This window comes from Streptopelia decaocto (assembly GCF_964273445.1).
Source record: "Streptopelia decaocto genome assembly, contig: HAP1_SCAFFOLD_727, whole genome shotgun sequence".
Taxonomy (NCBI): domain Eukaryota; kingdom Metazoa; phylum Chordata; class Aves; order Columbiformes; family Columbidae; genus Streptopelia; species Streptopelia decaocto.
This window is the reverse complement of record NW_028115781.1, coordinates 1-57,500: the sequence shown is the minus strand read 5'-3', so window position 1 is coordinate 57,500 and position 57,500 is coordinate 1. Positions and strand designations below refer to the sequence as shown.

At 59.4% G+C, this 57,500-nt stretch overlaps 4 protein-coding genes across 26 annotated transcripts; 2 read left to right on the top strand and 2 right to left on the bottom strand.

Moving 5' to 3' along the window:
* Positions 1-25,817: 25,817 nt before the first annotated feature.
* Positions 25,818-29,791, bottom strand: LOC309452617 (transforming growth factor beta-1-induced transcript 1 protein-like). Of its 3 annotated transcripts, XM_082077256.1 has the most exons (11): positions 29,599-29,791; positions 29,387-29,490; positions 28,874-28,905; positions 28,345-28,442; positions 28,139-28,208; positions 27,982-28,066; positions 27,753-27,893; positions 27,370-27,543; positions 26,923-27,004; positions 26,204-26,352; positions 25,818-25,970 (listed from the first exon to the last, which is right to left on the bottom strand). In XM_082077256.1, exons 1-11 carry the CDS (start codon positions 29,609-29,611, stop codon positions 25,827-25,829), a joined length of 1,092 nt encoding a protein of 363 aa, XP_081933382.1. In that variant the 5' UTR covers positions 29,612-29,791; the 3' UTR covers positions 25,818-25,826. The 3 variants fall into 3 exon arrangements, with proteins under 3 accessions (XP_081933382.1, XP_081933383.1, XP_081933384.1); XM_082077257.1 differs by lacking the exon at positions 27,370-27,543; XM_082077258.1 differs by lacking the exons at positions 28,345-28,442; positions 29,599-29,791 and having other exon boundaries at positions 29,387-29,488.
* Positions 29,792-29,939: 148 nt separating this feature from the next.
* On the bottom strand, positions 29,940-40,954 carry LOC309452613 (serine protease 53-like). Of its 19 annotated transcripts, none has more exons than XM_082077245.1 (15): positions 40,815-40,954; positions 39,684-39,874; positions 38,411-38,567; positions 37,456-37,780; positions 36,926-36,984; positions 36,570-36,602; positions 35,649-35,728; positions 34,782-35,086; positions 34,191-34,354; positions 33,245-33,464; positions 32,845-33,001; positions 31,858-32,090; positions 31,186-31,325; positions 30,526-30,817; positions 29,940-30,489 (listed from the first exon to the last, which is right to left on the bottom strand). In XM_082077245.1, exons 3-15 carry the CDS (start codon positions 38,513-38,515, stop codon positions 29,990-29,992), a joined length of 2,613 nt encoding a protein of 870 aa, XP_081933371.1. In that variant the 5' UTR covers positions 38,516-38,567; positions 39,684-39,874; positions 40,815-40,954; the 3' UTR covers positions 29,940-29,989. The 19 variants fall into 19 exon arrangements, with proteins under 19 accessions (XP_081933371.1, XP_081933374.1, XP_081933378.1 ...); XM_082077248.1 differs by having other exon boundaries at positions 29,940-30,817; positions 37,393-37,488; positions 37,612-37,780; XM_082077252.1 differs by having other exon boundaries at positions 29,940-30,817; positions 37,456-37,488; positions 37,612-37,780.
* A 45-nt stretch (positions 40,955-40,999) lies between these two features.
* Positions 41,000-46,566, top strand: BCKDK (branched chain keto acid dehydrogenase kinase). 3 transcript variants are annotated; one of them, XM_082077253.1, is made up of 12 exons: positions 41,000-41,138; positions 41,488-41,655; positions 42,208-42,276; positions 42,435-42,572; positions 43,004-43,051; positions 43,254-43,373; positions 43,704-43,802; positions 43,882-43,955; positions 44,064-44,192; positions 44,426-44,515; positions 45,119-45,268; positions 46,285-46,566. In XM_082077253.1, the coding sequence occupies exons 2-12, from the start codon at positions 41,491-41,493 to the stop codon at positions 46,427-46,429; spliced, it is 1,227 nt and encodes a 408-aa protein (XP_081933379.1). In that variant the 5' UTR covers positions 41,000-41,138; positions 41,488-41,490; the 3' UTR covers positions 46,430-46,566. The 3 variants fall into 3 exon arrangements, with proteins under 3 accessions (XP_081933379.1, XP_081933381.1, XP_081933380.1); XM_082077255.1 differs by having other exon boundaries at positions 41,001-41,138; positions 42,462-42,572; XM_082077254.1 differs by having other exon boundaries at positions 41,020-41,134.
* A 1,410-nt stretch (positions 46,567-47,976) lies between these two features.
* Positions 47,977-57,492, top strand: FUS (FUS RNA binding protein; the record flags this gene model as incomplete). The annotated part of the gene is made up of 10 exons (XM_082077259.1): positions 47,977-48,594; positions 50,246-50,270; positions 51,487-51,638; positions 52,658-52,796; positions 52,884-53,044; positions 54,019-54,178; positions 55,673-55,707; positions 56,510-56,542; positions 57,127-57,233; positions 57,307-57,492. Coding segments are annotated over exons 1-10 (1,011 nt in total), but the record flags the coding sequence as incomplete, so codon positions are not given.
* Positions 57,493-57,500: the final 8 nt, after the last annotated feature.

Genomic DNA, 57,500 nt, shown 5'->3' with positions numbered 1-57,500 from the left:
CTCACCGTCGCCTGACATCCTAACCTGATAGTGTAACCCGGCACTGTTACTCTAGTGTGACAGTCTAAGTGTAATCTGACATCCTAACACGATACTGTAATCTGACACTGTAGTCCTTAGTTGTTATGTGATAGTGTTGGTTGATATTGTCTGTGGAGACTGTCACTAGAGACTGTCATCTGAATATGGCACTGTAAGTGTGATTTGATTGTGTCATTGGAGATTGTACTTTGACTGTGTTAGTATTGTTTGATATTGTAGTGATATAGTCTAGTTGTAAGTGTGTTGATGTTGCTGTTGTTTTTATTTTTTGTGTTTGTGTAGGTGTTGTGATGGTTTGTAATTGTTGTTTGTGTTGTTAAATGAGTGTGTTTGGTGTTTGTGTGTGTTTTGTGCAGTTGATGTTTTGGTTGTTGTTGTATATTTGATCGTTTGTTGTTGATTTTTGTTTGGTGGTGTGTGTTGATATTTTTTAAGTTGTATGATTTTGTGTGTGTAGGTGTTGTTTGTGTAGTTGTGAAGTTTGATTTTTGTGCAACTGTAGTAGTAGTTTAATGTTTGTGTTTATGGAGTTGGTTTTTTTTGTTGTATGTGTCTTTTACTTTGTCTTGTTTTATTTTTGTCTGTTGTTGGAATTTTTGTTGTTGTTATGTTTTTTTTAGTTGTTGCTAATTTGCATATGTGGGGTCTTGTTGTGCATTTGTTGATGTTTTTGTGGTCATTGTGTTGTGTTTAGTTATGTGTGCATTTGTGTTGGCATGGTGTGTGTGGTGAGGGGAAAAAAAATTTTGCCTAATTTGCATATTTAATTAGCTCATTTGCATAATTAGTGTTTTATTTGCATGGCCAGGGGAGTACTCCCTAATTAATGTTGTGGTTTGGTTTGCTGATTAATTAGGGAGTACTCCCCTGGCCATGCAAATGTTATTTGTGGGGCCCATATGGTGTATCTGTGTGTATATATATATAAAAATAAAAAGAATAAAAATAATAAGTCTGGTGCAGCAGTAGGGCTTTGGATGCTCAAGGGGAGGAAAAAAAAAATATTCTTTTATTTTTTTTTTCCTCCCCTTGAGCATCCAAAGCCCTACTGCTGCACCTGAAAAAACCAATAACTTTTAGTTTAGTTTTATTTAAAACTAAACTACCTGCCATCCAAAACAAACTCTACCATAACAGCACACTCAACCACATTCAGGCTGAACTGTCACTCCACTCTAAGTCCTGGACACACACACAACAAAGTCCAGCATGCACACAAGACACAGACAGAGGCAAAGTCCAGAACACACACACACAAGACAGAGACAAAGTCCAGCACACACACAGACACAAGACAGAGACAAAGTCCAGCACACACACAGACACAAGACAGAGACAAAGTCCAGCACACACACAGACACAAGACAAAGACAAAGTCCAGCATGCACACACACAAGACAGGCACAAAGTCCAGCACGCACACACACAAGACAAACACAAAGTCCAGCATTCAAACAGAACACAAAGTCCTCCATGCAGACAAAACAGAGACAGAGACAAAGACAAAGTCCTGGACACACACACACCACCACCAAAGTCCTGGACACACACACACCACCACCAAAGTCCTGGACACACACACACACACACACACACACACACACACACAAGACAGAGACAAAGTCCAGCACACACACAAGACAGAGACAAAGTCCAGCACGTGCACACACAACACCGACAAAGACCAAGTCCGGCACACGCTCACCTGCACGATCCACACACTCTCAAACTTGGGTACGTGCACCAAACATCTGGCTGTCGCTCCGCTCAAACCGAAAAAAAGACGCCAGGCAACAAAAACGTATGTCTGCTTTATTAGCTTTGTGGTGGCCCTTAGATAGGACCGACCTCTTCAAACCAAACATTACAACATCATAACCAACTATTTGTTTAATCTAAGCCAACAGATTACAAACATGCTTACTTTACACTGTTCCATGGTCACAGTTTCCATAACCTGAATAACTCCTCCTTATTACAGCTTTTAAACATAATGTATCACAATGCATAAGGTGACAGAACGCCGTCGCTTCAGGTTCATGGCCGTTACAGCGTTTCTCACCCGAGGGCGAACCTTAAACGGACTCTCAGTTCCCGCATGCATTATCAAACACGCACCTTTATTACATATTGGAGGTATTACAATGATTACACATTTGAGGTAGTACAATTATAACACAACACAGAAAATCCAACTCATCTTTCTCACATCCCATTACAGAAGATAACACCCTCCTATAGCAACCCTGTCCCTGTCCTCAGCCTTTTACTCACCCTGCTCCTGGGCCAATCGCGACCGCCTTCCTGGGACCATTCCCTCCTGACGAGGACCGACCGCGGCCGTGATCCGGAACGGGTGTCGGTGGAAATGCTGTTCCTGGCAGCCTCAACAATAACCCTGCCTCTGAAACCGCTGTCCCAGACTGACCTGAATCTGAACATTGGCAATTAACATGACCACATCAAGTGGTGTGGACCTAGGATAAAACACGCTCCTGAGGGCAGTGGATGGACAGGCAGGGAGGGAATCCCCTGGCTGGGGTTTTTGTAATCTATTTTGATTTTTTTTTTTTTTCTCCTTTTCAGGTAAATTTAAAAAAACCTACAACACCAAAACACAATCGTACCAGATCACACAGCCAAACCGCACCGCTGGCTCGGATACCAAACCCACCACTCACTCATACAGCACCTGTTCCCCCAGCTCATGCCCTCGCCCCGCGTCTGCGTCGCCCCTCGGGAACGCCATTCCCGGGAGCCTCAAAAATGACCCTGCCTGCCAAAACCCCGGCCCGACGGGCGCCCGCATCCGAACCTTGGCGATGAACATCGCCTCACGGAGCGGCCGGGACCGGGGAAAAAAAAACCCAGCTGGGGGAAAAAAAAAAATCCCCCAGCTGGGGTTTTTTTATTCTAGTTTAAATTTTAAATTTAGCTGAAAAGAAAAAAAAATATTAACCTGAAAGAAACAAATACAGGACCAAAACACAACCATTCCAATTCACACAGCTAACCACACCGCTCATACCCCTACCGACACCACCGCACACTCACACCACAGCCATTCTCTGCCGTTCTCCCTGTGTGCCGTGACGCCGTCTCCCCTCGGGAACGCCGTTCCCGGGAGCTTCGAAAATGACCCTGCCTGCCAAAACCCCGGCCCGACGGGCGCCCGCGTCCGAACCTTGGCGATGAACGTCGCCTCGCAGAGCGGCCGGGACCGGGGAAAAAAAAACCCAGCCGGGGGAAAAAAAAAAAATCCCCCGGCTGGGGTTTTTTTATTCTATTTTAAATTAAACATTTACCTGAAAGGGAAAAACCATTAACCTGCCAGAACCAATAACTACAACCCCAAAACACAGTATTACCACATCACACAACTCTAACGCACCACTCATTCGCCTACCGACACCACTGCACCCATTCTCTGCCCTTCTCCTCCTGTGCCTTCGCCCATCTCTGCATCGCCCCTCAGAAACACCATTCCTGGCGCCCTCTAAACTCACCCCGCCTGCCTAAACCCCGGTCCCGGCCGGACCTCCGTCCGTACGTTGGGGATTAACGTCACCTCGCAGAGCCGCCGGGACCGGGGGAAATAAAACCTGGACAGGGGGTAAAACCCCCCAGCTGGGGCTTTTTTAATTCTTTACCTTTGGAATTTACCTGAAAAGGAAAAAAATTTGAACGTCCAAGGAAAAAAAAACCTAAAACCCCGAGCTACGTTCGCTCCAGGTTTCACGCTATCCCTACGTGCTACGCGTCATCTACCGCACCGACCCTTTTAAGTACCTGCCTCGAGCTAATTGTCAGGAGAGGAAAACAGTTTGCACTTAATTCCCTTGCCATCCTTCATATAGTTCTTGACCATGGTGACCTATTCTTCCACGGCTTCCCGATCGTGACGTCGTGGAAAGTGATGGCGAGGGACGCTATTGCTTGCTAAGTGGACAAAATATGCCGATCAAAATCGGCTGGAACTTCATTCAGATTGATTTCTACATGGACGGGAGATGCCAAAGGCTAGAGGGAGGCCTTTCCCTTGAGTCGTGAGGTTCAGAATGGACCCCCTTGCTTTCTAAACTCCTCCAAGAGGGGAGTCTAGGTGCGGCTGGATCCGAACTTAGCCCCGCGCCGGATCTACGGTTTGGCTCCCAGACTCGCAGGGGATAGGGGAAACACCTAAGGTATTATATTTACCTAAGGCCAAAGGATTGTACGTGTACACCTCATTCCTTATATCACTCAGCCTGAATTTCAGAATTGCATCGCTCTACACCTCGACGTCCCTGCCTCCCTCCCGGGGGCGTGGGGATGGGTGGGTTGGGGTCTAAATCCTTGATCTATTGGGGCAAACTCTCAGACAAAAACCCTGTAAATAACTAACCAAACAGAACAGTACAGTGGGAAGGCTGAGTGGAGCTGCTGCTTCTGCTTAAGTCCCAGCCAAGCATAGAGATCCCTGGGTATTGATACCCTTACAAACTATTCACCCACCCCTCTACACTGTGATTCAGGCCAATAGCAATAGCTGAGTCTGTGGTCTTCTTGCTTCTCGGTGGATCCTTTGCGCTGACCTCGGACCGGACTTGGCTCCGCGCAGCTGTAGATTTTGTTTATGGTCCGTAGGAGCTTCTTTCCAGCCTTGACTGTGGCGTTTTCACTGAAAGAAGCCTATTTCTTCAAAAAGGTGTAAAGCTGGCCTTATCTCACGAGTGTTGATCAGAGTCTGTAGCTGCTTTGGTTACCATCAAAAAAGGCTATAACTGAGTGTTACATAGCCTAACAAAATGCCTTTTTATAAGTAAGTGACCCAATTTGACAATGTGATCACCTGCAAAGGAAAGAAAAAAGAAAGATTTCATTAAAACACGCTTCATCACTGAAAAAACAGCACACTACAGAAAACACTAGTGAACAATGTTCTTAGTAACAACTGCAAAACACCACTGAAAGGACTATCGACTCCCCTGCCCACAGCTACTCCATCCCACATGACTGCACAACCTCTGCCTACGCAATTTAACACGTCAGCAGATTAACTGGGGACTCCCAGACCTCCGCCCACCCGCCCCAGACTCCACATGTCCGGGCAGAGCAGCTCCAGCCAAATGCGCACGTGCGCAGACAGACGCTCCACAGCATGTTATGGACCACACGATGGCAACGGCACCGACAACACCCAACAATGAGAACGACTCCAAAACAGACACACATTGATCAAAATAACCTGCAGGGAGGCACTGGTGCGGCAAGGAGCCTCCACTGCGACCCCAGAAAACAAAGGAGCTGAAAGTCAGGGCCCCTTATGAGACGGCGGCGCTGGCGCAAACACACACAGAGACGGCGGCGCTGGCGCAAACACACACACAGAGACGGCGGCGCTGGCGCAAACACACACACAGAGACGGCGGCGCTGGCGCAAACACACACACAGAGACGGCGGAACGGCTTAAAAACTTCAAGATGCTGGGAAGAAGTGCCAGTCCCTGAGACTGGATGAGTAGAGAGCAGAGCTGCCGACGCAGCCCTCAACAACACCAACTGACCAGAAACATCCAAAACACAATGACCTGCCACGCTTTCAGCTGCTGATATGAGAAAACCAGCACCCAATTGGCGCTACGCCAATCGGCACCGGCATTCCAGATCCCGGGATGGCACCCGAGACGCCTTTCGCGTCCCTTGAACGCAACGAGACCCCAGGATCGTCTGACAGGCGCAAGACAGGCTTCCCGAACTACACCACAACGCAGACACAGGCTGGAGCTGCCCTGCCCGGCACACGCTGGCATTGCACTGGAAAGGTCCCCGGGCCCTTCACCTGCCCAAAGGGGACTGTTCCTGGATAGCCCTTGCCCCGAACAGAACTTTACCCCCCTCCCTGCGGTTCCCAGCCCCTTCCCAGCCCCCCAGCCTCCACTTAGCTTTCAGAGGGCCAAGAGACCGAATCCATCTTCAACGGATGAAAACGCCACGTGTGCTGACAGGGATATTCCAGCATTGCCGGGTTCCTCCTGAACATCTACAGCAACATGAGAAAACACAATCTCACCAAGCAGAGCGAGCACACAGTATAAAGGCACACAGCACATCTTCCCGCTGACACCACGCAACAACCCACCTGCTTACGGCGCACGGCTCGCCTCCTGCGTCGCCCCTTCTGTGCCAGGTTGTCCCTCTGCACCTGAAATCAAGGTATTCAACAAGTCACCCAGACGATCATCAACAGCTTGACCATCCCACAGGTCTGCTTTCTGTTTAGGTATCCCACCAGAAGCTCTAATTGAATCTCTAAAACACTGCGGAAGGGACAGTCCGCTCCCCTGCCCACAGCTACTCCATCCCAGATGACTGCACCACCTTGGCCTGCGCAGTTTAACACGTCAACAGATCAACCGTGCACCCCTAGAGCTCCGTCCACCCACCCCGGACTCCACGCCTCCGGGCAGAGCAGCTCCAGCCAAAGGTGCACATGCGCACACAGACGCACCTCAGAACGTTATAGACAACACATCAACAGCACCAAAAACGGTCTATAACAAGAACGACTCCAAACCAGAGACTGCATCGATCAAAAGAACCTGCAGGGAGGCAGCGGTGAGGCGAGGAGCCTCTACTGCAACCCCAGAAAAAAATAAGAGCCGAACATCACGGCCCCTTAGGAGACGGCGGCGCTGGCGCAAACACACAGAGACGGCGGCGCTGGCGCAAACACACAGAGACGGCGGCGCTGGCGCAAACACACAGAGACGGCGGCGCTGGCGCAAACACATGAGGCTGCTGCAAGACTAAAAACTTCTTCCCAGCATCTTGAAGTGCCAGTCCCTTAGACTGGATGGGTAGAGAGCAGAGCTGCTGATGATGCAGCCCAGAACAAGACCATAAATCACAACTGACCGGAAACATCCAAAATGCAAACACCATCCACACTTTTGGCTGATGACACAACAATCCAGGACCCAATTGGCACCAAGCCAATTGGCACTGGCATCCAGATCCCAGGATGGCACCCGAGATGCACGTTGTGCCCCTTGAGCACAACGAGACCCCAGGATCTTCTGACAGGCGCAAGGCAGGCTTCCCGAACTACACAACGCAGACAGGCTGGAGCTGCCCTGCCCGGCACACGCTGGCGTCGCACTGTGAAATTCCCTGGACCCTTTACCTGCCCAAAGGGGACTGTTCCTGGACGGCCCTTTCCCTTACCAGAACTTTACCCCCCTCCCTGCGGTTCCCAGCCCCTTCCCAGCCCCCCAGCCTCCACTTAGCTTTCAGAGAGCCAAGGGACCGAATCCATCTTCAACGGATGAAAACGCCACATGCACTGACAGGGATCTTCCAGCATCGCCGGGTTCCTCTTCAGCGTCTGCAGGAACACCTAGGAAACAGAGAAACGACCAAGCTCAGCGAGAGCCACACGGCACAGCTTCCCTCTGGCGCCACGCACCGACCCACCTGCTTATGGCGTGCGGCTCGCCTCCTCTGCTGCTCTTCCAGGCCAAGTTGTCCCTCTGCACCTGAAATCAAGGTATTCAACAAGTCACCCAGATGATCATCAACAGCTTGACCATCCCACAGGTCTGCTTTCTGTTTAGGAATCCCACCAGAAGCTCTAATTGAGTCTCTAAAACACTGCGGAAGGGACAGTCCGCTCCCCTGCCCAAAGCTACTCCATCCCAGATGACTGCACCACCTTGGCCTGCGCAGTTTAACACGTCAACAGATCAACCGTGCACCCCTAGAGCTCCGTCCACCCACCCCTGACTCCACGCCTCCGGGCAGAGCAGCTCCAGCCAAAGGTGCACCTGCGCAGACAGACGCACCTCAGAACGTTATCGACAACACATCAACAGCACCAAAAACGCTCTATAACAAGAACGACTCCAAACCAGAGACTGCATCGATCAAAAGAACCTGCAGGGAGGCAGCGGTGAGGTGAGGAGCCTCTACTGCAACCCCAGAAAAAAATAAGAGCCGAACGGCACGGCCCCTTAGGAGACGGCGGCGCTGGCGCAAACACACAGAGACGGCGGCGCTGGCGCAAACACACAGAGACGGCGGCGCTGGCGCAAACACACAGAGACGGCGGCGCTGGCGCAAACACACGAGGCTGCTGCAAGACTAAGAACTTCTTCCCAGCATCTTGAAGTGCCAGTCCCTTAGACTGGATGGGTAGAGAGCAGAGCTGCTGATGATGCAGCCCAGAACAACACCATAAATCACAACTGACCGGAAACATCCAAAATGCAAACACCATCCACACTTTTGGCTGATGACACAACAATCCAGGACCCAATTGGCACCAAGCCAATTGGCACTGGCATTCCAGATCCCGGGATGGCACCCGAGATGCACGTTGTGCCCCTTGAGCACAACGAGACCCCAGGATCTTCTGATAGGCGCAGGGCAGGCTTCCCGAACTACACAACGCAGACAGGCTGGAGCTGCCCTGCCCGGCACACGCTGGCGTCGCACTGTGAAATTCCCTGGACCCTTTACCTGCCCAAAGGGGACTGTTCCTGGACGGCCCTTTCCCTTACCAGAACTTTACCCCCCTCCCTGCGGTTCCCAGCCCCTTCCCAGCCCCCCAGCCTCCACTTAGCTTTCAGAGAGCCAAGGGACCGAATCCATCTTCAACAGATGAAAACGCCACGTGCACTGACAGGGATCTTCCAGCATCGCCGGGTTCCTCTTCAGCGTCTGCAGGAACACCTAGGAAACAGAGAAACAAGCAAGCTCAGCGAGAGCCACACGGCACAGCTTCCCTCTGGCGCCACGCACCGACCCACCTGCTTATGGCGTGCGGCTCGCCTCCTCTGCTGCTCTTCCAGGCCAAGTTGTCCCTCTGCACCTGAAATCAAGGTATTCAACAAGTCACCCAGATGATCATCAACAGCTTGACCATCCCACAGGTCTGCTTTCTGTTTAGGAATCCCACCAGAAGCTCTAATTGAGTCTCTAAAACACTGCGGAAGGGACAGTCCGCTCCCCTGCCCACAGCTACTCCATCCCAGATGACTGCACCACCTTGGCCTGCGCAGTTTAACACGTCAACAGATCAACCGTGCACCCCTAGAGCTCCGTCCACCCACCCCTGACTCCACGCCTCCGGGCAGAGCAGCTCCAGCCAAAGGTGCACCTGCGCAGACAGACGCACCTCAGAACGTTATCGACAACACATCAACAGCACCAAAAACGCTCTATAACAAGAACGACTCCAAACCAGAGACTGCATCGATCAAAAGAACCTGCAGGGAGGCAGCGGTGAGGTGAGGAGCCTCTACTGCAACCCCAGAAAAAAATAAGAGCCGAACGGCACGGCCCCTTAGGAGACGGCGGCGCTGGCGCAAACACACAGAGACGGCGGCGCTGGCGCAAACACACAGAGACGGCGGCGCTGGCGCAAACACACAGAGACGGCGGCGCTGGCGCAAACACACAGAGACGGCGGCGCTGGCGCAAACACACAGAGACGGCGGCGCTGGCGCAAACACACACAGAGACGGCGGCGCTGGCGCAAACACACGAGGCTGCTGCAAGACTAAGAACTTCTTCCCAGCATCTTGAAGTGCCAGTCCCTTAGACTGGATGGGTAGAGAGCAGAGCTGCTGATGATGCAGCCCAGAACAAGACCATAAATCACAACTGACCGGAAACATCCAAAATGCAAACACCATCCACACTTTTGGCTGATGACACAACAATCCAGGACCCAATTGGCACCAAGCCAATTGGCACTGGCATTCCAGATCCCGGGATGGCACCCGAGATGCACGTTGTGCCCCTTGAGCACAACGAGACCCCAGGATCTTCTGATAGGCGCAGGGCAGGCTTCCCGAACTACACAACGCAGACAGGCTGGAGCTGCCCTGCCCGGCACACGCTGGCGTCGCACTGTGAAATTCCCTGGACCCTTTACCTGCCCAAAGGGGACTGTTCCTGGACGGCCCTTTCCCTTACCAGAACTTTACCCCCCTCCCTGCGGTTCCCAGCCCCTTCCCAGCCCCCCAGCCTCCACTTAGCTTTCAGAGAGCCAAGGGACCGAATCCATCTTCAACGGATGAAAACGCCACGTGCACTGACAGGGATCTTCCAGCATCGCCGGGTTCCTCTTCAGCGTCTGCAGGAACACCTAGGAAACAGAGAAACAAGCAAGCTCAGCGAGAGCCACACGGCACAGCTTCCCTCTGGCGCCACGCACCGACCCACCTGCTTATGGCGTGCGGCTCGCCTCCTCTGCTGCTCTTCCAGGCCAAGTTGTCCCTCTGCACCTGAAATCAAGGTATTCAACAAGTCACCCAGACGATCATCAACAGCTTGACCATCCCACAGGTCTGCTTTCTGTTTAGGAATCCCACCAGAAGCTCTAATTGAGTCTCTAAAACACTGCGGAAGGGACAGTCCGCTCCCCTGCCCACGGCTACTCCATCCCAGATGACTGCACCACCTTGGCCTGTGCAGTTTAACACGTCAACAGATCAACCGCGCACCCCTAGAGCTCCGTCCACCCACCCCTGACTCCACGCCTCCGGGCAGAGCAGCTCCAGCCAAATGTGCACCTGCGCAGACAGACGCACCTCAGAACATGATCGACAACACATCAACAGCACCAAAAACGCTCTATAAAAGCAACGACTCCAAACCAGAGACTGCATCGATCAAAAGAACCTGCAGGGAGGCAGCGGTGAGGCGAGGAGTCTCTACTGCAACTCCAGAAAAAAATAAGAGCCGAACGGCACGGCCCCTTAGGAGACGGCGGCGCTGGCGCAAACACACAGAGACGGCGGCGCTGGCGCAAACACACAGAGACGGCGGCGCTGGCGCAAACACACAGAGACGGCGGCGCTGGCGCAAACACACAGAGAGGGTGCAAATAGAAGAAGCTGCTGCAAGACTTAAAACCTTCAAGATGCTGGGAAGAAGTGCCAGTCCCTTAGACTGGATGGGTAGAGAGCAGAGCTGCTGTTACAGCCCAGAACTACACCGTAAAACACAACTGACCAAAAATGTTCAAGATGCAAGAACCGTGCACCCTTTCGGCTGCTGATACAAGAAAACCGGCAGCCAATTGGTGCTACGCCGATCGGCACCGGTTTTCCAGACCCCGGGATGGCGCTTGAAATGACTTTCGTGCCCCTGGAGCGCAATGATACCCCAGGATCGTCTGACATGCGGGAGGCGGCTTCCCGAACTGCGCGACAACAGACGCGGGCTGGAGCTGCCCTGCCCGGCACACGCTGGCATGGCACCGTTAAGGTCCCTGACCCCATTTATCTGCCCAAAGGGGACTGCTCCTGGACTGCCCTTTTCTGTCTGAGAACTTTAAACCCTCCCTGCAATTCCCAGCCCCTTCCCAGCCCTCGTGCCTCCACTTAACTTTCAGACGGCCAAGGGACCAAATCCATCTTCAACAGAGGAAAACGCGATGTGGGCTAACAGGGATCTTCCTGCAGTTGTCGCTTTCTCCATCATCACCTACAATAAGGAAAGCAAGGACATGCGTACGATTAGGCACCCGCATAACATTTATCGGTAGTAGCCTACAAGTCATTGCTCACCTTGACTGAGTTCCGGGAGATACATTTGAATGACCTACCGGGGGCCTCTGCACGCTGCAAAGGTTCTGGAAACAAGACACTCTTCTAGGAGAAGAGATTATATTAACAGCTATTAATACAGCAATACAAACCAAAAAACAACACTCCATCTTCATCGTAGTCAGGAATTATTGGAAAATGCAAAGCACCCGGAACTGAATCAACAAATGAAACATAATGACAAACAACCTTTCTACCACAGCTGCTACTGAACCTTTGCTGCGCCCGAAGCTCTTCCCTCAAACGGACACCTCCGCTTCTCCTAAGACGTCTGCCCACGGAGCTGAAACGGCTCAAAAGCTGCCGACTGCCAAAGGAGCGGCAGAGAACCAGCACCGGAGCCGTCCTGGAGCAGAATGAGCTCCCTACCCGGGGACTGGGGCTCAAATACCCTGAGCCCTGCCCACCCCTTCCCACAATCCCCTAGGAAAGGGGAGGGATCAATCACCCCAGGCCCCGCCCACCACCCTTATCAAATTACCTGGAATCTCACTTGAAGTGACAGCACCTGCACTTTATTACTGCTATTGCATCTACAATGAGACTCAGTATGGATGTCAACTTAGGTTTTCTAGGGAGCAAATAAAAAATGAGATACAATAACCAACGCTCCATCTTCATCGTGGTCAGGAATTATTGGAAAATGCAAAGCACCCGGAACTGAATCAACAAATGAAACATAATGACAAACAACTTTTCTACTACAGCTGCTACTGAACCTTTGCTGCGCCCGAAGCTCTTCCCTCAAACGGACACCTCCGCTTCTCCTGAGACGTCTGCCCACGTAGCTGAAACGGCTCAAAAGCTGCCGACTGCCGAAGGAGCGGCAGAGAACCAGCACCGCAGCCGTCCTGGAGCGGAATGAGCTCCCTACCCGGGGACTGGGGCTCAAATACCCTGAGCCCTGCCCACCCCTGCCCACAATCCCCTGGGAAAGGGGAGGGATCAATGACCCCAAGCCCTGCCCACCACCCTTATCAAATCACCTGGAATCTCACTAGAAATGACAGCACCTGCACTTTATTACTGCTATTGCACTTGCCATGTGACTGAATACAGATTTCAACTTAGATTTTCTAGGGAGTAGATAGAAAATGAGACACAATAATTAGATTACTAATAAAATTGTGTATTGAAATTTCCTATAAAAGGGGTCAGAGGTCAGCAATGAAGGGTCTGAAGTCAAGAGTCATATGTCAAGGATCAAAAGTCAAGGGTCATAGCTCAAAGGTCACATGTAGATGGTCGGGGGGTCAGACTCAAAATGCAGAAGTCAAAGGTCTAGTGTCAGAGGTCCAAGGTCTAAGGTGGAAGGTCACGGGGTCAAAGGTCCCCAAAGGTCAAAAGGTCACCAGAGGTCAAAGGGTCACCTGAGGTCAAAAGGTCACCTGGGGTCAAAGGCCACGGGGTCAAAGGTCAGAGGGGTCCCCCACTGTATCCTTGGCTCCCGAGGACAGGGGTCCACACAACATCCTTAGGGTGTCCCCTAGCCCCTGTAGACTCTGCCCCTAGCCCCCGCTTTCAAGAACATGGATGGGGCTGTGTCCCCAAACAGCACCCCGGCCCTGTCCCCCAGAGAGCAGCAACAGCAGTAAAATCCATCACTTTAATGGAATGGGGGGGGCAAGGGGTGAGCCCCCTGCGAGGGTGAAAAAAAATCACGGACTCCACACAATCCAATATGAATTCAAGCAAAGCTATTTATTACAGAAATAAGCCTCCTTATATATGCGGTTATTTCTTGATCACGCGTCCACGCTCCGAGCGTGCGTTAGCTGATTGGATATTGCCTGTGTTCGAGAGCTGTCCACGCGCCCGAGTCTCGCTGTCGGTAGGTCTGTTGATTTACGTTGTGTTTTCGGCTTTCCGAGGTGGCCTTGAAATTCCTTGGGGCCTGGCTAGTTCGGTAACAAATCTCCATCTAAAGAAACGCGTCCACACATTAACTTCAAGAAAATCCCTCAAATCTCTCACGGTCCCCCTTTTTCTTTTTGAACTGGCCAGGCCTGATTTCAGCGCGTTGTAAACAAGCTGTACTTATGTCGTTAATCATATGTTGTACGCTGCAGCGTAACTGCATGATGTGTAATTGTAATTAATAAGATCAAACAACTACCCACCTATTTCCCAGCTTTAAAACCATTTGTCAAACCCTAATTCTACTATAGAAAAACTAAAACAGCATGTTAATAAGATTGTGAAATTACTACGAATAGATTCCGAAGGATCGGACAAGTTAATATGATACATTCCCTCAAATTCTTCACAACCGTGACCTGGTGTTAAAAGGAAAAGGTCTACGGGGAATCGGGCGGCGTGGGAAACGCGGCATCCGCGGAAGAAAAAGCAATAGCGAAAAGTATTCTGCGGCTGGCTGCACGAACAGAAAAATCTTTGGAAAAAGGCGCGGTGGGGCGTCTTTTACTATTGGCCCGACGGAAGGGGTGTGTCCGATCGACGGACGGATTTTTTTTCTCCCGGTACGTGGGAGGAGATCGGGACTGAACTGTGGGAAGCGGTCACGAGGGGGAGCCGCGAGGCTCGCGCCCTCGCCGGACCCTGGCGGGGGGAGGTCAGTCGGCCGACGGAGGATGTCTCGGGGGAGCCGGAAGCGTGTGCCGTCGCCTCGGAGCCGCCTGTCGCGGGCTGCCCCCGCTCTGAGAACTCTGAAAAATCGATACCCCTGGTATGTCCAGTATCACATTTGGAGTTCTGGAGCGGAGAGCAAATTATACCCTCTGCACCCTTTGAGCCGTTGCCTGCCTACGAAGACAAACGGCAGCAACCGGCAAGTTTCGACGAGCCGGGACGAGTTAATCCGGCTGACGTGCCTTTGCCGGAGGACCCGATGGAGCGCCGGGATGGAGCGCCGCGGATTTGCCCTGACTTCCGGGAGGAGAGCCGTGTGCAGAGCCCGAATGACTTACTGAGACGGCAGGAGAGGCAGATGCAGGAAGTTTTAAAAGCTAAGAAACCATTAGATGGCAGTAAAGGTAAAACTTCGTGGTTAATAGCGTATCAAAAGGCATCATATACAATGAAGGACGGGTGAGAGGCGATTGGCAGGGAATGTGAAAAACGGGGAAAATGGGAACGGGAGGGGCGGAATTGGACCTCGTTCCCGAGGAGCTCCGTATTAAAACGGAGCGACTACAGAAATGGGCTAGATGATGTGCAGAGGATGGGATGTGGTCTGTGCTTCTGTAAGAGAAGCGGATGAATATTTGAGAGCGCGATATGGAAAAGGGCTGGAGACTGGGTCGCTAGATCGATTTACAAATATGCGTCGACTTACTGATCTGCAGGGAAAGACAAGGGAATTGTATAGGAGTGATAGTAATGATATTTTGGGTGCTGCCCCTATGCATCAGGGTAGAGATACTCCTCGAGATGACTCTCATAATGCAGGGCGACGCTGACAATGGGTAGTGAGCGATGCGACCGTTGAAGGGATTGTTACCTGGCGGTATTACAGCAATGCCAGTGCACATAAATAACGGAGGACAAAGGCAGTGGTCGCCCTTTGATCGGAAAACGGTTAGGCGATTGCAAAGTGCAGTTATGCAATATGGTATGGATAATAGGCCCGTGATGTAGCTAAGGGATTCATTTTTCAAGGGGCAAGTACTAACTCCGACAGATATTAAGGCATTGATAGAGTTATTGCTTCCCCCAATGGGGTATTAGCTGCTCTTGGACAAGTGGCAGGAAAAGGTGGAATTGGCAGTATTAGAAAATGTTCATTTACCAGCTGATGATCCGTTACGATTAGCTAGCGCGGACCGATTACCGGGTCGTGGCGACATGCGAATGGTGCTCCTCGGGCGGCGCTTCCTCCGAGGATTTTATGGCGAGGGCTCGCTGTGGCGGCGGTGAAAGAATTACCAAATATAGGTAACCCTGTGCCACCCTATTCTACAATAAAGCGGGATCCTGGGGAGCCATATATGAAGTTTGTGGACCGCTTAAAAGAAGCTATAGATGCTTCTCCTAACCTGACTCCAGAGGCAAAAGCTGCTGTGGGAAAGATTTGACCGTGACAAATGCAAACACCCGATACTGACGGATGTGAGCCGGCTTGGGAAAAACAGCTTCTCGGGCGGAGATGGTGGAAGCTTGTATAAGGGTACCGATTATGCGACGGGAGGTAGAAAAAGCAAAAATACGCGCTCGAGCCCGCGCCGAGGCTTTGGCTGTGGCGTTTTTAGCCGGCGATGAAAGGCCGAAGCCCTTCTTGTCGCGGCCTAGCGTGTTTTACTTGCGTACAGACGGGACATCTTAGAAGAAACTGCCCTCGATACGCTTAGCGGCGTTACAAAAATGGCATAACTGCCCAATTAGTCCGGTAGCAGATTCTCTTTACGGTGTGGGAGTTGTACAAACGCTACGTACAGCGCTTTTGCGGTGAGTTTCCAATGCCTTGTTGTTTGAGGCATCGTTAGATGTGTGGAACGTGTTCGATTATAGGACAGTGCCAGTATTTATAATGCATATAAAAAGCCACTCTAACCTACCAGGTGGTCTAGTTGAGGGAAACAACATTATACGCAAACTTGAGGCAGTGACAGATGTATCTCCTTTTGAACAAGCCAGACGGGCTCACGAGTACTTCCGTCTATCCTCGGCATCGCTCCGAAAGCGGTTTGCGCTTACCGAGGAACGAGCTCGATCCGTTGTTGCGGCTCGTCCCGATCGTGCCCGCGTAATGCCTTTGCGACAAAAAGGAGTAAATCCTCGGGGCTTGCGGCCGGGTCAGTTACGGCAAATCGATATTACTGAATTTGCACCGTTTGGCCGACAAAAGTACATTCGTGTGTCCGTAGATACCTGTGTGGGGCTGCTGCTGGAGTCCTCAGCAAATGCAAAAGCGGTAAAGCGTTATTTATTACGAGCTTTTGCTGTCACGGGTGTTCCTACGCAGATTTAAACAGAGAATGGTCTCGCGTATCGTTCTGACACGCTTGCGACCTTCCTCGTCCGGTGAAATGTACGACACCTGTTCGGAGTCCCTTATAATTCTCCTGTCCGGGCAATTATTGAGCGTGCACGCGGCACCCTGAAAAATCTTTCCTCTCTTTTGAAAAAACAAGGGGGAATTGGTGTGAGTCCAGAAGAGGTTTAGATAAAGGCACTGTATGTGATGAACTGGCTTAATCCTAAAAGTGAGACTGAAATGGAACCTGTTGTTATGCACTGTATAAAAAATGTCAAAGACTTTCCCGAAAATGTACTTAAGGTTAGTGTGTTTAATCGGACAACGCAACAATGGGAAGGTCCGACATCATTAATAACCTGGGGAAGGTGATATGCTTGTGTTTCTACAGGTAACCATAAAAATTTGTGGATCTCAGCAAAGGGGGTGAGACCTTCCTAGTGAACAAATAAGAAACCTATTACAATGATGACAACCCTTAACCTCAAAGGTGTTACCGCTTTTAGCGACGGATGTAGCCGATGTTGAGAATACCGCTTGTCCCGTCCCGACAGATGGAATGAGGAATGAGTTGACTCTGAACGCGACACGCGCCCCGACTCGACGGATGAGATCGGGTGTGAGTTCACTCCGGGTAATTCGGCGGGGCGATGCGAAGTGAATGACAGACGATCGCTCCGGGGGTCCAAATATGAATTTACTAAAAGCACATGGTGGTATACAAATTACAGCAATCGGTGACTTGGCAAAAGTATGTTATAATACCACAAAACTTATCAATACATTGACAGCAAAAGCCCTTCTAAAAGCAGTGGATTGGCAACAATTACTAACTGTAATGCAAAACTTAACAAGACTTTAGCAGCAGAACTTAAACATATAAATACCATTGTAAGGAAAAGGAAGAGAGAGAGAAGAGGAAAACTAAGATATCAGAAAGAGAAAGGGAGAGAGACAGAGAGAGAGACGGACAGTAAGATATCACCGCTCCACGGGTACGTCGGTCCCGCGACGACCTCCGGAGGGGGGGACGCGTTGAAGATTTACACGCCGCCGACCGGTATCGTACGTGAGGTTGTTTTATAAGCCGGTTCATTTACGTGCAAGATAGGAGAAGGCGGTTCGTCTCCTCCCTCTGCTCGCTCTTCCTGCTAATTTGGAAAACTCTTTGGGAAAGACTCTGGGGTCTTCAAACTAGGGGAAAGTTCACGGTACTGACCAGAAGCGAGTTGTCTTGCCCGTCAGGGGTAGCTGTTGGTTCGCGGTCTCTTCGGGTAGTTGGTTGTCCGACAGATGGTTCATCTCTATCATGCCAATTAGGCCATGAAACCTTTCACGGCAACACTGTTAATTGTCCGTATCTTCCAAGGTGTCCGCCTTCATGGCCATAAAACTTTGGGAAAGATAACATGAGGTGTCATCTATCTCTTCCTCCCAACGTAACTAAAAACAGACGTTTAATGGATAACAAGGTCTTTGTTCTGCTAAACATGAGGGGCAGTACTTCAAGGTTGTCCCACCACTTTGTAAAACAGAGCAGCGATTAATTTTGTATTATTAGCCATGGTCACAGTTATGAAGAGTTTGACAGTGTGAAATACAGCGTATTTTTTAGGTTCAAACAACACATACAGTCTTCAAAGCATGATACAGCTTAGCAACATTAAGGCTAATATAATTACAATTAACAAGAACAGTTCCGTTTTCAATATTCCTTTGAACCAAACTGGGTATCCAACTCAGAAAACCCAACATCTTCTGTTATTTTCATGTTCTGCAAATCTTTTATCTTATATTTTATTTAATACAATATTAACGAGGGGGAGATGTAGTGGCAGAGCCCCCCCTCCTGGAGGGATGGGGTTGTCGCCAGCCTGGCGGAGCGGTGAAGCCAGAGACCAAGGAAACAAAAGGAGCCCCATTAGAAGGTAACAATGAATGAGCAAGCGCGGGACACGCGTGTGCAGAGCGCGCGGACAGTGCGTGCAGCCTATCACGTTATTGTATAGCATGTGTTACAACCCATCACATTGTTACAAGGCACGTGGAGAGGGCAGCTTTGGTATAAAGCTAACCCGGTCCGACAGCAAAGTGAACTCGGTAAAATCACATTGGTGCGTCAGGTTCCGTCTCTCGCATGGAAAAGCGACAATACAGTCCAAGAGTAATAGTTGAGTCTGGGGTCTTTGTGATTCTCAGAGGATTTTTTGTACTGATCACAGACAGGTATTTGATTTGTGCAGCTGTAGATATTATTTACAGTCATATTAACAATGTGGTCACCTAAAAAAAAAAAAATTATTAGAATACTCTGTGAAAAAACAGCACACTACAGAAAACGGTAGTCAAAAACAGTCTTGAGTAAGAACTGTAAAACACCAGTAAAGGGACTGTCCACCCTCCTGCCCATCGCAACTCCATGCCAGATGATCGTACAATCTTTGCCTACGCAATTTAATGTGTCAACAAATTAACGGTGGACGCCTAGAGCTCAGTCCACCCACCCCTGACTCTACAAGTCCAGGCACAGCAGCTCCGAGCCAAACATCCACATGTGCACACCAAGGCTCCACAGAACGTGATAGACAACATGACTCCAACAACAACAAAAAAGCTAAACAACAAGAACAACTCCAAGACCAGACACGGCATCGATCAAAAGAACCTGCAGGGAGGCAGTGGTAAGGCAAGGGGCCACTACTGCAACCCCAGAATAAAAAGGAACCAAACTCCACGACACCGCCGCAACGAGCCAAGACGGCAGCACCAGCGCAAAAAGCTGGTGCAAACCCTAAAAACTTCAAGATGCTGGGAAGAAGTGCCAGTCCCTCAGACTGGATGAGTAGAGAGCAGAGCTGCCGACGCAGCCCTCAACAACACCATAAACACAACTGAACGGAAAGGTTCAAAACGCAAGGACCTGCCACGCTTTCAATTGCTGATACAAGAAAACCAGCAGACGATTAGCGCTACGCCAGTCAGCACCGGCGTTCCAGATCCTGGGACGGCACCCGAGACGCCTTTCGTGTCCCTCGAACGCAACGAGACCCCAGGATCGTCTGACAGGCGCAAGGCAGGCTTCCCGAACTACACCACAACGCAGACACAGGCTGGAGCTGCCCTGCCCGGCACAAGCAGGCATCGCACTGTGAAATCCCCCAGGCCCTTTACCTGCGCCAAGGGGACGGTTCCTGGACGGCCCTTGCCCCGAACAGAACTAAACCCCCCGTCCCTGCGGTTCCTAGCCCCTCCCCAGCCCTCGTGCCTCCACTTAGCTTTCAGAGGGCCAAGGGGCTGCATCAACCTTCAGAGAAAAACACCACGTGCGCTAATAAGCATCTTCCTGCATTGCCCAATTTCTCCTCAACATCTGCAGTAACACAAGAAAACACACACTCACTTAGCAGAGACAACACACATTATACAGGCACACAGCACATCTTCCCACTGACACCACGCAACAACCCACCTGCTTACGGCGCACAGCTCGCCTCCTCTGTCGCTCTTTCGGGCCAAGTTGTCCCTCTGCACCTGAAATCAAGGTATTCAGCAAGTCACCCAGATGCTCATCAACAGCTTGACCATCCCACAGGTCTGCTTTCTGTTTAGGAATCCCACCAGAAGCTCTAATTGAGTCTCTAAAACACTGGGGAAGGGACAGTCCGCTCCCCTGCCCACAGCTACTCCATCCCAGATGACTGCACCACCTTTGCCTGCGCAGTTTAACACGTCAACAGATCAACCGTGCACCCCTAGAGCTCCGTCCACCCACCCCGACTCCACGCCTCCGGGCAGAGCAGCTCCAGCCAAATGTGTACGTGCGCAGACAGTCGCACCTCAGAACGTTATCGACAACACATCAACAGCACCAAAGACACTCTATAACAAGAACGACTCCAAACCAGAGACTGCATCGATCAAAAGAACCTGCAGGGAGGCAGCGGTGAGGCGAGGAGCCTCTACTGCAACCCCAGAAAAAAATAAGAGCCGAACATCACGGCCCCTTATGAGACGGCGGCGCTGGCGCAAACACACAGAGAGGGCGGCGCTGGCGCAAACACACAGAGAGGGCGGCGCTGGCGCAAACACACAGAGACGGCGGCGCTGGCGCAAACACACAGAGACGGCGGCGCTGGCGCAAACACACAGAGACGGCGGCAAGACTAAGAACTTCTTCCCAGCATCTTGAAGTGCCAGTCCCTTAGACTGGATGGGTAGAGAGCAGAGCTGCTGATGATGCAGCCCAGAACAACACCATAAATCACAACTGACCGGAAACATCCCAAATGCAAACACCATCCACACTTTTGGCTGATGACACAAGAATCCAGGACCCAATTGGCACCAAGCCAATTGGCACTGGCATCCAGATCCCGGGAAGCACGCAAGATGCATGTTGTGCCCGTTGAGCACAACAAGACCCCAGGATCGTCTGACAGGCGCAGGGCAGGCTTCCCGAACTACACAACGCAGACAGGCTGGAGCTGCCCTGCCCGGCACACGCTGGCGTCACACTGGAAAGGTCCCCGGGCCCTTTACCCGCGCCAAGGGGACGGTTCCTGGACGGCCCTTGCCCTTATCAGAACTAAACCCACCGTCCCTGCGATTCCCAGCCCCTTGCCAGCCCTCGTGCCTCCACTTAGCTTTCAGAGGGCCAAGGGACCGAACCCGTCTTCAACAGAGGAAAACGCCACGTGCGCGAACGGCCGTCTTCCTGCATCGCCGGGTTCCTCTTCAGCGTCTGCAGGAACACGAGAAAACGCACGCTCGCTAAGGCGTGCCAGCACACGGCGTCGTGGGGTAAACGCCGACCCCTTCCGCAACACCCACCTCCTGCTAAGTTCCACGGCGTTCCGTTCGGCGCGTCGTGCCGCGGGCGCGGTCACCAACCCTGGTCGCTCGTGACGCCTAAGACGGCGAGAAGCAAAAGAACTGTAGCGCCTGGAACGAGTCCCCGGCCGCGAACGCTCCTCCTCGCCCCTAGCCCGGCTCACCTCAAATGCTCCTCCCAGGCCAAAGGGCCCACAAAGCGCCTGCAAAGAGAGAAGGAAGCGCTGAACCGAGTCACCGGGCAATACCGGGCTCCTCAACACCCACCGCCGCCTCACCTTCTCGGCTGCCGGCCGGCGTGCGGCTTCGCCCCTCCCAGCTCGTCTGCGGCACCTGCAAAACCAGAGGCACGCGCTCGGACGCCGCCCTCAATATACTTTTTAACGGAAATTATGTGAATATACTACATATTAGAGCAGCCTCTTGACATCAGGAAGGAGACCTGTCTTAACAGTTATGCTGCTGAAGAACATTAAATGAACAATATACATCTTGTCCTGTTAAAGGGCTTTACAGAAGACCATAATAAAGTTTTCTGTGAGATGTGGCTCTGGGCTGGTTCAGACCATCTCTTCCCCAGTCCATCTCTCCTTTAAGTACCAGAAATAAGCTTCCACACGGACAAGGGGTGGTTTAGGAAAAGTCAACAGACTAGGAGGCATTTATATGAAAAGCACTTAAATTATCTAATCTCTGTAGCTCATTTAAGGACTGCTAGGGAAAGAGAAGGCAGAGATAAAGAAACTTAATGAGGTCAGGCCAAAAAATCAACACATGATCAGCAATCAAATGCTTGCTAACTGCTGCCTGGTCACTGTAAGTGAGGAGTTTGACAGTTTCTCAAGAAGGGAGACCATTACAAAAATAGTAAGAACGTTCCACTAAAAAAAACCCCACTGAGCCAGTATTAAAGCCATAGTAAACAGTGAAAGCCTAGTAAAGCACTGTTAGTCATTGCTGAAGTATCGCTAAGCAACCCTTTAGCCTCCTCAGGACTGGATCAGCTTAATCACAGCAATAACTCACAGCCCCTCAGCCCTGCTTGCAAGGTTTAGTTTGAAGGGCTGTGTAATTTCCTCTGACACTCAGTGAGAGTTGCCACTCCAACTCCCAGCCCCTACAGGACTGCAGATCCCAGGGGTTCCAGAAGCCAGGCTGCAGGACACAGCAGCCAACTCATCCTAAAAGACACACAATGTTAATTCATCCTCACACTTCACTTCTTTGCTGGTTGATAATCAGCAGCTGATACCCATTTCAGTACTGATTTAAAGGAGCTCAGCCTTGTTCTTGCCCAAAGCTAGACTAGCTGCAGTCAAGATTTCTGCTAAAACTGGATTTAACTCCAGTAAAAGACTGAAACCAGGGAACTCCTGGGCACAGACCTCATTGGACTATTGCTCTGAGGTGACAGCTTACTGCTAGGCATTGCTACCATTTCCCATCTTTATTTTGTATGCCATTTACATCTGTACCATCTCAGCAGGACCTCCAAAGTGGTCCTTCCCTGTATATTAGTAATAAATCACCCACCAGAGTGAATTCAACCAGGGTGCCAGCCCACTTGGTCTAGTCTCTAAAGCAAGCTCCAAAGAAAGACAAAAGGAATAAGTGACTTGACCATCACCAACCTGATGTGAAACCCAATGTGATGAGAGGTTAATTAGAGAAGAGCACTAATAAACTGATACTTCAAAAAAAGCCAAGGAGCCTGAGAAAAACAAGTTAAGCAAGTCTTGCAGGTCTTCCCTAGTGCTGCCCACCCTGTGGTCCCAGGCGCTGGGGAAGCAGCATCCGGCAACACATCCACTTTCCCAGACTGCAGCCAACAACACGGGGAGTTCCCAGACACCTTCCCAGCCTTTCTTTGCCTCCATCTGAACGTCATTCTCAGATTAGCATAGCTATACTAACAACCAAGCTCCTCAGCCTACCCAGTGCTTTGACAAAGGTACAGCCACTTTCATCTCCAGTCTGACAGATGTGGTTTGTCACCAGCTAGACCCACAGCGTGGTTTTAACGAGCCGTGAGGATTTACTCCTGTAGTTATCTGCTTCCCTTGGCAAGGTGATCATTTCCCGTGAACCAGAATTACTTGTTCACTCCAAAAGTTTAAGTCCATGCCTACAAGAGACATATTTGCTCACAGTAATTTTTATAACAGGAAAATAAAGAGATGGGGGGCAGTATTGCTTTTTAGTGAAATCAGGGTGACAGCTACAGAAATACATACTCAGATATTGCGCCTTTGTCAGAATTACCATTTCAGAGCAGGAAAGAGGCGCCATAGAAGTCAGAAACCATTATATATTATCTTTGCTTGAGGAAGATCCCAAAAAATTCATGCCCTTTCATAGAGCTTGATGTCTGAGGCAGATGGGGCCAGCTCATGTACTCTTACTCACATGGACGAAGAAATGCTCTCCCACCAACACGACGGTCTGGGGGAACTCCTCCCTAATTTAAACAATTCAACTCCCAGCTCACGAAGAAAGAGTTCCTTTCTTTACTTCCTGAAAAGACAATGCACATAAGCAACATACAAGGTGGTTTAGCTTCATTACAGCGGCTGCTCCAGATGCTCCCTGAGGGAAAGGAACCAAGAGCAACCCCAGTGAGGGCTCTGCCCAGCTCCCACAGCGCCCAGACACAGCAAACAGAACCACCAAGGGATGAACAGGCCCAGGGCCACCCAAGGAACCCAGTCAGGAGCAAATGCAGACAGGAACAGACAAGCCACAACACACACGCAAGGGGCCACCCAGGAGACACCTACCCACAGCATCAGTCCAAGGAGCACAGGCAACAACAAGGCTGCAGACCAGCACTCCTGCAGCAGAGCTCAAAGAGCAGGTGAGAGCCCTGGGCTGAGCTTAAATAGGATCCAGGGCCTGTGGTCAGGCTGTGGGTGAGGTCCCAGGTGAAGCTGTTCAGACCCATTAAGTCCACCTGACACATAGACCTGCTGGTATACGGTGCATTAAGCCATACTGATTTATTCCTGTGTAAGACCAAAAGCAGACACCCGTCGCATATCAGAACATCTCCCAAAACAACCCCGTGATAAAATCCTTTGGCTTCCCTGAACCGTGGGTCTCTGGTTGTGAGCAGCCCATTCTCAGGTTAGACCTCGCCTTGCCTGATGAAAATGCTGGGCTGACAACAGGCAGTGGCAGTGCAGATAAATTTTATGTTTTTTTCTGAGTTCCCAAATTTCTCAGGTTAATGCCACCCCAGAAAAAGCACATCACGCAGTTTAAAAACTAAGCCGCCTCCAGTTGAATTTCCTTTCCCGCACACCAGCTCCCCTGGGGCAGAGCTCTGAGGAACAGAAATGCCTGGCTTTAGACAGTCAGATTTGAATAAGGCCGTGATAAATTTATTTTTCCTAAAATCCAGCATGTATAGACAGTGTAGCCCACCCTTCCTTTCACGTCTGCCCTATCTGAGGCTGAGCCATCTTCCTTATATTATCATCTCGTGCTGTGGTACAGCACAATTATTTGTTACCCACTAGCAGTGCCAAACAGAACACTGTAGCATAATGTAAGTCAAAATGACTAGCATCAAAATCAGACTCATAAGATCAACGCTGATGGAGCTGTGAAGCCGTAGCTCCTGCCGGTTCTGACGGTTCTTTCTTATCTGGCACCTCTGACTGCTTGTGTTTCTTATCTGGCACCTCTGGCTGCTTCTGGCACCTCTGGCTGCTTCGGGGCAAACAGCGTCTCTGCCCCCTGGCCGTGCGCTGCAGTACCCGAGTTTCGCCACAGGGCGGCGACACTGAGACCCGCCGCGGCACCGCATTGGGGCGGCCGGGTGCAGCACCACGCTTTGTCCACAGGACGGCGACACTGAGACCCGCCGCGGCACCGCATTGGGGCGGCCGGTGCAGCACCGCGCTTTGTCCACAGGGCGGCAGCACTGAGGCGCGCCGCGGCACCGCATTGGGGCGGCCGGTGCAGCACTGCGCTTTGTCCACAGGGCGGCAGCACTGAGGCGCGCCGCGGCACCGCATTGGGGCGGCCGGTGCAGCACCGCGCTTTGTCCACAGGACGGCGACACTGAGACCCGCCGCGGCACCGCATTGGGGCGGCCGGTGCAGCACCGCGCTTTGCCCGCAGCCTTTCCCTCCTTGTCCAGTTCATACAGAGGCCTCTGCTCACAGCAGCTTCTGCTGTAGTTTTTGCCGTTCGAGTGCACAGTCAGAACCGAGACGACCCGACCGAGACGAGGAGTCTCTCCAGAGAAATCCCCCGGGCGCACCGAGAGAGTCCTCGACTCTAACCCTAACCCAACCCAAGCCAACCCTAACCCAGCCATAACGCAACCCTGACCCCCTACTGTTATTTTGGGATCACCCTGTGATGTGAGGCACCAAATCCCCCCAAACCGATTTCAAATCCCATCACTTTGGGGTGTTTTATTGTGCACGTTCAGCCGCGGGGACCCCGGGAGCCGCCGCTGGGGACACCGGGGACACCGGGGACACGCGGCGGTGCCGCTCGCACACGGGGCGCCCGTTGTCCTCGAAGAAGGTGCCGCTGGGGAAGGGGGAGGAGCACACCTGGGGACGTGGGGACATTAGGGGTATGGGGACATGGGATGTGGGACACCAGGGATGGGGACACACAGGGAACATGGGGACACCGGGGCCCACGGGGACACCAGGGATCACGGGGAGATGGAGACATGGGGACACCAGGAACACCAAGGACCAGGAGACCCCAGTGGCACAGAGATGCAGGGACACGGGTGCGGGTGTCCCAGGGGCACGGGTGGGGGTTCCCAGGGTGTCACCTGGCAGACGAAGCACCGCGGGTGCCACAGCCCCCCCATGGCGGCCACGAACTCGGCGACAACGGGAGCCGAGCAGCCCGGGCAGCGCGGGGAGAACAGCAGCGAGAAGTCGCGGGGACAGAAGGGGCGGCCGTCCTGCTCCACGAACCCTGCGGCACCGGGGACAGCGCGGGGACATCAGCGGGGGGACATCACGGGATGGAGGGGACAGCGCGGGGACATCAGCGGGGGGACATCACGGGATCGAGGGGACAGCGCGGGGACATCAGCGGGGGGACATCGAGGGACATCACGGGATGGAGGGGACAGCACGGGGACATCACGAGGGCATCATAGGGACGTCACAGGGCCATGGGGACGGAGGGATGAGGGGACAGGGGGACGGAGGGATGGGGGAACATGGGGACAGAGGGACAGTGGGACGGGGGATGGGGGGACAGGGGAACGGGGGGACAGAAGGACAGGGCGACATGGGACATGGGGACAGGGAGACATGGGCAATCCCTGACATTCTGTGATTCTGTGATGGGGACATGGGGACAGGGGGACAGGGGGACATGGGGACACGGGGACAGGGGAACGGGGGGACAGAAGGACGGGGGGACATGGGACATGGGGACAGGGGGACATGGGCAATCCCTGACATTCTGTGATTCTGTGATGGGGACACGGGGACAGGGGCACTGGGGAACGGGGGGATGTGGGGACAGGGCACCCACCCTGGTCCCCCAGGGCCTTCCCGCAGTGGGCGCAGCAGAAGTGCTGCGGGTGCCACGTGTGTCCCAGCGCCGTCACCACCTCCTGGGGACACGGGGACGTGGGGACGTCACCCGGGAGCTCCCGCCACCCCGTGTCCCCACGCGGCCTCCCACGACCCCCATGGCCCCCCAGAAGGTCCCACATCCCCCTGACCCCCCATAAGGTCCCATGTCCCCCACATCCCACCATGTCCCTCCATGTCCCCCCATATCCCCCCAGAAGTTCCCATGTCCCCTCCTGACCCCCACATCTCCCTCTGACCCCCCATAAGTTCCCATGTCCCCCCATAAGGTCCCATATCCCCCCCAACCTCCATGTCCCCCCCCATCCCGCCATGTCCCCCTATAAGGCCCCACGTCCCTCCATGTCCCCTCATGTCCCCCCATCCCCCGTGTCCCCATTGTCACCTGCAGCACGGGTTGGTGGCACTGGGCGCATTTGGGGGCAAAGAGGCGTCCGTAGTCGGGGGCGCAATAGGGGACCCCCCCCCGCTCCAGAAACGGGGACCCCCCCAGGGCCCCCCCACAATGGCCACACACCAGATGTTCGGGGTGCCAGAGGCGCCCCAAAGCCACCAGAGCCTGGGGGGACATTAGGGACACCCTCCAGTTGGGGGACACCCCCACTTGGAGGGGGCACCAAAGGACCCCCCATTGTTGGGGTTCAATGAGGGACCATCCCCATCCAAAAAAGCCCCAACTTTGGGGTTCCCCACAAAAACCCCCAACTTTTTGGGGTCTCCCCCACCTTTGGGTTCCCCCCCCGCCCCAGGGGGGCCCCACAAACCTACCTTGCCCGCGATTGGCCGCCGACAACCCCCACAAACCCCCTTGTCCTGCGTGGGGACTCCCCGATTGGCCAGGTCCTGCTCCAGTGTCACCAGAAGCTCCTCAAGGTTCCCCTCGCTGGGACCCCCCATTTTTTGGGGGGGCTGGGGGGGGGAAATGACCCCAAAAGAAACTTATGGGGGGGGAGGAGTCATGTGGGGGGGGAACACCCCAAAACCCCCTGGGACTTACGGGGGGGTGAAGGTTGAAGTCGGCGAGTGAGGCCATCAAACGGTCCAGCTCCTGCATGGCCGAGGAGGGGGGCGCCCCCACATTTCTACGGGGCATGGGGGGAGTTTTGGGGTGAAAATGGCGGGTTTGGGGGGTCGGGGGGTGGGGAGGTACTCACTGCGCCCCAGATTTGGGGGGAGGTGGAAGCTCTGGGGTCTTCGTGGGGGAGACGTGGGGCTCGAGTTCAGCTGGAGGGGGATTTGGGGCCATTTAGGGAGTGATTTGGGGGGTGATGTTGAAGGGTTTGGGGGTGATTTGGGGGATCTTTGGGGTGACTTCAGGTCTGATTTGGGGGTGATTTGGGAGTTTTTGGGGTCCCGGTACCTGCGGGTCCCCCCCGGGTGCCGTCCAGGTCCTGCAGGAGGCGCTCGAGCTGCCCCAGGGTGGGCGGGGCCCGGGGGGGGCGGGGCCTCCACACCGAGCTGGGGGAGGGGACACGGCCCCATGGCCCCAATGGCCCCGTGTCCCCATTGTCCCCATTGTCCCCATATCCCCGTTGTCCCCAACATCCCCATGGCCCCATTATCCCATTGTCCCCATTGTCCCCATATCCCCATTGTCCCCATTGTCCCCGTTGTCCCCAACATCCCCATGTCCCCATTATCCCCATTATCCCATTATCCCCATTGTCCCCATTGTCCCCATATCCCCATTGTCCCCAACATCCCCATGTCCCCATTATCCCATTATCCCCATTGTCCCCATTATCCCCATTGTCCCCATATCCCCATAGTCCCCATTATCCCCAACGTCCCCATGTCCTCATTGTCCCCATTATCCCATTATCCCCACTATCCCATTGTCTCCCCGTTGTCCCCATTGTCCCCCAATGTCCCCATGTTCCCCCCCAGACCTGTAAAGCTGCTCCGTGTCCCCCCCCGGCACCTGGGGACAGAAACATTGGGGGGTTAAATGGGGACATGAGACATCGTCACCTCCCAGTGCCCCCAATGTCCCCACTGTCCCTAATGTCCCCAGTGCCCCCAATGTCCCCAGTGCCCCCAAAGTCCCCAGTGCTCCCAGTGTCCCCTGTGCCCCCAATGTCCCCAATGTCCCCAGTGTCCCCCATGTCCCCAGTGCTCCTAGTGTCCCAGTGTCTCCAATGTCCCCAGTGCCCCCAATGTCCCCAGTGCCCCCTAGTGCTCCCAGTGTCCCCAGTGTCCCCAGTGTCCCCAGTGCCCCCAGTGCCCCCAGTGCCCCCAGTGTCCCCTGTGCCCCCAGTGTCCCCTGTGTCCCCCAGTGTCCCCTGTGTCCCCCAGTGCCCCCAATGTCCCCAGTGCTCCCAATGTCCCCCAGTGCCCCAAATGTCCCCAGTGCTCCCAGTGTCCCCAGTGTCCCCAGTGCCCCCAGTGTCCCCATCGCTCACATGACCGTAGGGGAGTGGTGGCCGGGGTGGGGGGATGTCCCCGCCGGGGGGGGAGGGGGGGCACGCCAGCCGTGACGTCATCTCCAGGTCAGCCAATAGGGCGTCTGGGGAGGGGGTGTGAGGGGACCCAGGAGTTCAGGAGGGACCCAGGCGTCCAGGTCCCCCCCTGCCCAGGACCGACGGACGGACGGACAGACGGACGCAGTCCTTACCCAGGTCCTCCATGGCTGGGATGGGGTGTGGCCCCCCCGGGTGACGTCACTGCATGCAGGCCCCTTGGTGGCCTTGTATGGAAGCAGCCGGACGCCTGGGTCCCCCCCGGACGCCTGGGTCCCAACCCGGGAACCGGCCGATGCAGGATACGGGGAGGGGCCTGAACTCCTGGGTCCCTCCCGAGTTCCTGGGTCCCTCCCGAACTCCTGGGTCCCCTCACGAACTCTGGGACTGTGAGGGCTGGAAACCCCAAAAATGGGGCTGGAAACCCCCCCAAATGGGGCTGGAAACCCCCCAGGCGTGTGGCGCAGGGGGTGGAACCCCAGGAAGAGGCAGTGACTCTGCTCAGCCCCCAATTTATTGCTCAGAACCCCCTCCCAAAAATGGGGGTCAGGCCTGGACGAAGCATTCCCGGACACCTGGGTCCCCCCCGGACGCCTGGGTCCCCTCCCGGACGCCTGGGTCCTCCCAGGACTCAGGGTCCCCCCAAGTGTCAGGGTCCTCGGGGAGCTGGGCCTGGCGCCAGGTGGCGGGGTCCCCCCGGACGCCTGGGTCCCCCCGGACCCCAGGGTCCCCTGTAGTTTCAGGGTGCTCCCGGATGCCTGGGTCCCCTGTGGGAGGGGGGTTTCCCCGGACGCCTGGGTCCTCACTGGCTTTGGGGTGCTCCAGGAGGCCTGGGTCCCCCCGGATGCCTGGGTCCCCTGTAGCATTGGGGTGCTCCCGGACACCTGGGTCCTCAGTGATCCTGGGGTTCCCTGTAGCATTGTGGTCCTCCCGGATGCCTGGGTCCTCAGTGGTCCTGGGGTGCTCTGTGATTTCAGGGTTCCCCCGGATGCCTGGGTCTCCCCGGACTCCTGGGTCCCCTGTAGTACTGGTGTTCTCCCGGACGCCTGGGTCCCGCGTGGTTCCAGGGCTCTCCCGGACGCCTGGGTCCCCCATTGTTGGGGTGTCCCCCCAGTCTCCAGGCTCCTCCCAGCTGTCGGGGTCCCCCCAGATGTCGGGGTCCCCCCCGTCCTCCTCTTCCTCCTCTTCCTCGCGGGGGTCGGGGGGGGTCTGGCTGAAATAGGCCTCCCGGGTGACCCCCAGAATCCAGCGCTCGTATTGGGGGGCGGCCGTGAACTTGGGGGGGCCCTGGGCCCCGCAGCCCCCCCCGCCGGCCACCCCCAGCAGGAACCAGACCCCCCGCTCCAGGCAGAACAGGGGGGACCCCGGCGGCGCCTGCGGGGACACCCCAAAGTCAGGGTCACGGCGGGGGGGAGGACACCCCAAAAGTGGGGACGGAGTGTCCTGGGGTCAACCCCCCCAAAGGGAGACACCCCGAGGGACCCCAAAACATCCCAGAAGGGACCCCAGAAAGGGACATGAGGACACCAGGGACCCCAAAAAGGACCCCAACCCACCCAAAAGGGACCCCAGAATGAGACACAGGGACTCCAAAATGGGACCCTGGGACCCCAAAACCCCCCCAAAAGGGATCTGGGGACCCCAAAAGGGATGTTTGGGACCCCCCAAAGGACCCAAAAGGGACATGGGGACCCCCACCCCCCCCAAAGGGACATGGGGACCCCGGGAGGCCGTTTGGGGACCTGGCAGGCGCTGTCGCTCTCGGGTCCGGTGACACAGACGGTGTCAGGGGGGGTCGGGGTCCCCTCGGGGTCCCCAGCGTCCCCGCAGGACTCGGCCATTGTCACCTCCACGCTGAGCAGCTGCTCGGGGACCCAGGGACCTGGGGGACACAGGACAGGGGACGTGGGGACGGGGGACATGGGGATGTGGGAGGACACGGGGACAAAGGGACATGGGGATATGGGGGGACACGGGACAGGGGACATGGGGACGGGGGAACATGGGGACGGGGGACATGGGGACGGGGGGGACAAAGGGACGTGGGGATATGGGGGGGACATGGGACAGGGGACATGGGGATGTGGGAGGACACAGGGACACAGGGATCATGGGGATTTGGGGGACACGGGGGTTATGAGAGGACATGGGGGGACGTGTGGGGACATGGCGGGGGACATGGGGATGTCACCGGGGGGGACACAAGAGATGGCAACACCAGGGATGGAGGTGACACTGAAACTGGCGACACCAAGGTTGGGGACATCAGGGCCAAGAGTGACACCAGGGTTGGAGACAACAAGGATGGAGGTGACACCAGAAATGGGGACACCGGGGATGGGGACACTGGGGTGCAGGGGACACAGGGTGACACGGGGTGACGGGGATGACACGGGCTGCCCGGCGCCACTCACCCCGCGGCCCCAGGAGGGTCCAGCAGCGCGTCCCCGGGGGCGGCCGGTGGTCCCCGTAGGGCAGGCAGAGCGGGCGCAGGCTCCTCCCGAGCTGCAGGGGGCGCTGCAGCCGCAGCAGCGCCACGTCGTGGCCCCGCCCGGCGCCCACGAAGGCGCCGTGGAGCTGCAGCCGCGACCCCGCGTGGGCGGCGCCGCCCGCGGCCACCACCTGCCAGCCCTGCGGGTCCTGAGCCCTGCGGGAAACGGGCCTCACCGGACGCCGGGGTCCCTCCCGGACGCCTGGGTCCCTCCTGAACTCCCGGGACCCTCCCGGACGTCGGGGTCCCTCCTGAACTCCTGGATCCCTCCCGGACGCCTGGGTCCCTCCTGGATGCCTGGGTCCCCTCCTGAGCTCCTGGGTCTCTCCCGGACGCCTGGGTCCCCTCCTGAACTCCTGGGTCTCTCCCGGACGCCTGGGTCTCTCCCGGACGCCTGGGTCCCCTCCTGAGCTCCTGGGTCTCTCCCGGACGCCTGGGTCTCTCCCGGACGCCTGGGTCCCCTCCTGAGCTCCTGGGTCTCTCCCGGACGCCTGGGTCCCCTCCTGAACTCCTGGGTCTCTCCCGGACGCCTGGGTCTCTCCCGGACGCCTGGGTCCCCTCCTGAACTCCTGGGTCCCTCCCGGATGCCTGGGTCCCCTCCTGAACTCCTGGGTCCCTCCCGGATGCCTGGGTCCCCTCCTGAGCTCCTGGGTCTCTCCCGGACGCCTGGGTCCCCTCCTGAACTCCTGGGTCTCTCCCGGACGCCTGGGTCCCCTCCTGAACTCCTGGGTCTCTCCCGGACGCCTGGGTCCCCTCCTGAACTCCTGGGTCTCTCCTGACCTCCCGGGTCCCCTCCTGAACTCCCGGGTCCCTCCCGGACGCCTGGGTCCCTCCCGGACGTGGGGCGCTGTGGGCTGGTTTTGTGGGTGTCTGTGGGTGGCTGTGGGGCTGGGTCCGTGGGCACACTCACCCGATGAAGCACTGGGCGGCCGTGAGCACCCACCCCTCGGCCACCAGGGCCCCCCCGCAGCGCGGCTGCCCCTCCAGAAACAGCGTGACCGCCCAGGGCCAGGCCGGCCGGGGCGGGAACGGGGGCGACAGGGGGGGGCCCCCCTGCATCCCGCAGCCTGGAGGGGAAACAGGGTCACACGGGGCGTCTGGGTTCCCCCCCGAACTCCTGGGTCCCTCCCCGAACTCCTGGGTCCCCTCCCGAACTCCTGGGTCCCCCCCTGAACTCCTGGGTCCCTCCCCGAACTCCTGGGTCCCTCCCCGAACTCCTGGGTCCCTCCCGAACGCCTGGGTCCCTCCCGAACTCCTGGGTCCCTCCCCGAACTCCTGGGTGCCCCCCGGTTCAGGGTTCCCCAGCTCACCCAGGCACAGTCCGTCCTCCAGCCCAGCAGGGGGCGCCTCCCTGGGGCTGGGCGGGAAGGCGGCAGGCGGGAGGTGGCGCCGCAGCCACCGCGCGTGGGCCGGGAGCCCCGTGGCTACGGCCGGACCCCCCGCGCGGGCACAACCCGCCGAGAACGACAGGACCCCGGCCTGGACCCACCGACCGCCGGACAGACACACAACCGGGCCCCCCGAGTCCGCCTGGGGGGACACAGCCATAGAGACACCATGGAGACGCCATAGAGCGTCTACAAACCCCAGAGAGACACCATAGAGACACCATGGAGACGCCATGGAGCGTCTACAAACCCCATAGAGACACCATAGAGCATCCACAGGTACCATAGAGACACTTAAAGGCACCATGGAGACCAATACAGACCACACAGAGACCACATACAGACCCACAGACATAAAACGCCCCCCCCCGAGTCTGCCTGGGGGGTACAGAGCACCTATAGACACCTATAAAGCCTTGTGTATCCATATAGAGCTCTATAGAGCCCCATAGACCAGCCCCAGCGCCCCCAAGTCCGCCTGGAACCCCCACAGGGCCCATAGGCCCCCTATGGATTCTGTAGGGGACTCTATGCATTCTACAAGATCTGTAGGTGACCCTATGGATCCTATGGCATCTATAGGGTGTTCTATAGGTCCCTGACAGGCCCCATGCCCCTCCTGTCCGCCCACACACACCATGCCGCGCCCCCGAACCCCCATAACCCCACACCCCCACATCCCTATGGGAGGCTCCCGAGGGTCTATAGGGTGTATAGGTGGCTCTATAGGCACCTGGCAGGCTCCGTGGCCCTCGGTGCCGCCCGCGCACACCATGCCGCGCCCCCGAACCCCCATAACCCCACACCCCCACATCCCTATGGGAGGCTCCCGAGGGTCTATAGGGTGTATAGGTGGCTCTATAGGCACCTGGCAGGCTCCGTGGCCCTCGGTGCCGCCCGCGCACACCATGCCGCGCCGCGCCGGCCGCTCCAGCTCGCGCCGCCGCAGGGTCCCGTGCAGGCAGTTACAGGTCGGGGGGCTCAGCAGGGACAGCGCCACCTGCTGGAGGGGGGACCCCGCGGGCAGGGACACTGCAGGGGACAGGGGACATGGGGCAGGGGACAGGGGGACATGGGGGACAATGGGGACAGTGGGACAGGAGGACGGGGGACAATGGGATACGGGATAATGGGGACAATGGGGAGAATGGGACAGGGAGACATGGGGACAGGGGGACAGTGAGGACAATGGGGACGGGGGAAAATGGGACAATGGGACAATGGGGTCAATGGGACAATGGGGTCAATGGGACAATGGGGTCAATGGGGACGGAGGGACATGGGGACAATGGGGGCAATGGGATAATAGGAACAGGGGGACATGGGGACAGGGGGAAAATGGGACAATGGGGACAATGGAGACAATGAGACAATGGGACAGGGGACGGGGGACAATGGGAACAATGGGCCGTGGGGCCGTGTCCCCCCAAGAGGACCCAGGCATCCGGGCCCCCCTCACCGTTCTCGGCCACGTGTCCCCAGCCGGTGACCCAGCAGGTGGCGCCGTAGGGGAGGGCGTGGCCGGGGCGGGGCAGGCACACGGGGGCCACGCCCGAGCCCGGCCCCGCCCACAGCGGCTCGGCCAATCGCAGCAGGGCCAGGTCGTGACCGCCAGCCACGCCCCGGAAACCAGGGTGAACCAAGATGGCCGACAGCGCCCGCTGCTGCCCGCTGACCTCATCGCTGACGTCATCGCCATCGGCCAATCGGAGCTGCCCGGCCACCACCTGCCACGCCCGCAGCTCCGCCCGGGGGCCCGAGGGGCTGGGGGGGGACAGGGGGGACAATGGGGGAGGGGGGCGAGGAGGGACAGGGTGACAATGGGGAGGGGGAGGGGGGGGTCTGGGTGTTCACGGGCCCGGGGGGGCCCAACAGGGGTCTACGTGGCCCAAGAAGGTTTCAGGTGGCCCAGTAGGGTTCTGGGTGGCCCAACCAGGTTCTAGGGCTCCCAGCCGGGTTCTAGGTGGCCCAAGGGGGTTCCAAGTGGTTCCAGGGGGTTCAAGGGATCCCGGTGATGCTCTAGGTAGCCCAATAAGGTCCCAGGTGGCCCAAAGAGGGTCTGGTGGCCCAAGGAGGTTCTAGGGAGTCCAATCGGGGTCTGGGTGGCCCAAGGGGGCTCTAGGGGGCCCGGTGCCATTATAGGTGGCCCAGTGATGCTCTAGGTGGCCCAGGGAGGTTCCCGGGCTCTCCCAAGGCCCCAGGGGGTTCCCCAGCCCCCCCACAACCCCCAGACTCACCCTATGAAGCAGTGAGCGGCCGACAGGACCCACCGGGGGGCCACCAGGGTCCCCCCGCAGAAGTGCTGCCCCCGCAGCTGCAGACTCACCTGCCACGGCCACTGCCCGGCCCTGGCGGCCGAGCCCCCGACCACGCGGCCCCGCTCGCGCTGCCGCCCGCACTCCAGCCCTGGAACGCGCCCGCACGCCTGGGTCCGGCCCCCGGACAGCTGGGTCCAGCCCCCCGACACCTGGGTCCAGCCCCCCCGACACCTGGGTCCAGCCCCCCCGACACCTGGGTCCGGCCCCCCCAGACACCTGGGTCCGGCCCCCCCAGACACCTGGGTCCGGCCCCCCCAGACACCTGGGTCCAGCCCCCCGACACCTGGGTCCAGCCCCCCCAGACACCTGGGTTCCCCTCCCCGGACGCCTGGGTCCCTCTCCCTGGACACCTGGGTCCCCTTAGTGGAGGGTCGCCTGGACTCCTGGGTTCCCCCCGCACGCCCGGGTCCATCCCCCCAGAAACCGGGGTCCTCCCCGGGACACCTGGGTTCCCCTCCCGGACGCCTGGATCCCTCTCCCCGGACGCCTGGGTCCCTATCCCTGGACGCCTGGGTCCCCCGGACTCCTGGGTTCCCCCCGCGCACATGGGTCCATCCCCCCAGAAACCCGGGTCCCCCCCAGACACCTGGGTCCATCCCCCCAGAAACCCGGGTCCCCCCCGGGACACCTGGGTTCCCCCTCCCGGACGCCTGGGTCCCTTTGGAGAGGGTCCCCCGGATGCCTGGGTCCGTTGTTCCTCCCCCTCCCATTTCAACTGTCCTGGGGGTTGTTGCGACAGCAGGAAGGGGGTTGCGACAGCAGGGTGGGGGATGGGGGTCCCTCCCGGATGCCTGGGTCCCCTCCTGAACTCCTGGGTCGCTCTCCCAAACTCCTGGGTCCCCCCGGACTCCTGGGTCCCCCCGAATGGCTGTGGGAGGAGCCAAGGGGCTACTCATGAATATGCATGAACTCATTTGCATGTTTCTCACCTGGGGGAACCTCCCCAGCTGGAATTCCAGCGTCTGTGGGGAAAAATAATCCATAAAAATGCCGGTGGCAGAACCTGGGAGCGACCCCCGCCCCCCAGCGAGGGACCCAGGAGTTCGGGAGGGACCCAGGAGTTCGGGGGGGACCCAGGAGTCCGGGAGGGGACCCAGGCGTCCAGGGTTCATTTTGGGGGCGATGACCGCAGGATTCTGGGGGGTGGTGACGCCATTGCCCCTTCCGGTCCGACTGGTCCAGCGGGCACCTCGCCCGGATGCCTGGGTCCCTTCCGGCGCCGGACGCCTGGGTCCCCTGGGGGGTCACCTGCGTGTCGCCCCCCCCCCCGTGTCCCCCCACTCACGGAGCAGCAGCAGCAGCAGGAGGGCGGGGCCGGGGGGGGCGGGGCTCCGCATGGGGGTCCTGGGGGGGAACACAAGGGGTTGGGGGTCAATGGGGGGCTGGGGGGGTCCCTGTGGGTCTAAGGGGGGTGAGTCTGGGGGTACAGGGGGGTCTGGGGGGGTCATTGGGGGTCAATGGGGGGCTGGGGGTCCCTGTGGGGCTAAGGGGGGGGATCTGGGGGTACAGGGGGGTCTCTGGGGGGGTCATTGGGGGTCAATGGGGGGCTGGGGGTCCCTGTGGGGCTAAGGGGGGGGATCTGGGGGTACAGGGGGGTCTCTGGGGGGGGTCATTGGGGGTCAATGGGGGGCTGGGGGGTCCCTGTGGGTCTAAGGGGGGTGAGTCTGGGGGTCTGTGTGGGTCTGGGGGTGCACGGGGGGTCTCTGGGGGGTCCCTGTTGGTCTAAGGGGGCCCTGGAGGGTCCCTGCAAACCTGGGGGGTCCGGAGCAGTCCTGGGGGTGCCTGGGGGGTCTCTTCGGGGGTCCCCGTGGGTACCTGTGTGTCCCTGTCCGTGTGTCCCTGTCCGTGGGTCCCCGTGGGTACCTGTGCGTCCCTGTCCGTGCGTCCCTGTCCGTGCGTCCCTGTCCGTGCGTCCCCGGGGTACCTGTGTGTCCCTGTCCGTGCGTCCCTGTCCGTGCGTCCCTGTCCGTGCGTCCCCGTCCGTGCGTCCCCGTCCGTGCGTCCCTGTCCGTGTGTCCTGTCCGTGCGTCCCCGTCCGTGCGTCCCTGTCCGTGCGTCCCGTCGCTGTCGCCGCCTCCTCTGCCCGCCCGGGCCCCGCGGCCGCTTTTAACCCCTCGGCCCCGCCCGGACGCCTGGGTCCCTTTTCTGTGGGTTCCCCCCTCATCGCGCACCACAGTTCCCAGCAGACCCCGCGGCCGCGTCGGGGAGGGGCGCGGCGGCCGGCCAATCAACGTGCGGGCCGCCTCGGCGAGGGTGGGAGGTGCGGCGTGCGCACCGGCCAATCAGCGCGCGGGGCGGCTCAGCGCAGGCGGGGCAGTGGGAGGAGCGGCGGGAGCTTTGGCCCAATCGGCGGGCGCGGCGGGGCGGGGCGGACCAATGGGAAGGGCGGCGATGGCGGCGCGCGCGGCGGTGTGCCTGGCCGGGCTGGCGCTGTCGCTGTACTCGCTGCACGTGGAGCGGGAGCACGCGCGGGACCCCGGCTACCGCGCCGCGTGCGACCTGGCGCCCGCCGTGTCCTGCACGCGCGTGTTCGGCTCCCGGTAACGGGGAAAGGGTGCGGGGGGGGGGGGGGGGGGGGGGGAAGGCGGGGGCGGGAGCCGGCGCGCGGGTAAACAGCGCCACGCGGCGCGGGAGGCGGGGCTTTGGCGGCGGCCAATGGCGCGCGGCCGAGCGGGGGGGCGAGACTTCGCGGCGGCCAATGGCGGGAGGGGCGGGGGGAGGGCTTTGGGCGCTGAGGGGGCGGGGCTTGTGGGGGTGTGGTCACACTCACTGTTTGGGCATGGTGGGCGTGTCTCGGCAGGTGGGGGCGTGGCCTCGGGCTGGTGCAGCCGCTGCTGGGCGCCGACAGCGCCGCCAACGTCCCCAACGGCGCCATCGGGGTCGCGTTCTACCTGCTGCAGGGGCTGCTGGGTACGGACCTGGGAGCACTGGGGGGCACTGGGAGCACTGGAGGGCACTGGGAGCGCAGTGGGAGGGCACTGGGAGCACTGGGGGGCACTGGGAGCACTGGGGGGCACTGGGAGCACTGGAGGGCACTGGGAGCGCAGTGGGAGGGCACTGGGAGCACTGGAAGGCACTGGGCGGGCACTGGGAGCACTGGAGGGCACTGGGAGGGCACTGGAGGGCAGTGGGAGCACTGGGAGGGCGCTGGGTGAGCACTGGGGGGCACTGGGGGCACTGGGGGGCACTGGGTGGGCACTGGGTGGGCACTGGGAGCACTGGAGGGCACCGGGAGGGCAGTGAGAGCACTGGGAGCACTGGAGGGCACTGGGAGCACTGGGGGGCACTGGGAGCACTGGGGGGCACTGGGAGCACTGGAGGGCACTGGGAGGGCACTGGGAGCACTGGAAGGCACTGGGCAGGCACTGGGAGCACTGGGAGGGCACTGGGTGGGCACTGGGAGCACTGGAGGGCACTGGGTGGGCACTGGAGGGCACTGGGAGCACTGGGGACACCCTGGGGACACTGGGGGACCTTGTCAACCCGTCTCAGAGACACGGGGGGGGGAGGGACACTGGGGACCCCTTAGGGACACTGCGGGGGGCACTGGGGACACCTTGGGGGACACCTTGGGGACAGTGTGGGGGACAGTGTGGGGACAGTGTGGGGGACACCCTGGGGACAGTGTGGGGGACACCTTGGGGACACTGTGGGGGACAGTGTGGGGACACCCTGGGGACGCTGTGGGACACCCTGGGGACAGTGTGGGGGACACTGTGGGGCACACCTTGGGGACAGTGTGGGGGACAGTGTGGGGACACTGTGGGGCACCCTGGGGACAGTGTGGGGGACACCTTGGGGACACTGTGGGGCACCCTGGGGACAATGTGGGGGACAGTGTGGGGGACACCCTGGGGACAGTGTGGGGCACACCCTGGGGACGCTGTGGGGCACACCTTGGGGACAGTGTGGGGCACACCTTGGGGACACTGTGGGGCACACCCTGGGGACAGTGTGGGGGACGCTGTGGGGCACACCCTGGGGACGCTGTGGGGCACCCTGGGGACACTGTGAGGCACACCCTGGGGACGCTGCGGGTTCACCGGTGCTCCCGTCCGCAGGGCCGGCGCGCGGGCGCGCGGTGACGCTGGCGCTGCTGGGGACGTCGCTGGCGGCGCTGGCGGCCTCGCTGTGGCTGGCGGGGGTGCTGGCGCTGGCGCTGCGCGACCTGTGCCTGGTGTGCCTGGGCACCTACGTGCTCAACGGGCTCCTGCTGGCGCTCAACCTGCGGCGGCTGCGCAAGCACAAAACCGCCTGAGTGCGCCCAAATAAAACGGGGGGCACCGCATCCCGGCCCAAATAAAACGGGGGGCACCTCATCATGGTCCAAATAAAACGGGGGGGCACCTCATCCCGGCCCAAATAAAACAGGGGGGCACCTCATCATGGTCCAAATAAAACGGGGGGGCACCTCATCCCGGCCCAAATAAAACAGGGGGGCACCTCATCCCCAAAACACGGCGGTGTCGCCTCCTGTGTGACCGACGGGCTCCGGCCGGCCCCGACCTGCGGGGCTGCAAAAGCACAGAACACACAGGATTGAACCCAAAATCCAGGGGGATGCGCCCGTGGGGCCACCTGGTCCCCCAAAACAGGGGGTGTCACCTCACCCCGGTCCCAAATAAAACATGGGGTGTCACCTCACCCCGGTCCCAAATAAAACATGGGGGGTCACCTCACCCCGGTCCCAAATAAAACATGGGGGGTCACCTCACCCCGGTCCCAAATAAAACATGGGGGGTCACCTCACCCCGGTCCCAAATAAAACATGGGGGGGTCACCTCACCCCGGTCCCAAATAAAACATGGGGGCGTCACCTCACCCCGGTCCCACACAAAACAGGGGGCGTCACCTCACCCCGGTCCCAAATCAAACATGGGGGGGTCACCTCACCCCGGTCCCAAATCAAACATGGGGGGGTCACCTCACCCCGGTCCCAAACACAACGGGTGTCACCTCATCCCAAACGTGGCGGTTTCACCGGGGGGTGCCGTGTGTGTCACCCCCCCAGGGGAGTGGGCGCTGGGGGGACCCCAGAAAAGGGACCCAGGCATCCGGGACCCCTCACGAGGGGACCCCCCCCGTTCCCGCCCCCCCAAAACAGACCCGGGCGTCTGGGACCCCCTTAGTGCCCCCCCCCAAAAAAATAAAATCTAGGCCTTGGGAACCCCTACCTGAGGGGGAACAGGTGACGTGGGGACCCCCACGAGGGGACACGGGTGTCGTGGGGACCCCAACATTCGCGGGCTCCCCCTCGGGACTCCATTTCCCGCCCTTCACAAGATGGCGGCGGCTCCTCCCCCGCCGCGCGCCGTTCCCGCCCATTCGGGTCACGCGCCGTTCCCGCCCTCTCGGGGAGGGACGAACCATTTTGAGAGGAGCGGGGGGGGGTGTGGAGGAACGGAAACCGTTCTGAGGGGAGGCGAGCGGACAGGACCACTCTGAGGAGAATCCCGGGGCGGGGGGGGCGCGTTCCGGACGCCTGGGTCCGCTGGTGGGTGAGTCGTGGGGGGCGCCCGGACGCCTGGGTCCCTTGTTTTGGAGGGAGAGGGACACGACACGCAGGGACTGAGGGGACAAGTGGGGACCCGGACGCCTGGGTCCCTTCTGAGGGAACAAGGAGGGGCCAGCCGCCCGGGTTCCTTGTGGGCCCGGAACTCCTGGGTCCCTCTGAGGGGACAAGGGGGGGCCCGGACGCCTGGGTCCCTTGTGTGTGTAGGAGGGTTGTGAGCCCCTGTGGGTCCCCGTGCCCCCCCCATGAGGGGACCCCGGCGTCCGGGAGGGACCCAGGCGTTCGAGTGGGACCCAGGCGTTCGGGAGGGACCCAGGCGTCCGGTTCCCCCCCAGGAGATGCTGCGGCGGGTCCTGGGGGGCTGCCGGGGGGTCCCCGTGCCCCCCCGCGCCCCCTCCCGCGCCGCCACCGACCAGCCCCCCCCGGCCGACCTGGCCCGCGAGCGCTCCAAGGCCGTCACCTCCTTCTACCACCAGCCCGCCATCGACGCCGCCGCCGAGAAGGTGGGACCCGAAAATGGGGGGGACCCGAAAATGGGGGGACCTGGAATCCGGGGGGGGGACCCAGGCGTCCGGGGGGAAGCTCCTCATTGGCGGGACTGGGTGTCCCAGGGTTCTTGGGGAACCCAGGTGTCCGGGGGGGGACCCAGGCGTCCGGGGGGAAGCTCCTCATTGGTGGGACTGGGTGTCCCAGGGTTTTTGGGGGACCCAGGCGTCCGGGAGGGGACCCAGGCGTCCGGGGGGAAGCTCCTCATTGGCAGGACTGGGTGTCCCAGGGTTTTTGGGGACCCAGGCGTCTGGGAGGGGACCCAGGCGTCCGGGAGGGGACCCAGGCATCCGGGGGGGGACCCAGGCGTCCGGGGGGGACCCAGGCGTCCGGGGAGAAGCTCCTCATTGGCGGGACTGGGTGTCCCAGGGTTCTCGGGGGACCCAGGCGTCCGGGGGGGGACCCAGGCATCCGGGGGGGAGCTCCTTATTGGTGGGACTGGGTGTCCCAGGCGTTCTGGGGGGACCCAGGCGTCCGGGTGACGTCCCCCCCGTGTCCCCCCAACGCAGCCCTCGGTGCGCCTGACCCCAACCACCATGTTGTACTCGGGGCGCTCGCAGGACGGGAGCCACATCCTGGTGAGTGGGGGGACCCCAGCACTGGGGGGGACCCAGGCGTCCGGGAGGGACCCAGGCGTCCGGGTGGGTGGGTCCCTGAGAACGGGGGGAACCTCCCGGTGGCTTTGGGGTCCTGTGTGGGTTTTGGTGGACCCCGGTGTCCCCGCTGAGGGACCCAGGCGTCCTGCTGTGCCCCCCCCTTGCAGAAAAGCGCGCGGTACCTGCAGCAGGAGCTGCCGGTTCGAATCGCCCACCGCATCCAGGGCTTCCGCGGGCTGCCCTTCATCATCGGCTGCAACCCCACCATCCTGCACGTGGTGAGGGGGGACCCAGGCGTCCGGGGGACCCAGGAGTCCGGGGGGAACCCAGGAGTTCAGCAGAGGATGGGGGGGGGGGTGGGAACTAAAGTTTCAGGTTATGGGGGTGGGGGGGTGGAGGAAAGAAGGGGACACTGAGGTGAGTGGGGAAGGGATTAGAGGTGACACCAAGGGAAATGGGGGGACCTGGGCAGACCTGGGGGATCCCAGGAGTTCGGGGCGGGGACCCAGGAGTTCGGGGCGGGTCCCAGGAGTTCGGGGCGGGACCCAGGAGTTCGGGGAAGGACCCAGGAGTTCGGGGAAGGACCCAGGAGTTCGGGGAGGGACCCAGGAGTTCAGGGAGGGACCCAGGAGTTCAGGGAAGACCCAGGAGTTCGGGGCGGGGACCCAGGCGTCCGGGTGCTGACGTTCCCCCCCCTCCTCCCCCCCAGCACGAGCTGTACATCCGCGCCTTCCAAAAACTGAGCGACTTCCCAAGGGTGAGTGTCACGCGGTGCCCCCGTGTCACCCTGACCCTGTCACTCTGCCCACGTGTCACCCTTGTCCCCGCCTGCCCCATCCTCACGTCACCCCCGTGTCCCTGTCCCGTGGGGCGGGGGTGTCACCGGCTGCCCCCATGTCCCCGGGGTGTCCCAGGGGTGTCCCCGGGGTGTCCCCACGGTGTCCCCACGGTGTCCCCAGATCCAGGGCACAGCGGACGAGGCGCGGTTCTGCGCGCTGCTGCGGGAGCTGCTGGACGATCACAAGGACGTGGTGACGCTGTTGGCCGAGGGGCTGCGGGAGTGCAGGAGACACATCCGGGTACGCCTGGTCCCCTCCCGAGCTCCTGGGTCCCCTCCCGAGCTCCTGGGTCCCTCCCGAACGCCTGGGTCCCTCCCGAGCTCCTGGGTCCCCTCCCGAGCTCCTGGGTCCCTCGCCGAGCTCCTGGGTCCCCTGCCGAGCTCCTGGGTCCCCTCCCGAACTCCTGGGTCCCTCCCCGAGCTCCTGGGTCCCTCCCGAACTCCTGGGTCCCTCCCGAACTCCTGGGTCCCTCCCGAACTCCTGGGTCCCTCCCGAACTCCTGGGTCCCTCCCGAACTCCTGGGTCCCTCCCAAACTCCTGGGTCCCTCCCGAACTCCTGGGTCCCCGCAGGACGAGCAGCTGCTGCGCCCGTTCCTGGACCAGACGCTGACGTCGCGGTTGGGGATGCGCATGTTGGCCGCTCATCACCTGGCTCTGCACGAGGACAAGGTCCCCTATACGCCCTATAGATCCCATAGGTCCTATAGGGCCTCCCCCTCACCCCCTATATCCCCCTATATCCCCCCAGCCCGACTTTGTGGGCATCATCTGCACCCGCCTGTCGCCCAAGAAGCTCATCGAGAAGTGGGTCGACTTTGCCCGGTGAGGCGCCTATAGATGTATATAGGGGGGCTGTGGGGAGCCTGGGTGTCCCTATGGGGCTGTAGGGCCTTCTGTGCATGTTCCGGGCGTGCCTATGGCTTCCTATAGGCGCCTGTGCGAGCACCAGTACGGAAACGCCCCCCGCGTGCGCATCAACGGACACGTGGCCGCGCGGTTCCCATACATCCCGCTGCCCCTGGACTACGTGCTGCCCGAGCTGCTCAAGAACGCCATGAGGTGCGGGACCTATGGGGGACGTAGGGGCGCACGGAGGGTTATAGGGGTACAGGGGTTATGGGGCTATAGGTTCCCATCTCTCCCGCTGCCCCTGGACTGCCTGAGCTGCTCAAGAGGTATAGGGGCTATAGGGCGCTGGGAGGTGTATAGGGGCTTATAGGGGGCTGGGCGGGGGGGGATAAGGGCCCATAGGGGTGTGTGGGTCTATAGGGCGTGTGGGTCCCTGTTCCCAGGGCCACCATGGAGTGCCACCTGGACACCCCCTACAACGTCCCCGACATCGTGGTGACCATCGCCAACAACGACATCGACCTCGTCATCCGGTACGGACAGACACACGGACACACGGGCCCGGGGGTCCCCAGGGCTGCATCTCCGCGCTGTCCCCGGGACGGTCCCCACGGCCGCGTGTTCCCCACGGCGTCCCCGTGGTTGGTTCCCCATGTTCCCCCCGGTCTCCGTGTCCCCGTGGATGGTTCCCCATGTTCCCACCGGTCTCCGTGTCCCCACGTTGGTGTCCCCGTGGTTGGTTCCCCATGTTCCCCCCGGTCTCCGTGTCCCCGTGGATGGTTCCCCATGTTCCCACCGGTCTCCGTGTCCCCACGTTGGTGTCCCCGTGGATGGTTCCCCATGTTCCCCCGGTCTCCGTGTCCCCACGTTGGTGTCCCCGTGGTTGGTTCCCCATGTTCCCCCGGTCTCCGTGTCCCCACGTTGGTGTCCCCGTGGATGGTTCCCCATGTTCCCCTGGTCTCCGTGTCCCCACGTTGGTGTCCCCGTGGATGGTTCCCCATGTTCCCCCGGTCTCCGTGTCCCCACGTTGGTGTCCCTGTGGTTGGTTCCCCATGTTCCCGTGGTCTCCGTGTCCCCACGGGTCTCTCCCGTGTCCCCACGTTCAACGTCCCCACGTGTCCGTCCCGCGTCCCCAGGATCTCGGACCGTGGCGGGGGGATCCCGCACGAGCTGCTGGACAAGGTGACCCAGTATCACTTCAGCACGGCCGAGAGCAGCGCCCAGGACCCCCGCCTGGGGGGGCCCTTCCGCCGGCTCATGGACCTCAGCAACAGCCCCATGCACGGGTAGGACACGGGGGACCCACGGGGTGACCCACGGGGTGTGACCCACGGGGTGTGAGCTCAGCAACAGCCCCATGCACGGGTAGGACACGGGGGACCCACGGGGTGACCCACGGGGTGTGACCCACGGGGTGTGACCCACGGGGTGTGAGCTCAGCAACAGCCCCATGCACGGGTAGGACACGGGGGACCCACGGGGTGTGACCCACGGGGTGTGACCCACGGGGTGTGAGCTCAGCAACAGCCCCATGCACGGGTAGGACACAGGGGACCCACGGGGTGTGACCCGCGGGGTGTGACCCACAGGGTGTGAGCTCAGCAACAGCCCCATGCACGGGTAGGACATGGGGGACCCACGGGGTGACCCACGGGGTGTGACCCGCGGGGTGTGAGCTCAGCAACAGCCCCATGCACGGGTAGGACACGGGGGACCCATGGGGTGTGAGCTCAGCAACAGCCCCATGCACGGGTAGGGACACAGCGGGGTGACACATGGGGTGGTAAAACTGAGGGGTGTAACCAAGGGGGTGTAACATCTCAGGGTGTGACCCGTGGGCTGGTGACACCTGCAGGGTGGTGACCTGGTGGAGACCCAGTGGTGACCAGGGGGTGTGTGACCCAGGGGGTGTTTGACCCAGGGGGGGTGTGACCCAGGGGGTGTGTGACCCAGGGGGTGTGTGACCCAGGGGGTGTGACCCAGGGGGTGTTTGACCCCGGGGGTGTGACCCCGGGGGTGTGACCCATGGGCTGGTGTGACCCCGGAGGTGTTTGATCCCGGGGGTGTTTGACCCAGGGGGTGTGTGACCCAGGGGGTGTGTGACCCAGGGGGTGTGTGACCCCCGGGATGTGACCCAGGGGGTGTGACCCAGGGGGTGTTTGACCCCGGGGTGTGACCCCGGGGGTGTGACCCAGGGGGTGTTTGACCCCGGGGTGTGACCCCGGGGGTGTGACCCAGGGGGTGTGACCCCGGGGTGTGACCCAGGGGGTGTGACCCACGGGTGCTTCCCACGGTGCGGCAGGTTCGGGTTCGGGCTGCCCACGTCCCGCGCCTACGCCGAGTACCTGGGGGGGTCCCTGGCGCTGCAGTCGCTGCAGGGCGTGGGCACCGACGTGTACCTGCGGCTGCGGCACATCGACGGCAAGGCCGAGAGCTTCCGCATCTAGGGCTGGACCCGCGGCCCCCGCGGACCCCCGGCGGCAGCGCGGGCCTGCAGAACCGGGCCCGGGGGCGCCGGGCAGCGTGGAGAACCGGCCGGTTCGTCTTGGTCAACGTGGAGATCAGGACGGACCTGGAGAACCTCCCCGTGTTGGACGTTGGTCACCGTGGACCTGGAGAACATCCCCATGTTGGACATTGGTCACCATGGAGGTCAAGGAGCTCCTGGAGAACCTCCCCGTGTTGGACGTTGGGCACATGGACCTGGAGAACATCCCTGTGTTGGACGTTGGTCACCGTGGACATGGAGAACATCCCCATGTTGGACACTGCTCACCGTGGACCTGGAGAACATCCCTGTGTTGGACATTGGTCACCATGGACCTGGAGAACATCCCTGTGTTGGACACAGGTCACCATGGACCTGGAGAACATCCCTGTGTTGGACACTGCTCACCGTGGACATGGAGAACATCCCTGTGTTGGACACAGGTCACCGTGGACCTGGAGAACATCCCTGTGTTGGACACAGGTCACCGTGGACCTGGAGAACATCCCTGTGTTGGACACAGGTCACCATGGACCTGGAGAACATCCCCATGTTGGACACTGCTCACCGTGGACCTGGAGAACATCCCTGTGTTGGACACAGGTCACCATGGACCTGGAGAACATCCCCATGTTGGACACAGGTCACCATGGACCTGGAGAACATCCCTGTGTTGGACACTGCTCACTGTGGACATGGAGAACATCCCCATGTTGGACACAGGTCACCATGGACCTGGAGAACATCCCTGTGTTGGACATTGGTCACCATGGACCTGGAGAACATCCCTGTGTTGGACACTGCTCACTGTGGACATGGAGAACATCCCTGTGTTGGACACTGCTCACTGTGGACATGGAGAACATCCCTGTGTTGGACACAGGTCACCATGGACCTGGAGAACATCCCTGTGTTGGACACTGCTCACCATGGACCTGGAGAACATCCCTGTGTTGGACACTGCTCACCATGGACCTGGAGAACATCCCCATGTTGGACACTGGTCACCATGGAGGTCAAGGAGCTCCTGGAGAACATCTCCATGTTGGACACTGGTCACCATGGAGGTCAAGGAGCTCCTGGAGAACATCCCGTGTTGGACACAGGTCACCATGGAGGTCAAGGAGCTCCTGGAGAACCTCCCTGTGTTGGATGTTGGTCACCATGGAGGTCAAGGAGCTCCTGGAGAACATCCCGTGTTGGACGTTGGGCACCATGGAGGTCAAGGAGCTCCTGGAGAACATCCCGTGTTGGACGTTGGGCACCATGGAGGTCAAGGAGCTCCTGGAGAACCTCCCGTGTTGGACGTTGGTCACCATGGAGGTCCAGGATGTTCTGAAGAAGCTTCTCCTGGTGCATCTTGGTCATTGTGGAGGTCGAGGAGCTCCTGGAGAACCTTCTGCTGCTGGATGTTCATCCTCATCGGGGTCCCCGGGGACCTGGAGACCCCCCGGTCGCCATCGTCCCCCGTGCGGGTCAAGCTGGGCCTAGAGTCCCTGCTCTGATTGGTCATTGACCCTGGAGACTCTGCTCTGATTGGTCACTGACGCCCGAGCTCCGCCCCCTCAGCGGAGCCTCATTAAAGCCGCAGCTGCCACCAGAGGCCAGGGGGAATCATTGGGGGCCCTGTAGGAGCCCCTATACTTTGTTCCCCAACCCTATAGGGGACACTGGAGCTTCTCTGTACCTCACTCCCCAGCCCTATAGGGGATACCCAGCCCTATAGGAGCCCTTATGCATCACTCCCCAGGCCTATAGGGGCCAGTGGGGGCTCCCAGCGGCGCAGCAGAGCCTGGCAGGGGTCGCTAGAGGGTTCCTATAGGGCTCCCGCGGCCGCCATAGGGCTCCTATAGGTCTTCCATAGGCTCCTATAGGTCCCTACGAGCGAGCGGCGGGTGCCTCCCCGAACCACGTGACCCCAGTGGCTCCGCCCACCTCCCTTAAGCCCTTTGATTCCCCCTCAGCGGACGGAACCATCGCATCACCACGGGGCGGGGGGAGAAGCGGTTCCCTCCCTCCCGGAAGTGGCACGCGCCGGCCGAGGTTATAAAAGGCGGGCGGGGGCAGCGGGGCCGCAGTCGCCACGTGGACGGGGAAGCGCAGGGGCCGCGATGGCGTCCAACGGTACGGGGGCAATTGGAGGGGGGTCCTAATGCCGCCCCATTAAACCGGGGGGGTCCCTATTGCTCCCCTTAAACCGGGGCGGGGGGGGGTCCCTACAGGCACCCCTCAACCCGGGGATGGCGCTAAAACCGCGGGGGGGACCCTAAAAGTGGGGGGTGGCCCCGCGGGGTCCTAGTGCCCCCCCCCCGCGCTACAACCGCGATGCCGCTTGCGTTCGGTTCGTTTCTGAAAGATATTTTTTAAATCGAGCGGGTTTTTCTATTTATTCGCTAGCTTAGTAACCGTGTAACTGATTAATTTTGATCGTTATCGCTCTCGGCAGGAGGGGCTGTGGTTTGATGCCTCCCCACCTCCGCGCGTGTAATTCTTCAGTAGTCCCCTTTCTCCGCTTTATTATTAATGTTTTTAACTGTCCGCCATTGAGCTTCATCCCGCTGCACTTTGAGCGTAAACTCCCATTTTGTGTTTGTTTTGGTTTTCTTTAAATAGGCGGATGGGGCGGGGGGGGGCGGACAAAGCGCTGATGGCGCACAAAGCGGCGGAAAGCGGGGATTAAAACATAAACCTCTGGATTAATATGTGAGAAGTTTATGGATTAAAGTGTAAGAAGCGCGATTTAGAGGAAAAAAGAAAGGGTGGTTTTGGGATGGGGGGGGAGGATTTAACGGGCCCGTTGGCGCCATTTTGTGCGGGGCGTTTCCCGCCGGCGCCATTTTGTGCGTGCGCGCGCTGCCGCAGTCCCACATCCGGGCACTTCCCGCCTTTTAAATCACCCCCCCCGGGGCCATAAAACTCGTGAAAGCCCCAAAAATAACCCACCCCCCCCCGGAAAAATAAGCACTACGCGTTAAAAAAACACCCCCCGGAGGGGGCTGTCGGGTTTTAGAGCTTTATTCGCGTGTGGGATCCTCTGGGGTCGTTGTGAGGCGGCCGCTCGCTCCGCCGCCATTTTGTGAGGGCTCGGACCCCCTTTGTTCGGATAAACCCTCAAACGGCCCCGTTTCGTGCCTCAGTTCGGCTGTTCCCGCGTGTTGGTGGCGAATAAACGATGTTGTTCGGTTCGTAACACAAAATCGTTCGTGTTTGTTTACACAAGTAGTGATTTTTGGGGTAAATTTCTGTCAGTTTTAAAAAGCGGCTGCTCCGCTATGGGGGGGCGAGGGGCAGACCCCCGTTTCTTACACAAATCTGAGGAAAAATCCTGTATTTCCATTTGTCTTTAACTTGGTGAAACGCACAACAGTTACATTCATCATCTAGGGGCGTTTTTAAGGGGGATTTTCCCTTTCAAAGTGGATTTTTCGCTGCCCTGAGGGGGATAAGGACCCGCAGCCGCACCTCTTGGGCCTTCCCTGGTGAACTGTCACCGTATTGAGGGAACAGCAGCGGCGGTTTTAATGCCAATTGACTGAGGGAGAACACGGCTCTGCGCGTTCATCGAGCCAGTTAACGGCGGGTTTGGATGTATTTGGGGTATTTACCCTTAGATTTGGGATTCGGAGAGGGATCAGCATTCGCATCTTGTGTCTAACTGACTAATAATGTCGAGGATAGGGTTGGCAGCGCTGAATATATAACATGCATTTGCGTTTAATCTCCTGTGCGTTTGTTGATGCAATTAACGGCGGGTTTGGGGTGTTTCTCCCCCCAGATTACAGCCAGACGGCGACGCAGAGGTACGGCCCCCCCTTCCCCCACCCTCCCCTGTGTCCCCCCCACCCTCCCCTGTGTCCCCCGCCCCTTGGGGCGCCCCTTTGTCCCCCCCACTCCCCTGTGTCCCCTCGGGACGCCCCTTCCCCCCCACTCCCCTGTGTCCCCTCGGGGCGCCCCTTCCCCCCACTCCCCTGTGTCCCCTCGGGACGCCCCTTTGTCCCCCCCACTCCCCTGTGTCCCCTCGGGACGCCCCTTTGTCCCCACCCCCCTGTGTCCCCTCGGGACGCCCCTTTGTCCCCCCCACCCCCCTGTGTCCCCTCGGGACGCCCCTTTGTCCCCCCCACTCCCCTGTGTCCCCTCGGGACGCCCCTTCCCCCCCACTCCCCTGTGTCCCCTCGGGGCGCCCCTTTGTCCCCCCCACTCCCCTGTGTCCCCTCGGACGCCCCTTCCCCCCACTCCCCTGTGTCCCCTCGGGACGCCCCTTCCCCCCCACCCCCCTGTGTCCCCTCGGGACGCCCCTTTGTCCCCCCCACTCCCCTGTGTCCCCTCGGGACGCCCCTTCCCCCCACTCCCCTGTGTCCCCTCGGGGCGCCCCTTTGTCCCCCCCACTCCCCTGTGTCCCCTCGGGACGCCCCTTCCCCCCACTCCCCTGTGTCCCCCCGGGACGCCCCTTTGTCCCCCCCACTCCCCTGTGTCCCCTCGGGACGCCCCTTTGTCCCCACCCCCCTGTGTCCCCTCGGGACGCCCCTTTGTCCCCACCCCCCTGTGTCCCCTCGGGACGCCCCTTTGTCCCCCCCACTCCCCTGTGTCCCCTCGGGACGCCCCTTTGTCCCCCCACTCCCCTGTGTCCCCTCGGGATGCCCCTTCCCCCCCACTCCCCTGTGTCCCCTCGGGACGCCCCTTTGTCCCCCACTCCCCTGTGTCCCCTCGGGACGCCCCTTCCCCCCACTCCCCTGTGTCCCCTCGGGACGCCCCTTCCCCCCACTCCCCTGTGTCCCCTCGGGACGCCCCTTTGTCCCCCCCACTCCCCTGTGTCCCCTGGGACGCCCCTTTGTCCCCCCCACTCCCCTGTGTCCCCCCGGGGCGCCCCTTCCCCCCACTCCCCTGTGTCCCCTGGGGCGCCCCTTTGTCCCCCCACTCCCCTGTGTCCCCTCGGGACGCCCCTTTGTCCCCCACCCCCCTGTGTCCCCTGGGGCGCCCCGGCGGGCTCTGACCGTCCGGCCGGTTTCCCGTCGGCAGCTACGGCGCGTACCCGACGCCGCCGGGCCAGGGCTACGGGCAGCAGAGCAGCCAGCCCTACGGGCAGCAGAGCTACGGCGGCTACAGCCAGAACAGCGACAGCTCCTACGGCCAGAACAGCTACAGCTCCGGCTACGGGCAGAGCCAGAGCAGTGAGTGCGCGGGCGGGACGGGGTCTGTGGGGACAACACCGGACGGACGGGCCGGGGGTCTGTGGGGACAACACCGTACGGATGGGCCGGGGGTCTGTGGGGACAACACCGTACGGACGGGCCGGGGGTCTGTGGGGACAACACCGTACGGACGGGCCGGGGGTTCTGTGGGGACAACACCGTACGGATGGGCCGGGGGTTCTGTGGGGACAACACCGTACGGACGGGCCGGGGTTCTGTGGGGACAACACCGTACGGATGGGCCGGGGGTCTGTGGGGACAACACCGTACGGATGGGGCCGGGGGTCTGTGGGGACAACACCGTACGGACGGGCCGGGGGTCTGTGGGGGACAAAACCCCGTCCAGACAGGGCTGGAGCTCCTATAGGGAACAAAACCCATCCGGACGGGGCTGGGGATTCTATAGGGGAACAGAACCTGGGTGGTTGGGGTTGACCCCATTCCAAACACCCTTTGGGGCGCTTGACCCCACTCTGGGGATTTTACAGAGGTTGTAATGACAAAAGCACCTTTCCAAACGGGTTGGGGGCGCTGGGTCCTGTTCAGACGGGTTGGGGCGCTGGGTCCCGGTTCGGGGCGCTGGGCCCCGTTCAGACGGGTTGTGGCGCTGGGTCCCGGTTCGGGGCGCTGGGTCCCATTCAGACGGTTCGGGGCGCTGGGTCCCGTTCAGATGGGTTGGGGTGCAGGGTCCCAGGGTTCGGGGCGCTGGGTCCCGGTTCGGGGCGCTGGGTCCCATTCAGATGGTTCGGGGCGCTGGGTCCCGGTTCGGGGCGCTGGGCCCCGTTCAGACGGGTTGTGGCGCTGGGTCCCATTCAGATGGTTTGGGGCGCTGGGCCCCGTTCAGACGGGTTGGGGTGCTGGGTCCCTGGATTTGGGGTGCTGGGCCCCGTTCAGACGGGTTGTGGCGCTGGGTCCCGTTCAGACGGTTCGGGGCGCTGGGTCCGGGTTCGGGGCGCTGGGCCCCCCCCGTCCCCCCGCGCTGAGGGCCTTTCCCGCAGGCTACAACACGCAGTCGGCGCCCCAGGGCTACGGCAGCAGCGGCTACGGCAGCGGGCAGAGCTCGCAGAGCTCCTACGGACAGCCCTCCTCCTACCCCAGCTACTCACAGCCGCCCGCGGGGGGGGGCAGCTCCGGCAGGTACGGGGGGGGGGAATTTGGGGGGGGTTGGGGTGGGAATGGAGCATTTTGGGCGGGAACGCAGCGTTGGGCGCTTTGCCGTTGCAGCAGCTACGGGAGCAGCTCGCAGAGCTCCAGCTACGGGCAGCCCCCCCCCAGCAGCGGCTACAGCCAGGGGGGGTACAGCGGGGGCCAGGGGGGGTACGGCCAGCAGAGCTACACCCCCAGCAGCAGCTACAGCCAGCAGGGCCAGTACAGCAGCAGCACCTGTGAGTGGGGAACCCGGGGGCGGGGGGAACCCGGGGGCGGGGGGAACCCGGGGGCGGGGGGAACCCGGGGGCGGGGGGAACCCGGGGGCTTTGGGGGAACCCGGGGGTGGGGGGAACCCGGGGGCGGGGGGAACCCGGGGGCGGGGGGAACCCGGGGGCGGGGGGAACCCGGGGGCTTTGGGGGAACCTGGGGGCGGGGGGGAACCCGGGGGCGGGGGGAACCCGGGGGCGGGGGGAACCCGGGGGCGGGGGGAACCCGGGGGCTTTGGGGGAACCCGGGGGCGGGGGGAACCCGGGGGCTTTGGGGGAACCCGGGGGCGGGGGGAACCCGGGGGCGGGGGGAACCCGGGGGCTTTGGGGGAACCCGGGGGCGGGGGGAACCCGGGGGCTTTGGGGGAACCCGGGGGCGGGGGGAACCCAGGGGTGGGGGGAACCCAGGGGGTTTGGGGGTCCCGAGGGGGTTTGGGGGGTCCTGAGGGGGTTTGGGGGGTCCTGAGGGGGTTTGGGGGGTCTCAAGGGGGTTGGGTGCTCCTTGAGGGGCTTTGGGGGCTCCCGAGGGGCTTTGGGGGTGCTGAGGGGCTTTGGATGTGGTTTGGGGGGTTTGGCTGCGGTTCCGGGGCCGTTTGTGCCCGTTTCGGGGCCGTTTGTGCCCGTTTCGGGGCCGTTTGTGCCCATTTCGGGGCCGTTTGTGCCCGTTCGGGGCCGTTTGTGCCCGTTTCGGGGCCGTTTGTGCCCGTTCGGGGCCGTTTGTGCCCATTTCGGGGCAGTTTGTGCCCATTTCGGGGCCGTTTGTGCCCGTTCGGGCCCGTTTGTGCCCATTTCGGGCCCGTTTGTGCCCATTTCGGGCCCGTTTGTGCCCGTTTCGGGCCCGTTTGTGCCCGTCTGGGCCCATTTGTGCCCGTTCGGGGCCGTTTGTGCCCGTTCGGGGCCGTTTGTGCCCGCCGGCGCCGTTCCGACCGCCGCGGTGTCCCCAGCCAACAGCTACGGGCAGGAGCAGCCGGCGCTGGGCGGCGGGTACCAGGACTCCAGCGGCTACGGGCAGCAGGAGCGGAACCGCGGCCGCGGCGGCTACGGCCGGGGGGGCTACGAGCGGGGCGGCCGCGGCAGCCGCGGCGGACGCGGAAACACCATGGGGTAGGTGTCCGGGGACAGAGCCCGCGGTTCGGGACAAAAACACACGGTTTGGGGACAGAACCTGCGGTTTGGGGACAGAGCCCGCGGTTTGGGACAAGAACCCGCGGTTCGGGGACAAAAACACATGGTTTTGGGTCGAAGACCCCACAGTTTGGGGTTGAAAAACCCATGGTTTGGGGGTCAAAAGCCCCACGGTTTGGGGGTTAAAAGCCCCACGGTTTGGGGTTGGAAAACCCACAGTTTTGGGTCAAAAAGCCCCAGAGTTTTGGGTCAAAAAAACGCACAGTTTTGGGTTGAAAAACCTGTACTTTTGGGTCAAAAAGCCCCACAGTTTTGGGTCAAAAAAACGCACAGTTTTTGGTTGATAAACGCACAGTTCTGGGTTGATAAACACACAGTTTTGGGGTCCAAAAGCCCCACGGTTTTGGGTCGATAAACCCACAGTTTGGGGCTGAAAAACCTGCAGTTTTGAGTCAAAAAGCCCCACGGTTTTGGGTCAAAAAACGGCAGAGTTTTGGGTTGAAAAACTCAGAGTTTGGGGGTCCAAAAACTCTCAGTTTGGGGTTGAAAAAGCTGTAGTTTGGGGTCAAAACCGCTCCCGGAAATAAAGGGCTGGAGGGGGCGCGGCCCAGGCGCCGTATTTGAACCAAAATCGGCACAAACGCCCCCAAAATGCAACCGAGAGCGGGGGGCGCCGAGAGGTGGTTGAACCCCCCCCGAAACGGGGGGAAAAAGGTGCTTTTTGGGCAAAAAGCGACACTCGGCAAAGCTGGTTGTGACGGTCACCGGAGTCTCTGGTCGCAAAGGGGTTTTGGGGCAAAAAAGGAGGAAAACGGTGCGTTTTGAGGTCACTGCGGAGCAAAGAGCAAAAACCACGTGGTTGGGCTTAAATTTAACCAGAAAAACGCTGGTTTTGGGTGTCTGGAGAGCGTGTGTGCGGCGCAGGACACAAAGCGTTGGGTTTGCGCGTCGCCCCCCCGTTTTGGGCCGAAAATGCCGCTTTTTGGGCCAGCGGGAGGTGAGTATGGGGGGGGCGCTCGGCGCCTTTTTGGTGGTTTTTTTTTGGGGTGTTTTGAGGGTTTTTTGGTACCTTTTCGTCGTGCCTGTTAACAAACTGTGCGTTTTGTGTGCCGCAGGTGCGAAAGGCAGCGAAACCTGCCCAATGCGACGCTCTTTTTGGGTTAAAAAATGGCAAAAAAGGGGGCAAAGTGCAAAAATAACCACAAAGCCAAACTGAGGATAAAAAAGCCGAAAAAAGGCGATGTGAAAAATGTGAATTTTCAGGGTTTGGGAAGCGACGCCGGGGGGAGGGGGAGGGGGGGAAAACGAGGTGAAAACAGCCAAATTGGGGGTTTTTTGGTGCATCCGGCGGCTGAGACGAAGCGGCGGCGGCGGCTGGAGGAGGAAACTGCTCAAAAGCGCTCATTTGGCCCCAAAAATAATAGGCAGGGTGATTAAAATCCAACGTGATTATCTTCCCGTTTATCTCCTCAGCGGTGGTGAGCGCGGTGGCTTCAATAAATTCGGTGGTAAGTGCCAAAAGTTGGGCGTTTGGACCCAAAAACGCGCCGAGGTGAAAGTGTTTTTAACCCATTTCTCCCCCGTGAGCAGTTTTGGGGTGAAAAACCCCAAAATAGGGGTTCGTAGCGAGCGGCCGGAGGCGAAATATCCGTCAAAAAGGGGCGATTTTGGGGTAAACGGTGGAAAAACGAAGCGGCGCACAATGGGTTGAAAAACACCCGCAATGGGACTCGCAGAAAATGGTTTTTGAACAAAAATGGTGGTTTTTGAGCGGAAATGGTGGTTTTTGAGCTAAAACGGTGGTTTTTGAGGTAAAACGGGTGGTTTTGAGGCAAAACGGTTGCATGTGGTAAAAAACGATGGACAAAAGGTTTGGTGCAAAGTGCGGTCACGGGGAAAACGAGGTGAAAAAGGTGGATTTTGGGGCCTGGTGTGAAGTGCCGGTGACCGGAGGTTGGTGAAAATCGTGAAATGTGGGGTTTTGGCCCCAAAACGGGGCGCGAGCCGCAGTGAAGCTGGTCCGACCCAATCCCGCACCGTTCTCGTGGGCGTTTTGAGGTGAAAACGGAGTGTTTTGGGACAAAGCGCAAAGCGAAGCGCCCCCGTTTTGGGGGGGAAGCGGTGAAAAGCACGAGTTTGGCCAGAATGGTGATTTTTCGCCCCAAAAAGGGGCGCGGGTTCAAGAAAACAAGGCGGTTTTTTCCCCCAGTTTGTCCCTTTTTGGGGGGTGGGGGGAGGGGCCGGGGGGTGAGACTAATTAGCTAACGAAGCAATTAATGCTCGGCCTTTTGATTCTTGCATGTGCTGAAGGACCTCGGGACCAAGGGCTGCGGCACGATCCTGGTAACGAGGGCTAATTAATTAATGGGGGGGGTCGCTGGGGGGCAATTAGAGGGTTAATGAGGGGAAGGGGCAGTTGGAGGGTAATTAGGGTTGATGGGGGGAGAGGGTTAATTGGGGGGGTAATAAGACGATTAATCGGGGTTAATGGGGGGGGAGAGGATTAATTGGGATAATGGGGGAAGATTAATTAGGGGCTAACGAGAGGATTAATTTGGGCTAATGAGGGGGAGATTAATTAGGGGCTAATGAGAGGATTAATTTGGGCTAATGGGGAGGACTGATGGGCAGAAGGACTAATTGGGGGCTAATAATAGTTAATCGGGGTTAATGGGGAAATGCATTAATAGGGGTAATGGGGGAGAAGATTTAATTGGGGGGCTCATGAGGGATAATTGGGGTTTAATTAGGGTGATTAATCAGGGGCTAATGAGGGGAACGGGGCTGCTCAGTGTTAATGAAGGGTGGATGAGCTCGTTAAGGCCAAAGGGCTCTGGGGGTGGGTTAATGAGGTCGGGCAGGGGGTTAACGAGGCCGGGGCCGCTAATGAGCGCTGACGAGGCGGCGCTAACGAGCTGTTCCCGCAGGCGAGCAGGATAACTCGGACAACAACACCATCTTCGTGCAGGGCCTGGGCGAGAACGTCACCGTGGAGTCGGTGGCCGATTACTTCAAACAGATCGGCATCATCAAGGTGAGACCCAATTAACCCCGCGAGGCGCTAACGAGGCGCTAACGAGGCGCTAACGAGGCTCTTCCCCCCCCAGACCAACAAGAAGACGGGGCAGCCCATGATCAACCTGTACACGGACCGCGAGACCGGGAAGCTCAAGGGGGAGGCGACCGTGTCCTTCGACGACCCCCCCTCGGCCAAGGCCGCCATCGACTGGTTCGATGGTGAGACCCGAAACCCCCGGAATTCACCCCAAAACTGCCCTCCTCATCCACTGACAGCCCAAAC

Coding starts and splice junctions, on each gene's coding strand:
- LOC309452617 (XM_082077256.1), bottom strand. Junction 27,005..27,369: donor GCCACCAACCCGTGCTGCAG/GTGACAATGGGG, acceptor CCGTGTCCCCAG/GAGGTGGTGACGGCGCTGGG. Junction 26,353..26,922: donor GAAGGCCCTGGGGGACCAGG/GTGGGTGCCCTG, acceptor CCGGTGCCGCAG/GGTTCGTGGAGCAGGACGGC.
- LOC309452613 (XM_082077234.1), bottom strand. CDS start 38,515: ATGGCGCCGTTGGGGACGTTGGCGGCGCTGTCGGCGCCCAGCAGCGGC. Junction 35,729..36,569: donor AGCTGGGGAGGTTCCCCCAG/GTGAGAAACATG, acceptor GGCGCGTTCCAG/GGCTGGAGTGCGGGCGGCAG. Junction 30,818..31,185: donor AGAGCGACAGCGCCTGCCAG/GTCCCCAAACGG, acceptor GTGTCCCCGCAG/GCGCCGCCGGGGTCCCCCCT.
- BCKDK (XM_082077253.1), top strand. CDS start 41,491: ATGCTGCGGCGGGTCCTGGGGGGCTGCCGGGGGGTCCCCGTGCCCCCC. Junction 43,956..44,063: donor AAGTGGGTCGACTTTGCCCG/GTGAGGCGCCTA, acceptor GGCTTCCTATAG/GCGCCTGTGCGAGCACCAGT. Junction 44,193..44,425: donor CTGCTCAAGAACGCCATGAG/GTGCGGGACCTA, acceptor CCCTGTTCCCAG/GGCCACCATGGAGTGCCACC.